The following is a 72,089-nucleotide window of genomic DNA, read 5'->3' as shown; positions in this document are numbered from 1 at the left end:
ACCCCAAAATTCGTCAACTGCTGCTCCCGCTTGTTTCTCGACGTTACCCGGGTGGTCCTTGCATTTTTACCGCCCGCTACCACTGGGGCCAATTGGGTGCAAAATTCATCCGGGTTTTCTCAGCGGGAGTGGAGCAGGAGTCGGCAGTAAGTGCAGGCCTCTCGACTCGGGAAAGATCGGACGCCGTGTACTGCACATGCGCGAGATCTGGAATGTTATTTTTTTGTGTAGTTTTTTTTTAATGCTGAACTCACTTTTCCTGTGATTGGGGCTGAGGGGTCAGCTGCGCAGGCGCAGAAAAGCTTGGGCATGACTTCCATCCGACTGTTAGAGAAGGAATTCATTGAGAGAGAGAGAGAGAGAGGGAAGAGAATCATCAGCCATCCACCTTGAAAACCTATCATGAGTGGTAGAAAAGTTGCCAGGTAGTCCAATACAGGGAGGCTCAGAGCTCCCTGGTTTACTGATGATGAGCTGGAGGCATTGTCTCTGAGGTGAAACGCCATTACAGAGAGCTCACCCGCGATGGTCGTGGTAAGCCAGCCCTGCCCCAATATAAAGGCGTTTGGTGGGAGATTGGGGAGGCCGTGTCCGCAGTGGCCACCATGGTTCGTGATGGAGAAACATAGAAACATAGAAAATAGGTGCAGGAGTAGGCCATTCGGCCCTTCTAGCCTGCACCGCCATTCAATGAGTTCATGGCTGAACATTCAACTTCAGTACCCCATTCCTGCTTTCTCGCCATACCCCTTGATCCCCCTATTAGTAAGGACCTCATCTAACTCCTTTTTGAATATATTTAGTGCAGGAAGAGATGGAACGATATGGTAGCGGCAGCAAGAGTAAGTAAAGATCTTATTGATGCTCTCCCATACTACTGAAAAAGTACATGTAGCCATACTGTACTGTATGTGTGTGTGTGTTATGCATCTGCAAACCGGTTAAAGATTGCAACTTTTATTTTTGCAGAGAAAAAGAACAGCCAACACCTCAAAGCAGTGTGGCACGGGAGGGGGCCCACCAGAGGTCATCGAAGTGACTGACATTGAGGTGCATGCCTTGACATTGGTTGGTGACCACTCCCGTGCCACCACACATGGCGGTGCCAATCCCGTGCTACAGCATGGTAAGTTAATCATAATCTTCAGTCTGTGTTACGCTCATGTCATGCAAGGTGATGTAATGTGATGTCAAATGCATTTTAATGTACTGTCTGTTGACTATTTAGGGTGTAGAGATATAGGCATGTTAATCCTTGAAATAATACTGCGATACGTGACGGTACTCATGTCAGCCTTACCAACACCCCCTCCCCCCAGTGCTAAACACTGAAATGTTGTATTGTACTTGCAGATGATGAACCGGACAGCTCCGACTTAGGCACCCCATCCACCTCTGGCACACAAAGGCCATGTGCAACATCAACACCGTCCACCTCGACCTCATCAGGAGCCCACGCCAGCAGCTCCTTCTGCCCCCCCCCCCCCCACCCATAACATCCCCCATAGACTCCGCATCCACCTCCGCAACCCACAGAGATGAAGACCAGAAGGAAGAGCAGGGAGGAGGGCCAGTGTTTGTCCCACTTGAGCTCGAGGAGGTGGAAGAGGAGGACTCCACCCTCTTGACATGTGCCACCTGTAAGGGGATAAAAAATGGCCCAGATTATAGGGCTCATCAGTATTAGGAGGTTCTGAGGAATTGGGAGTTCCACTGTCTTTATAGGGATTATAATTGTATGTAAACTCACTTATGTATGTAAAGCACGCTTACGCACTCGCATGAATGGGTTTTACGAAGGGGAAGCAGAAAAGCTTGCTATGTTGCAAAGCTTGATGGTTAATGAACCATCATAAGTAGCCAACACTGCATTGACCCTTAGCGCAGACTGATAGAAGATGAAAACATACACTCAGTACTGAATAACACATCCACCAAGGGCAATGGAGAGTCAACAGTGCAGCGAACCATCGAGACTGTCAATGCCATCCGGCAATCGATGGTCTTAGGATATGGCATGCAACCCCCCCCACACCCCCATGCCATACCAGCCAGGCCGACAGGACCAGAGGGTCGGGAGATGCCAGCATCTTCCAGCTCAGTGCTGCCATTCTCTCCCCGGCGAATACAGCAGCAATGCTCCGGGTGCACTGCTGCACAATGTGTTGGTACCGACGCGGTGAGGGGCAGGGGTGTGGGTCGGCGTGGGGATTGGCAACCCATCAAGAGGAGAATGGGGCTCATTTGAAGCAGGGGGGAAGAGAGGTGTTGGGAGTGGGTAGAGGGTTGGATGTTGGTAATGTTTGTATATATTGTTCATGTTGTTGGTGTTTAAGATGTTGCCTTTTGATGCTAAATTTACTGTTTTTGGAAATAGTTTAAAATATTTTGCTTGACATGTTCTGCCACTTTAGAATATTGTACAATTCAATACAGAGATTTTTTTTAATCACTCTTGGTCAGTGTCTAACTTTTAGATAATGAGGGATATGTGCTGAGATACACACAAATGTCCTTTAAATGTAGTGCAGTGTGCTAAAATTGTCAAATTCCCTGCCAGCTCCCTATAAATCGTGCTGCTAGGCCACTGTTGAGGTCTCAGCAGCTTTTGAGGAAATACTCTCGTTTCCAAGAAGGAAATCTGGAAATCTGAAGCAGAAGGTACACAATTTCGATGGGCACAATAAAAATGCAATGGAAGAGGAGGAGGAGTAAGGACACCTTTCGAGACCTGGAAATGTAATTTTTAGATGGATCCTGCTACAGATTAACTGCAAACTGGGCAGCGAGCTGTGGGGTGTGGATATCCCACGAAAGCAGCTGATGGTAATTGGAATAGACGTGTACCACGATCCTGTCAGGGGAAAGCAGTCAATCTTTGGATTTGTTGCCAACCTGAATAAGGCAATGACCAAGTGGTCCTCAAAGGTGGCTTTTCAGAGGTCTAATCAAAAGATAACTCACAAGGAGCCAGTGGTGAAGAAGGGATCATCGGAGACGCCCATACCTCTGGCATAAACGATATCAAAATACCCTTCAGGAACGAGGCCATGTATCAGTACCACGTCACCTTCAGGCCTAATATAGAATGTCGGAATATATGCTATGGAATGTTGAGGGAGCACCAGCCAGTTACTGGACAAGTCACGGCTTTTGACAGCACCATACGCTACCCGCCTGTGAAACTATCCAAGGTGGTCGTTCTCAAATCGCAAAGAAAAACTGATTGCTCGGAGGTGAACATCAATATTCAAATGACCAAACTCTGATCTCTGCATCCCCTACTACAACATGGTATTCCAGAGAATATGAAGAGTCTGGAATTAAAATTGGTCGGATGAAATTTCTATGACCCAAAAAATGCATTTGTTCTCTCTCAACACAGGCTTCTTACTTCATGTAATGATGTGAGCAGAGATCCCTACTACCACTCAAGTAGCGAATCAGACCTGGCATGTACTGTTCTGTACAGCTCAGCGCCATTGTCCGCACCGTCTGCTCAAGATCAAGGTAAGACCATCTTTTGCAGAACGGTCTTTCTGGTGGGCGGTAACAGGATCTTAGGTGATCTTACTGATGAAACTGGCGTTTGGGGGGATTTTCCCATGGGCGGGCAGTGTGGACTATCGCTGGCGGTACTTCTCTGATGAATTTACCGCCGGGCGGTAGTTGGGTGATAGGTCGGAGTTGGGCGAGTTCTTTTCACCAAACTGGGATTTTTGGGCGGTTGTCGGTGGAAGTGGGCGGTAGTGCGATGAATTTCGGGTCCTAAGTCTGAATGGACTGGCGACAGTGGCTGATTCACTAAGGAGTCCTCATTTTGGGTATTCCTGTGTTTATTGTGTTTATCATCATGGTATTTTTTTTTAAAGGACACAGGTCCTTTATCTGTGACCGAGGATTGCCAACTCTGCTTGGACATATCTCTGGAGGTTTTGTATCTCACGACATCCTGCCTCCAACCGCCTCACCCAATCAGCATTTTTTTCTCCATCACCAACATTTCTATGACTAATAAATAAAGGTGTTCAAAGAATATGAAAAAAACAGTTTTTAATCCCCCAATGTTTTATTTCTCCCTCGTTGCTCACAGCAGTGTCCAGGAGATTAATCTTTAATTCCTGGAGACTCCGGGACAGCCCTAGAGGTTTGGCTACTCTACTGTGACCATGTTTTAGAGATACATGCTGATTCTTGTTTTTATTTTGCCAACTTTTTATGTGCATCCTTTCATTCATATTTCAATATTTTATTTTGTGCTTCAAATAACTATTATTAGTAGACTGTTCTCATTCCCATGACTGATCTGTAAAAATGTGGGATACAAAATGTGCTTGCATTTTGCTATGTGTTTAAAATAAAAACAAAGAGGCAATTGTGCACCAATCAGGTGACATATGCAAAGCTCTGTTTCTCTGTTTAGTATGCTGTTAACTTTTTATCCTCTAATTTTCCATTATCTCAGACATTTGCTGTCTACAGTTCAAGTTCCAAATCATTGATAATGGCTGGCAATCTCCCACTTCAATAATTTCCCACTGTGGTGCTTAATCCTCGCAAAACGATCTTATCAAATCTGTTTGCAGTTGAATTAATGTGAGACACCACTTAAATATGTTTTTTTCTCTACAACCAAAATATACGGCAACAGCACAACAGCGATGCAACAAAAGCTGAATTTAAATTAGTTTCAACGTGTGACTACAAAGATATTTCACGAAAAAAAGGTAGTACGGAATTTGATGAGTTTCCTGAGTTGACCACTGGGTAAGAAAAACAGTCATGTCCCCCTCGTCTGCTTGTGCATTCCTCCTGCAAATCAATCCACAAAATGTGAGACAATTCATTAGAATGCACCGTCAAGATCGGCTGACCAACTGGAACTAGCTACCAATTGGATCATGCATTCTAATCCAACCGAAGTTCAGACAGACCATATTAGTGTAGGTAGGATCTATGATGCTGCAAAAATGTTGCCCTAAAAAATGTTGGCATCATATTTTTCTATGAAGGAAATATCTATCAAGTTGTCATATTCTTAGCATGCAGCAAGTTTACACTGCAAAGAAAATTGTCTTTCTATCTGTAATATCTACTCACAAATGAAACAAAAGTAAGGATCTCTTGCTGTGTTTGAATAACTGGTTGTAATCTTCTGCAAGGCAACTAATCACAGGCTGTCAAACCCTGATGTCTGTAATAACATGTTCATTTTGTTGAAAAGCAACAGGTTTCAGGGTGTCACATCATCTGTTTTCCTTCCAATTCAAAATAAACAAATCTTTTGAGTATTGTTTCTTTGTAAATCTTCAGCTCTCGACCACAATAATTTAATCCTACACCCACTGTACTGATTTTCCAAACAGCATGGATATGTGAAAAATCACTGTAGAGGTGGCTCAGAAAGAATTTTATTCAAATTTACAGACATGCTTAACCAACAGAAATTAAGTCTATAGAAAGAAATTAATCTTAAGGCTAATAACAAACACGGCCTACTCACTGGTTGTGTCACCTGGATCCGGCCTCTTGCTCAATACTAATGGTCAGTCCTGGTGATGAAGCTTCAGTGGTTACCGTGGGAACACTGTGATTGAGAGTGTGCAGTTCCACGACATATTTTCCAATTGCCAGTGACTGGTGGAAAAGTTATTCTAGATGTATAGGGCCCGGTTTTTTCGGCGCACTCATGTGAGAGGCACTAACTTACTCGGATAAAAACGGCGCCAAAATGTTGTCCCCACATTCTGGCTGCTCTGTGGCCTCTCCCATGGCTTGGCGCGGCATGGCAATTCAATTAGGGGGCAGAGCTCGGGCCCTGCGTTCAAAGGAGTGCCGGCAGCTCAACGCATGCACACTGGAGGTTTCACGCATGCGCACTAGCTCCTCTGCAGCGTGGGACCCGATGTCCCGCCCCTATCCCAGACCGAGTGGCGTCACGAGAGAAGTCAGCAGTCCTTGGAGAGAGAAGTCCACCAGTCCCTCGGAGGAGAAGTCGGCAGTCCCTTGGAGGAAAGCCACCAGTCCCTCGGAGGAGAAGTCCACCAGTCCCTCGGAGGAGAAGTCCACCAGTCCCTCGGAGGAGAAGTTAGCAGTCCCTCGGAGGAGAAGTCAGCAGTCCCTCGGAGTTGACTCCTGCAGCCTCCGTGTTCTGCGAGCCCAGCCTGCTGTGTGTTGTGTGTGACCAGTTACATGCGCTCTCTCTCCTGCCCGGGCGTCCCACCCACCCGCACCTATCGCCAAAAGAGTGGCCTCTCGCACTGACTGGATATCAGAGCAAATCAGTTGTAAGTATGATGTACTTTGCAAGTGCTAGATGCAAGACTTATTACATGTATAAAAGATGGCTTTTATTTTAATTCATTCTCAGCTAGGTCTTTAGATAGAGCATTATAGTGATGTGTATCATTTCATCTTGGATAAGAGAAAGAGGCATATCGTGATCTGCCCTATTTGAAACTCAGTGTATGCGTTTCTACTCTGTCCTCTCTTAAATTTTGTACACCACATATCATTCCAAGCCAACGGGAGGCCTGGTTGGATTGGAAGACCACTCCAAAGCCTCCAGAAAGGTTGCTTTATTCGCTGTTAGAACATGGATAAGGGCAGCATAGGGTGGTGTGCTGTTATTTTTTTAACTGGCTCCTGCAGCCTGTGTGTTCTGTCGAGCCCAGCCCCCCTTTAAGTTGACTCCTGCCGCCTCTGTGTTCTGTGAGCCCAGCCTGCTGTGTGTTGTGTGTGACCAGTTCCCTGTGCACTCTCTCTCGCCGGGCGTCCCACCCACCCGCACCTATACCCGGCTGAGTGGCCTCTCACACCAGCTGACTTCCCGGACCGAATTATGAAGGTAGGAACGCAAGTTTTATTTTTATTTTTTATTTATTTATTTATTATTTATTATTGATGGTTTTTATGCTTCTTGAATGTTGTGAAGGTGTTTAGTGCTTTGCAAGGTCCTCTCTGCTTCCTTCCCCCAGCCCCCCCCCCCTTCCCACCCCCCCCCTTCTCTGGCTACCTGCGCTGATTTCTTAACTCACCACAAGGGTTTTCTGTGCAACCACAAGTGGCCACATACGCTGGCCTAAGTAAGTTTGGAGAAACTATTAGCTGTCCAAACTGGCTTAAATGGCCAAAACAGGTGTAGGTGGCTGGTAACGCCCCCTGTTGAAAAAAAAACTAAACGAAAACAAATCCTAACTAACTCACTTACACTGCCGCAAATTAAATGTGCAGAAATGCGATTTTTAAGATACTCCAGAAAAGTCGAGTTGCTCCAAAAAAAAAATGGAGCAACTCCTGGGCAAATTTGGGCCCATTATCTCAGTGTAATAGGGGGAAATAAAGTTGTGCATTTCATTCGAGATAACAAACACACTGTTCTGAATGACACACATTTTATAAATCAGCACGCCTTACATAAAGGCAGAAGTAAAGCCCAGAGGTCCCCATTACTTTTACTGCGTTCTGGTGCAAACTGTAACTGTTCCAAAAATTGCTGTAGTAATCTATTTTCCAGCTGTGTTACATCGTTTTTCACAAGGGCTTTTGCATCACTGTTTAGTGACTGGAAAGAATATTAAAAATATGATTTGTGCACCATTTTGTTTAAGCCTGAAAGGATATTTGCATTGAGTGCTGATAAGTACTACACGCCAATAGAATTCTCGCATTTTTAGAATTGAAATAAAAAATTGGAAAAGTCAATGGGCCCGAAATTCACCATTCCCGAAGGGACGGCTACCGCGGACTTTGGGCGGTCAAACAGAAAAATCGATCGATCGCCGCGGTCGGGTTTTTCCCTCCCCGAGCCATATTCAGCTCGGGGAGGATTTGAGTGGTGTTCACTTCGGTTGGAGGCAGTGCAGTGAAGCTGCTGTAAAGGTAAGTTTCCAGAGGAGAGGGAAGCAGTGTGCAGGCCCATGAAAAGCCACCAGTCACCAAGTGAAATGTAGGACTTTTCCCGGCAGTGCCCCCGTGAGGTTTTCGATGTGGTGCTGAAACGCGACACCGCAGGGGCCCTTTGCTAGGTAAGTAGGTTTATTACTTATTAGTGTTTTTATTTCATTTTCCAGCGTCTGCTGTATTTAGCTTTTGATATAATTTCATTAATTATTAGTGTTTCTATTTCATTTTTCAGCATGCGCAGGATTTATCTTTTCATATAGTTTTATTAATTGTTTTGGCTCCTTTAACCCTGCTGAGTGCTGCTCAGAGGTTTGCACATACCCCTGCACTTTTGTACAACTTTCAGGCCTGACTCTTTAGTGGAGTCCAGTGGGCAGCAGAGACCTGCCTGGCAGAGTTCACCCTGAGGATGGGAGGAGTGTTGGGATGGCAACACCTGGTCAGAAGCAGGGCGGCACGCAGCAGAAGGCGTCGTCGCCAGCACCGTGCAGACAGGCAGCGGGCAAGGGAGGCAGCAGCCATGATTCGTTCATTCTGGGCCTTACCAGTGTGCCCGCCATTTTCACCGGCCCGAATCAGAATTGCGATTGGCTGCTGGGGACAAGGGATATCCCCTGTCCACTTGGCTGCTCACTCCTCTGCGGAACCCCAGGACAGCGCCAGAGCAACATATAATGACGCTCATTGTGCCACCAGGTGCATCAATGAGCAGTGCATTGGCATCCTTAAGCAGAGATTCCGGTGCCTGGACCACTCTGGTGGCACCTTGCAGTACTCTTCTCAACGGGTCTCCATAATCATCGTGGTCTGCTGCATGCTGCACAACCTGGCCATCATGAGGGGACAGCCGCTGGAGGTGGAGCCAGCAGTGCCACCTGAGGAGGAGGAGGGGCAAGAGGAGAAGGATCCCCGTCGCCCCAGAGCTAGGAGGCGTCGACCCATCGCCACCCTGGAAGGGCCGGGTGCAGACTGGCCAGCACCCTCCTGGGAGGGCATGTCCTCACATATATGGAGGTGCCCGACACCTCCCCTGCAATCTCCCTCCATGCATTATGTACTGGCGGTCTGCCTGGTCTCCCCGCTTCAGGAAACAGTATTTTTCTTCTGTCCTCCACACCATCCATCAGTGTCTGCAGCACCAGATCCTTGCACCTCTTACACCAGCCATCCTTCCAACCTCCTCCCCCCCTCAGGCCCTGGCTGCAAACCCGGGCCTTTAAAAATGGAGCAGCTGGCTCATTAGAAACCCTTACCTGCATGCTGAATTTCTCAGTAGTGATAACGCTCAAATTAAGACAGCCACACCACTGAGAAATCCATCTTGGAAGGGTTCATTAGCACTAGAACCCATTTGTTCACTTTGGGAGCTGAATATGGGGTGGCCCAGCCACGAAAAAATTTTGGTTCCAATGGCCACCAAAAGGTGGGGGGAGCACCAGCTTTCCAGCGGTACTGAATTTCGGGCCCAATGTTCCTGCTAATTTATACAATTCTGTTTACCTACATTGATAAAGGTATCCTTACAATTATCCATTGGGTTAACTCACTTGTGGCAGTGCTTTTCAAACTTTGATTTCTGCGAACCCTCTGCAAATACTGATACACCCCAAAAAACAGTTTTAGCTACCTATAGTTTTCTTATTAGAATACAGCAACAAAAATATTTTAGTACCTCAGCAAATACAGACCTCACGGACCCCTGATATATCAACCCCCCACCCCACCCCGGCCCCCCACCCAAAGTTTCAGGACCCGAGTTTAAAAGCCTATGGTTTATTGTAATGGGGTGGCTGGTGGAGTGATTGGAGGGGAGTTGAGGAAAGATTTTTTTGTCCGAAGGGTGGTGGGGTCTGGAACTCACTGCCTGAGTGGGTGGTGGAGACAGAAGCCCTCATCGCATTTAGAAAGATGTGCATTTGAGATGCCACGGCCTACAGGATTATGGATTAAGAGCTTGAAAGTGGGATTGGGCTGGCATAGACACGATGGGCCGAATGGCCTCCTTCTGTGCCATAAATTTCTGTGATTCTGTGAATTCTGTATAAACAACAATTTGCATTTATATAGTGCCTTTCACATAGCAAAATGTCCCAAGGTGCTTCACAGGAGTGTAATCAGACGGATATAGGCAGCGAGCCAAAGAAGGAGCCATTAGGTCCGGTCACAGAAGTAAGTTTTAACCCAGCATCTTAAAGGAGGAGAGGTGGAGAGGCAAGGAGGTTTGGGGGGGGAAATGCAGAGCTTAGGACCTAGACGGCTGAAGGCATGGCTTCCAATGGTGGGGTAAAGGAAGTGGGGGATGCACAAGAAGCCGGAGTTGCAAGAATGCAAGGCTTTCACAGGGTTGTAGGGCTAGAGGAGGTTACAGAGATATGGAGGGATAAAGACATGGAGGGATTTGAACATGAGGATGAAAGCGTTGGAGTAAAGAAAAGCTACCTGGTGCATTCTTCTTCTGAATCTGATAAATCTGTTTTAAATAGTTTAGAAAAAAAGAACTTGTATTTATGTAATGCATTTCAAATCCGGAAGTACTTCACAGCCGATTAATTATTTGAGATTCAGTCACTGTTGTTATGCAGGCAAATGTGTCAACTTATTCACAGAAAGGTTGCACAAACAGAAGTGAGAAAAATGATGACTCCGTTTTGATATTGTTGGTTGATGACGATGACGAGGTACAACACCGCCTCCAATGCGCCAGTGCAGCCATCGGCGCCTGAGGAAGAGAATGTTTAAAGATCATGCCCTAAAATTTGGCACCAAGCTTATGGTCTACAGGGCTGTAGTGATACCCGCCCTCCTGTATGGCTCAGAGACGTGGACCATATACAGTAGACACCTCAAATTGCAGGAGAAATACCACCAACGATCCTGCAAATCCCCTGGGAGGACAGACGCACCAACGTTAGTGTTCTCGATCAGGCCAACATCCCCAGCATCGAAGCACTGACCATACTCGACCATCTCCATTGGGCGGGCCACATTGTTCGTATGCCCGACACAAGACTCCCAAAGCAAGCGCTCTACTCGGAACTCGTACACGGCAAGCGAGCCCCAGGTGGGCAGAGGAAACGTTTCAAGGACACCCTCAAAGCCTCCTTGATAAAGTGCAACATCCCCACCGACACCTGAGAATCCTTGACCAAAGACCGTCCTTAGTGGAGGAAGAGCATCCACGAGGGCGCTGAGCACCTCGAGTCTCGTCGCCGAGAACATGCAAAAAACAAGTGCAGGCAACGGAAGGAGCGTGCGACAAACCAGACTCCCCACCCACCCATTCCCTCAACCACTATCTGTCCCACCTGTGACAGGGACTGTAATTCCTGTATTGGACTGTTCAGTCACCTAGGAACTCACTTTTAGAGTGGAAGCAAGTCTTTCTCGATTTTGAGGGACTGCCTATGATGATGAGGGATAGATTTTAGTCAGGACACCAAGAAAACTCCTTTATAGGGGTACAGTAGCACAATGGTTATGTTACTGGACTAGTAATCCAGAGGCCTGGGCTAATGATCCAGAGAAAAGAGTTCAAATTCCACCAGTTAATTAAATAAATCTGGAATAGAAAGATAGGACTAGAAATTGTGCAGCGCCCCGTCGGGGGTGATAACTTTTGAAGAATTGCACAGTTGTATACGGGAGGGAGGGAATGGCCTTGGGAGGCTTTAATATTGACACCAGATGCCATGGCATCAGGTCAAACATGGGCAAGGAAACCTCCTGATGATTACCACATACCACCCTCCCTCAGCTGATGAATCAGTACTCCTTGTTGAAAACCACTTGGAAAAAGCACTGAGGCAAGGGCAAGGGCGCAGAATGTACTTTGGGTGGAAATGACCAAGAGTGGCTCGGCCGCACCACTACTGACTGAGCTGGCCTAGTCCTGAAGGACATAGCTGCCAGACTGGGCCTGCTGCTGGTGGTGAGAGAACCAACACTGGGGAAAAAACTACTTGATCTTGTCCTCACTAATCTATCTGTTGCATATGCATCTATCCATGACAGTATTAGTAAGATGCATGCCCGACACGAGACTCCCTAAGCAAGTGCTCTACTCGGAACTCCTACACGGCAAGCGTGCCCCAGGTGGGCAGAGGAACCGCTTCAAGGACACCCTCAAAGCCTCCTTCATAAAGTGTAACATCCCCACAGGCACCTGGGAATCCCTGACCCAAGATTTCCAAAGTGGAGGAAGAGCATCCGGGAGGGCAGTAAGCACCGTGAGTCTCGTTGCCGAAAGCATGCAGAAACCAAGCGCAGGCAGCGGAAGGAGCATGCGGCAAACCAGGCTCCCTACCCACCCTTTCCTTGAACTGCTGTCTGCCTCACTTGTTACAGAGACTGTAATTTCCACATTGGACTGTACAGTCACCTGAGAACTCACTTTTAGAGTGGAAGCAAGTCTTCCTCGATTTCGAGGGCCTGCGTATGATGATAATTAGTAAGAGTGACCATCACACAGTTTTTGTCTTCACACTGAGGACACCCTCCATTGTGTTGTGTGGCACTACCACCATGCCAATGGGATAGATTCAGAACAGGTCTAGCAGCTCAAAACTGAGCATCCATGAGACACTGTGAGCCATCAGTAGGAGCAGAATTGTATTCCACCACAATCTGTAACCTCATGGCCTGGCATATCCCTCACTCTACCATTACCATCGAGCCAGGGGATCAACTCTGGTTCATTGCGTGGTGTAGAAGAGCATGCCAGGAGCAGCACCAGGCTTACATAAAAATTAGGTGCCAAACTGGTGAAGCTACAGCACAGGACTACATGCATGCTAAAGAGTAGAAGCAGCATGCTACAGACAGAGCTAAATGATCTTACAATCAATGGATCAGATCCAAGCTCTGCAGTCCTGCCACATCCAGTCATGAATGGTGGTGGACAATTAAACAACTGATGGGAGGAGGAGGCTCCATTTTCATCCCCATCCTCAATGATGGTGGAGCCCAGCACGTGAGTGCAAAACTCAAGGCTGAAGCATTTGCAACCATCTTCAGCCAGAAGTGCCAAGTGGATGATTCTTCTCAGTCTCCTCCTGAGGTCCCCACCATCACAGAAACCAGTCTCCAGCCAATATGACTTATTCCACATGATATCAAGAAACGGCTGAGTGCACTGGATACAGCAAAGGCTATGGGCAACGAAACATCCCGGCTGTAGTGCTGAAGACTTGTGCTCCAGAACTAGTCGTGCCTCTAGCCAAGCTTTTCCACTACAGCTACAACACTGGCATCTACCCGACAAAGTGGAAAATTGCTCAGCTATGTCCTGCCTACAAAAAACAGGACAAATCCAATCGGGCCAACTATTGACCCATCAATCTATTCTCAATTATCAGCAAAATCATGGAATGGGCCGTCGACAGTGCTATCAAGTGGCACTTACTAATAACCTGCTCATCGATGCTCAGTTTGGGTTCTGCCAGGCTCCAGATCTCATTACCGCCTTGGTCCAATCATGGACAAATGAGCTGAATTCCAGAGGTGAGATGAGAGTAACTGCCCTTGACATTAAGGCAGCATTTGATCGAGTGTGGCTCAACCATCTTCAGCTGCTTCATCATTGACCTTCCCTCCATTATAAGGTCAGAAGTGGGGATGTTCGCTGATGATTGCACCGTGTTCAGTTCCATTCTCACTGAATCAGATAATGAAGCAGTCCGTGCGCACTTGCAGCAAGATCTGGACAACATTCAGACTGATAAGTGGCAAGTAACATTCGCACCACATAAGTGCCAGTCAATGAACATCTCCAACAAGAGAATATCTAGCCACCTCCCCTTGACATTCAATGATACTACAATCCTCAAATCCCCAATGATCTTCATCCTGGGGGGTCACCATTGACCAACTTAGCTGGACCAGCCACATTAAAAACTGTGGCTACAAGAGCGGATCAGAGGCTGGGTATTTTGTAGCGAGTGACTCAGCTCCAACTCCTCATAGCTTTTCCAAAATCTACTCGGCACAAGTCAGGGGTGTGATGGAATACCCTCCACTTCCCTGAATGAGTGAAGGTCCAACAGCACTCAAGAAGCTCAACACCATCCAGGGACAAAGCAGCCCGCTTGATTGGCACCTCTCCATCCACCACCTTAAACATTCATTTCCTCCACCATCGACACATTGTGTCTGTAGTGTGTACCATCTACAAGATGCACTGCAGCAACGCGCCAAGGCTTCTTCGACAGCACCTCCCAAACCCGTGACCTTTACCACCTAGAAGGACAAAGGCAGCAGGTGCATGGGAACACCACCACCTCCAAGTTTCCCTCCAACTCACACACCATCCTCACTTAGAAATATATTGTCACTGGGTCAAAATCCTGGAACTCCCTCCCGAACAGCACAGTGGGAGTACCTTCACCACATAGACTGCAGCGGTTCAAGAAGGCGGTTCACCACCATTCTCTCAAGGGAAATTAGGGTCGGGCAATAAATTCTGGTCTTGCCTGCAATGCCCACATGCCGGGAATGAATAAAAAATAAATAAATAATGTCATGAAATCTTTTATGCCCTCTTGAAGCCTTGTTGTGTAAGTATCAGTCCCCCCCCGCCCCCCCCCCCCTTCCCCCGACAAATGTCTGTCCCACCTGTGACAGGGGCTGTGGCTCTCGTGTTGGACTGTTCAGCCACCAAAGGACTCACTTTAGGAGTGGAAGCAAACCTTCCTCGATTCCGAGGGACTGCCTATGATGATGATGAGGGGATGATGTATAAGTATACCTAATTAATATGTAAGGTTATTTTATATATTCCTAACATCCAACTAATAGAATAATGTTTATTTTACATTTTTGATTAAAGAAACACCAATGTTGGAAAAGTGCATCACTACAAATTTCAGCTACTTGCAGATGACTAAATATCCTAGTGTATCTGTAGACAAGTAAACCACATTATTACAGCTCTCACATAACCCTGACTCTGTTGCATTCACCAGTCTACAGAGTCCAATTACTTTACTTTCAGTTCCTACTCTGAAATAAAGTTGACTGACAACCAGCAGCTTAATTGGCAAGAAAATGATGTGATTTTAAAATATGTGCAACCCAAGAAAGATTCTGAGACAGGAAGATAATTAATAGTGGAATAAAACTGTTTCAGAAGACTATTATTTTTGTTCTCTGACTTACAATGGAAAAAAGCCACTTTGATATTACATCTGACTACTTCGATGTGATCAAAAGCAAATGAAACAGGTACATAGCTATATAATACAAAAGCTTATTTTTTTAATAATTAGAATAACAGAATTATTTTTTGATACTGTTCATCTAAATTTAGAAAACAATACGCATATAAATTACAGTATTACAATATACACCTTCAGGACATTTTGTACTAAAAATGAAATATTTGATAATAAAATTCATATTCATGCAAGAATTTGTTCTGCGCTGCAGTTTTAACTGTTTTACGAACAGACATTATAACAAATCATAAGTCATTTATATTCAGCACACTGTATTGAATTTAAAATAAGTCATGCATGTGACAATTTATTACACAGGAGGATTGTTTTAAATGCTTTACCTTCAGTAGTCATACAGCATGAAAAACACATAAAACTAAAGAGACAAAATCTGCTTTAGGTCACATCCAGCTTTGACCAGGTGATAGGCATTGGACAAAAAGGTCTTCACTAGTAAAGATACACATTATGCCTTCCAGTTACCATTGGTTTCATAAAGGACATGCAGTTCCAACTTGGAAGTCAGTTCTATTATGACAAATGCATGCTTACCAGTTATGGAATTGTATCCTGCACAACTAAATCCTTTTGTACATCCTTAGAATAATTAGACTGGTAAACTAAATGGGGTTGATTTTCATCTTTGGGCAGATGGAGTGATTGGGTCATCCATTCGATATCTTCAGTCAGATGGTTGGACCTCCTCTGCATTCTATTGGCCAGCTGCCAATGCCCTAGCAGCATTGATAGGCAGCTTGGTGTTTTGGGAGGGTAGGAAATTCATCAGGGCAGTGACAGATTAAAAAGGATGGCTGGCTTGATCGGTGGGGTGGGGGCAAGAACTAAGGAGAGCATTAATAAAGGGGTGGATGATTAAGAGCAAGTAGCAGGGAGTACAATTATAGTAAAACTCCAGCCACAATTGTACAATGTTGCCTGACCTGATGCCAGTGCTTCCTTTAAGTGCCGTTGGTCCTGGCCATTTTCTGCTCCATATGTGAGTGGGTTCAGCACTCATTGGGCACCACACTGAATGCTACCAAAATGGCATCAGTGTCCTAACCACCTCATAGTGCCTTGATTGCCCAGCTAAATGAGGTTCATGCTTGAAGCAATGATTGCCTAAATTAAGGTCCAATCAAAAATTATGGTGGGCAATCCCCAGGCGAGAAGTTGGTGTTAAGTTCATTTTTTCAACTGTTGTGGTGTTCAAGCACTGTTAATAAAGGATGATATCAGGGCAGTTGTAAGAGATGATATTGGCTCTAATGAACAAAATGTTGAATCATTGTGGGTGGAGATTAGAGATAGTAAGGGGAAAAAGTCACTGGTGGTAATAATCAAGGGAATAATAGAGGCATGTGAAAAAGGAATGGCAGTAATCATGGGGGATTTTAACCTACATATCGATTGGTCAAATCAAATCACACAGGGTAGCCTGGAGGAGGAATTCATAGAATGCATACGGGATTGTTTCTTAGAACAGTATGTTACAGAACCGACAAGGGAGCAAGCTATCTTAGATCTGGTCCTGTGTAATGAGACAGGAATAATAAACGATCTCCTAGTAAAAGATCCTCTCAGAATGAGTGATCACAGTATGGTTGAATTTGTAATACAGATTGAGGGTGAGGAAATAGTGTCTCAAACGAGCGTACTATGCTTAAACAAAGGGGACTACAGTGGGATGAGGGCAGAGTTAGCTAAAGTAGGCTGGGAACACAGACTAAACGGTGGCACAATTGAGGAACAGTGGAGGACTTTTAAGGAGCTCTTTCATCGTGCTCAACAAAAATATATTCCAGTGAAAAAGAAGGGCGGTAAGAGAAGGGATAACCAGCCGTGGATAACCAAGGAAATAAAGGAAAGTATCAAATTAAAAACCAATGCATATAAGGTGGCCAAGGTTAGTGGGAAACTAGAAGAAACTAGAAGATTGGGAAAATTTTAAATGACAGCAAAGAATGACTAAGAAAGCAATAAAGAAAGGAAAGGTAGATTACGAAAGTAAACTTGCGCAAAACATAAAAACAGATAGTAAAAGCTTTTACCGATATATAAAACGGAAGAGAGTGACTAAAGTAAATGTTGGTCCCTTAGAAGATGAGAAGTGGGATTTAATAATGGGAAATGTAGAAATGGCTGAGACCTTAAACAATTATTTTGCTTCGGTCTTCACAGTGGAAGACACAAAAACCATGCCAAAAATTGCTGGTCACGGGAATGTAGGAAGGGAGGACCTTGAGATAATCACTATCACTAGGGGGGTAGTGCTGGACAGGCTAATGGGACTCAAGGTAGACAAGTCCCCTGGTCCTGATGAGATGCATCCCAGGGTATTAAAATAGATGGCGGAAGTTATAGCAGATGCATTCGTTATAATCTACCAAAATTCTCTGGACTCTGGGGAGGTACCAGCGGATTGGAAAGCAGCGAATGTAACGTCTCTGTTTAAAAAAGGGGGCAGACAAAAGGCAGGTGACTATAGGACGGTTAGTTTAACATCTGTAGTGGGGAAAGTGCTTGAAGCTATCATTAAGGAAGAAATTGCGGGACATCTAAATAGGAGTAGTGCAATCAAGCAGACGCAACATGGATTCATGAATTGGAAATAATTTTTAACTAATTTACTGGAATTCTTTGAGGATATAACGAGCATGGTGGATTGAGGTGTACCGATGGATGTGGTGTATTTAGATTTCCAAAAGGCATTCGATAAGGTGCCACACAAAAGGGTACTGCAGAAGATAAAGGTACGTGGAGTCAGAGGAAATGTATTAACATGGATCGAGAATTGGCTGGCTAACAGAAAGCAGAGAGTCGGGATAAATGGGTCCTTTTCGGGTTGGAAATCGGTGGTTAGTGGTGTGCCACAGGGATCGGTGCTGGGACCACAACTGTTTACAATATACATTGATGACCTGGAAGAGGGGACAGAGTGTCGTGTAATAAAATTTGCAGATGACACAAAGATTAGTGGGAAAGTGAGTTGTGTAGAGGACACAGAGAGGCTGCAAAGAGATTTAGATAGGTTAAGCGAATGGGCTAAGGTTTGGCAGATGGAATACAATGTCGGAAAGTGTGAGGTCATCCACCTTGGGAAAAAAAACAGTAAAAGGAAATATTATTTGAATGGGAGAAATTACAACATGCTGCGGTGCAGAGGGACCTGGGGGTCCTTGTGCATGAATCCCAAAAAGTTAGTTTGCAGGTGCAGCAGGTAATCAGGAAGGCGAATGGAATGTTGGCCTTCATTGCGAGAGGGATGGAGTACAAAAGCAGGGAGGTCCTGCTGCAACTGTACAGGGTATTTGTGAGGCCGCACCTGGAGTACTGCATGCAGTTTTGGTCACCTTACTTAAGGAAGGATATACTAGCTTTGGAGGGGGTACAGAGACGATTCACTAGGCTGATTCCGGAGATGAGGGGGTTACCTTATGATGATAGATGGAGTAGACTGGGTCTTTACTCGTTGGAGTTCAGAAGGATGAGGGGTGATCTTATAGAAACATTTAAAATAATGAAAGGGATAGACAAGATAGAGACAGAGAGGTTGTTTCCACTGGTAGGGGAGACTAGAACTAGGGGGCACAGCCTCACAATATGGGGGAGCCAATTTAAAACTGAGTTGAGAAGGAATTTCTTCTCCCAGATGGTTGTGAATCTGTGGAATTCTCTGCCCAAAGAAGCAGTTGAGGCTAGCTCATTGAATGTATTCCAATCACAGATAGATAGATTTTTAACCAATAAGGAATTAAGGGTTATGGGGAGCGGGCGGGTAAGTGGAGCTGAGTCCACGACCAGATCAGCCATGATCTTTTTGAATGGCGGAGCAGGCTGGAGGGGCTAGATGGCCTACTCCTGTTCCTAATTCTTATGTTCTTATGTTCTTAAATGGGGCAGTGGAAAGTGATCAACATCGGAACCACAATTTCTTCTTTTTAAATTGTGTAACATCAGGAACCCGCAAGTGGTTCTTTAATGTCTATGCTGGCTTAGCAAAGCCCACAGATTCTGTAAAAGCCTGAAAGCCCATTAACAAAAAGTGCCATTATGAATATCAAACCAAGAACTGTAGAAATAACATTGAGCCTAACAGACAACAAGGTTTAACACTTGAACTCTATGATGATCTACAGTGTAATTATTCTGGACAATTATAATTACATTGAATCCCATGGCAAATCAACTTCACCTGCCCGAGTTATCGCAGCAGGTAATTAACACCTGACTTTCATAACTACTGCCATAAAAACAAGATCCGATCATCACATGAGGATTATACAAGATCTAAAAACCAATGTGCATGGTTGCTTTTAATTTTTTGCACTATTTCAGCATTGTTACATAAAGAAGATGCTGCACGAGCACAAATGTTCACCTGTAATAAAGCACTTTTTTTCAGTTGGTCATCTCAACAATAGTGAATATTAATACTAGTAAGAGCACCAGACTGCTACCAACTTTGGCTGCTTGAGGAAGAGAGTGTTCGAAGATCAGGTCCTCAAACCTGGCACGAAGCTTATGGTCTACAGGGCTGTAGTGATACCCGTCCTCCTGTATTGCTCACAGATGTGGACCATATACAGTAGACACCTCAAATCGCTGGAGAAATACCACCAACAATGTCTTCACAAGATCCTGCAAATCCCCTGAGAGGACAGACCAATGTTAGTATTCTCGATCAGGCCAACATCCCCAGCATCGAAGCACTGACCACACTCGACCAGCTCCGTTGGGCGGGCCACATTGTTCGCATGTCTGACACGAGACTCCCAAAGCAAGCGAGCCCCAGGTGGGCAGAGGAAACATTTCAAAGACACCCTCAAAGCCTCCTTGAGAAAGTGCAACGTCCCCATCGACACCTGGGAGTCTCTGGCCAAAGATCGCCCTAAGTAGAAGAAGAGCATCTGCGAGGACGCTGAGCACCTCGAGTCTCGTCGTCGAGTGCTTGCAGAAAAAAAACGCAGGCAGCGGAAGGAGTGTATGGCAAACCAGACTCTCCACCCACCCTTTCCTTCAACGACTGTCTGTTCCACCTGTGACAGAGACTGTAATTCCCATATTGGACTGTTCAGTCACCTGAGAACTCACTTTTAGACTGGAACCAAGTCTTCCTCAATTTTGAGCGACGGCCAATGATGATGATGATGGTATTGACTAAATGTTTAACCTTTACAATGTTGAGTTTACAAGGCCACAAAAGACATGAATGTTTTCTTTCTTATAACTAGACTAAACAAGCTATATTTTTAAACTTGCAATCTCCATAACCAAGAGTTTTGAGGCATGTTTTAAAGCATTGTTATACTGCCATAGTAAATGCTCTGGGCCACAATTTGACAAATTATTCCACAACTGCATTTTGATAGCAAGCTGTTATTTATTAACAATTAAACATCAATCTCATATGTAGTGAGACTAATCGACTCTTTCCCTGTCTATTGAAGTGCAGGATAAACTAAAATAAATCAGAGCACGTCACTATCAGACTATCCTCAATAAGGCAACTTGATCGTCCCTAGATGAGGGAAGAAATCACATGACTGGAGACCAGGTTGATGCTGGAATTGAATGAGGTGATGCATGGACAAAACACTTGGACAGGTCAGGTAGGAATTTTACCAATGAATTACTGCAAAATAGTAAATGGATGAAGGTGACTGTAGTCCTATATGATGCTCGTTGTGGAATGATTCATTGGGAAATTACTGCGGTATATTTCACTTCATCAGAAGGCCTTTTAAAGAAAGAAAGATATTGTATTTATATAGTGCCTTTCTCATTTTCAAAGTGTCCCAAAGCGTTCCACTGCCAATGAAATGTTTTTGAAGTATGGGCACTGTTATTTTGTAGGTAAATGCGTCAGCCAATTTGTTATGTATGTAACAATATAAAACTTGCCACCAGAGGGCTTGACTGCTGGAGTCCGAATGGTCACCTGCACACACGTGCAGGGTCAGTATAAAAGGTTGGCTGTCATGTTGTTTAGGCCCTCTGGAGTTGTAATAAAGAAGACTAAGGTCACACTAAGTTTAGCTCACAGTACTCAGCCTCATGGAGTTCTTCTATGCAGAACAATTGGCGACGAATAACAGAATACGTACCTTCACGCAACCATGGCTGCCGTTGGAATATTAGCAAGATTCATAGAGGGTGATGATTGGGAAGCCTTCATCAACTGTCTCGACCAGTACTTCGTGGCCAATGAGCTGGAAGGAGACACTAACGCGGTCAAGTGCAGGACGGTTCTCCTCACCCTCTGTGGGTCTAAAATATGCGGCCTCATCAAGAATCTGTTCGCACCGACAAAACCAACGGAGAAGGAATATACAGAGTTGTGCATGCTGGTTCGGGACCACCTCAAGCTGAAGGAGAGTATCCTCATGGCCAGGTATCGTTTTTACTAGCACCATCGCTCCGGGGGCCAGGACATGGCGGATTATGTCGTCAACCTGAGATGCTTTGTGGGACCTTGTGATTTTGGAGCTGCGTTAGGGGAAATGCTGCGGGAATTTTTCGTGCTGGGCATCAGTCACGAGGTCATTCTTCGAAAGCTGCTGGCTACCGAAACCCGAGACCTGAGCAGGGCCATCGCGATCGCCCAGGCATGCATGGCCACGGACGATAACACCAAACAGATATCTTCTCAACATCGAAGCACACCGGCAAGTACTATGCATAAAATGACGTCGCTAGCAGGCTGAACTGCATATGGCAGCACCTATACGTCTGCGGCTGCAAGACCTGTTATGAATCAGAGTCCGCCATCGGGAATGAATGTGAATCCATTAGCACCATTTTGGCACTGCGGGGGTAATCATCGGGCCCATCAATGTCGATTCAAGCACTACGTGTGCAAAGGCTGCGCAACAATGGGGCCTCCAGCGAAAGTGCAAACGTGCTGAGACACACCACGTGGCAGAGGATGATCAATCCTGCACGGATCACAAAGCACAGCCAACTCAACCCGACTCAACTCAACCCGAGGAAGAAGTGTATGGGGTACATACCTTCACCACCAAGAGCTCTCCTATAATGCTGAAAGTCAAATTAAATGGAGTTCCAATACCCATGGAGTTGGACACGGGTGCGAGTCAGTCAACAATGAATCAGAAGGCTTTCGAGAAAATATGGAGCAATAATGCACAAAGACCCAAACTGAACCCGATTAATGCAAAGCTGCATACCGACACCAAAGAGCTCATACCAGTCACTGGAAGTGCGGCAGTGAAGGTATCGCATGATGGAGCTGTGCATGACCTATCATTGTGGATTATTCCAGGCAATGGCCCAATGCTGTTCGGCAAAAGCTGGCTCGAAAAGATGAGATGGAATTGGAACGACATCAAAGCACTATCTTCACTGGATGAGGGTTGAGGGAGGCTTTCAAATTCCTGGGGCATTGGAACCGGTTCTGGGGGAGGTGGGACCAGTACAAACTGGACTGTCTGCACCTAGGTAGGACCGGAACCAATGTCCTAGGGGGAGTGTTTGTTAGTGCTGTTGGGGAGGAGTTAAACTAATATGGCAGGGGGATGGGAACCAATGCAGGGAGACAGAGGGAAACAAAATGGAGACAGAAGCAAAAGACAGAAAGGAGATGAGTAAAAGTGGAGGACAGAGAAACCCAAGGCAAAAAACAAAAAGGGTCACTGTACAGCAAAATTCTAAAGGGTCAAAGTGTAATAAAAAGGCAAGCCTGAAAGCTCGGTGCCTCAATGCGAGGAGTATTCGGAACCCAGGTGAGAGCTCTGAGCTAGTTACAGTGGGTGAGAGCGCAGATGAACCAGGACCCCAAGAAAGAATGCAAAAGGCAGGAGGCAACAGAGCAGAGTAGCACTGGGGTAAGTGTAAACCACAAGGTGATAGGAAGGGACAATATGTATGAATATAAAGGGGCTGCAGGAGGGGTCAAAACTAAAAATCATGGTTTAAAAACTAGTATTAAAACACTCTACCTAAACGCACGCAGCATTCGAAATAAAGTAAATGAGTTGACGGCACAAATCATTACAAATGGGTATGATTTGGTGGCCATTACAGAAATATGGTTGCAGGGTGGCCAAGACTTGGAATTAAACATACAGGGGTATCTGACAATTCAGAAGGGTAGACAAGAAGAGAAAGGAGGTGAGGTAGCTCTGTTAATAAAGGATGATATCAGGGCAGTTGTGAGAGATGATATTGGCTCTACTGAACAAAATGTTGAATCATTGTGGGTGGAGATTAGAGACAGTAAGGGGAAAAAGTCACTGGTGGGCATAGTTTATAGGCCCCCAAATAATAACTTCACGGTGGGGCGGACAATAATCAAGGGAATAATGGAGGCATGTGAAAAAGGAACGGCAGTAATCATGGGGGATTTTAACCTACATATCGATTGGTCAAATCAAATCGCACGAGGTAGCCTGGAGGAGGAATTCATAGAATGCATACGGGATTGTTTCTCAGAACAGTATGCTACAGAACCTACAAGGGAGCAAGCTATCTTAGATCTGGTCCTGTGTAATGAGACAGGAATAATAAACGATCTCCGAGTAAAAGATCCTCTCGGAATGAGTGATCACAGTATGGTTGAATTTGTAATACAGATTGAGGGTGAGGAAGTAGTGTCTCAAACGAGCTTACTATGCTTAAACAAAAGGGGACTACAGTGGGATGAGGGACGAGTTGGCTGAAGTAGACTGGGAACACAGACTAAACAGTGGCACAATTGAGGAACAGTGGAGGACTTTTAAGGAGCTCTTTCATAGTGCTCAACAAAAATATATTCCAGTGAAAAAGAAGCGCGGTAAGAGAATGGCTAACCAGCTGTGGATAACCAAGGAAATAAAGTAGAGTATCAAATTAAAAACCAATGCATATAAGGTGGCCAAGGTTAGTGGGAAACTAGAAGATTGGGAAAAATTTAAATGACAGCAAAGAATGATTAAAAAAGCAATAAAGAAAGGAAAGATAGATTACAAAAGCAAACTTGCGCAAAACATAAAAACAGATAGTAAAGCTTTTACCAATATATAAAACGGTAGAGCGTGACTAAAGTAAATGTTGGTCCCTTAGAAGATCCAGGTCCGAACTTCATACTGACGAAGTGGAAGATGCCTGTGCGTGAGTTCTTTTAATGTGAGGTGGCCGTTGCACACGGGCTTAGCCGAGCAAGGTCTTGGTCCAGTGGCAAGGGGGTCCAAGACAACTGGAGACCAGGTACAGCTCTATAAGCCTAATTGCCTCCGGCGAAGTGTTGGCCGCAAGCTCGGCGCCAAGTAGCGCCATTGATGGTAGATGGCCTGAGGCTTGGTTGGGGAGCAGGGGAGCAGGGGAGCAGGCATTAGGAAGGTCGCTTCCAAAGTTATTTTAAAAGTTAAAAGTTGATGAAAATTCCCAATTTATTTTAAAAGTTCCAAAGACTTTTTAAACAAATCTTAAGATGTTGATCAATAATAACAACAATATCAACAGCAACAACTTGTATTTATATAGTGCCTTTAACATAGTAAAACATCCCAAGGTGCTTCACAGGAATGTTATAAGACAAAAGTTTGACACCGAGACACATAAGAAATTACAGCAGATGACCAAAAACTTGGTCAAAGAGAGAGGTTTTAAGGAGCGTCTTAAAGGAGGAAAGAAAGGCAGATAGGTTTAGGCAGGGAATTCCAGAGCATAGGGCCTAGGCAGCTGAAGGCCCTGGTGCCAGTGCCAAGGATGTCACCGAGCGGCTGCAAGACATTCTAGGGGGAGAGGGTGAACAGCCAGAGGTTGTGGTCCATATCGGTACCAATGACATAGGTAGAATGAGGGATGAGGTCCTGCAGGCAGAGTTTAGGGAGCTAGGAGAGAGATTAAAAAGCAGGACCTCAAAGGTAGTAATCTGCGGGTTACTGCCGGTGCCACATGCTAGAGAGTACAGAAATAGGAGGATAGAGAATATGAATGCGTGGCTGGAGAGATGGTGCAGGCAGGAGGGCTTTAGATTCCTGAGGCATTGCGACTGTTTCTGGGAGAGGTAGGACCTGCACAAGCCAGACGGGTTGCACCTCAACAGAACTGGGACCAGTATCCTCGCGGGAGGGTTTGCTAGTGCTGTTGGGAAGGGTTTAAACAAGTTTGGCAGGAGGATAGGAACCGGAGAATAGATTCGGTGGGGAGAGAAGCAAAGCTGGAATTGGGCAGCAGAAAAGTAGAAAATGAATTTGGAAGAGAGAGGAAACGAGGGCTGGAAAATAGACAACAAGGGAGTTCGGTACCACTAAATGGTATATACTTCAAATGCAAGGAGTATAGGGAATATGACAGATGAGCTGAGAGCACAGATAGACACTTCGGAGTATGATACTATAGCTATTACTGAGATATGGCTGAAAGAAGGGCGGGTGTGGCAGCTCAGCATTCCTGGATACATTCCTGTATCCACTGGAGTTTAGAAGAATGAGAGGGGATCTCATAGAAACATATAACATTCTGACGGAACTGGACAGGTTAGAGGTAGGAAGAATGCTTCCGTTGCTGGGGAGTTCCAGAACCAGGGGTCACTGAATAAGAATAAGGGGTAAGCCATTTAGAACCGAGATGAGGAGAAACTTTTTCACTGAGAGTGGTTAACCTATGGAATTCTCTACTGCAGAGAGTTCTTGAGGTCAGTTCGTTAGATATATTCAAATGGGAGTTAGATACGGCCCTTACGGCCAAAGGGATCAAGGGGTATGGAGAGAAAGCAGGAAAGGGGTACTGAGGTGAATGATCAGCCATGATCTTATTGAATGGCGGTGCAGGCTTGAAGGGCCGAATGGCCTACTCCTGCACCTATTTTCTATGTTTCTATGTTTCTAAGATAAGAAGGGCGATTTAATAATGGGAAATGTGGAAATGGCTGAGACCTTAAACAATTATTTTGCTTCGGTCTTCACAGTGGAAGACACAAAAACCATGCCAAAATTGCTGGTCATGGGAATGTGGGAAGGGAGGACCTTGAGATAATCACTATCACTAGGGGGGTAGTGCTGGACAGGCTAATGGGACTCAAAGTAGACAAGTCCCCTGGTCCTGATGAAATGCATCCCAGGGTATTAAAAGAGATGGCGGAAGTTATAGCAGATGCATTCGTTATAATCTACCAAAATTCTCTGGACACTGGGGATGTACCATCGGATTGGAAAGCAGCTAATGTAATGCCTCTGTTTAAAAAAGGGGGCAGACAAAAGGCAGGTAACTATAGGCCGGTTAGTTTAACATCTGTAGTGGGGAAAATGCTTAAAGCTATCATTAAGGAAGAAATAGCAGGACATCTAGATAGGAATAGTGCAATCAAGCAAACGCAACATGGATTCATGAAGGGGAAATCATGTTTAAATAATTTACTGGAATTCTTTGAGGATATAATGAGCATGGTGGATAGAGGTGTACCGATGGATGTGGTGTATTTAGATTTCCAAAAGGCATTCGATAAGGTGCCACACATAAGGTTACTGCAGAAGATAAAGGTACGTGTAGTCAGAGGAAATGTATTAACATGGATCGAGAATTGGCTGGCTAACAGAAATCAGAGAGTCGGGATAAATGGGTCCTTTTCGGGTTGGAAATCGGTGGTTAGTGGTGTGCCACAGGGATCGGTGCTGGGACCACAACTGTTTACAATATACATAGATGACCTGGAAGAGGGGACAGAGTGTAGTGTAACAAAATTTGCAGATGACACAAAGATTAGTGGGAAAGCGGATTGTGTGGAGGACACAGAGAGGCTGCAAAGAGATTTAGAAAGGTTAAGCGAATGGGCTAAGGTTTGGCAGATGGAATACAATGTTGGAAAGTGTGAGGTCATCCACCTTGGGAAAAAAAACAAAAAAAGGGAATACTATTTGAATGGGGATAAATTGCAACATGTTGCGGTGCAGAGGGACCTGGGGGTCCTTGTGCATGAATCCCAAAAAGTAAATTTGCAGATGCAGCAGGTAATCAGGAAGGCGAATGGAATGTTGGCCTTCATTGCGAGAGGGATGGAGTACAAAAGCAGAGAGGTCCTGCTGCAACTGTATAGGGTATTGGTGAGGCCGCACCTGGAGTACTGCGTGCAGTTTTGGTCACCTTACTTAACGAAGGATATACTGGCTTTGGTGGGGGTACAGAAACAATTCAGTAGGCTGATTCCGGAGATGAGGGGGTTACCTTATGATGATAGATGGAGTAGACTGGGTCTTTACTCGTTGGAGTTCAGAAGGATGAGGGGTGATCTTATAGAAACATTTAAAATAATGAAAGGGATAGACAAGATAGAGGCAGAGAGGTTGTTTCCACTGGTAGGGGAGACTAGAACTAGGGGGCACAGCCTCACAATACGGGGGAGCCAATTTAAAACCGAGTTGAGAAGGAATTTCTTCTCCCAGAGGGTTGTGAATCTGTGGAATTCTCTGCCCAAAGAAGCAGTTGAGGCTAGCTCATTGAATGTATTCAAATCACAGATAGATTTTTAACCAATAAGGGAATTAAGGGTTATGGGGAGCGGGTGGGTTAGTGGAGCTGAGTCCACGGCCAGATCAGCCATGATCTTTTTGAATGGCGGAGCAGGCTCAAGGAGCGAGATGGCCTACTCCTGTTCCTAATTCTTATGTTCTTAAGACGCCTCATGTGCTCAAGTGCTGAGCAAGTTTCCCTCGCTATTCGAACAAGGCATCGGCAACTTCACAGGCACCAAGGTACAGATCCATCTAAGCCCCGATGCACGGCCCGTCCATTACAAGGCTCGGGCGGTTGCGTACATGATGAGGGTGAAAGTCGAGATCGAACTGAACAGACTTCAACGCAAAGGAATCATATCGCCAGTCGAGTTCAATGAGTGGGCCAGTCCAATTGTTTTGGTGTTGAAAAGCAATGGCACGGTCAGAATCTGCGGAGACTATAAGGTAACGATTAACCGAGTCTCACTACAGGACCAGTACCCGCTGCCCAAAGCGGATGACTTGTTCGCAACGTTAGTGGGGGGGGGGGGGGAGGATGTCATTCACCAAGTTGGACCTAAGCTCCACCTACATGACACTGGAGCTGGCTGAATCTTCAAAAAGACTGATGTGCATCAACACACACAAAAGGCTGTTTGTATACCACAGGTGCCCTTTTGGGATTCACTTGGCTGCAGCCATTTTCCAGAGAAACATGGAGAGTTTGCTAAAATCTGTTCCGCACACCTTTGTGTTTCAAGACGACATCCTGATCACTGGTCGTGACACCATCGAACATCTACACAACCTGGAAGAGGTTCTAAATCGCCTAGACAGAGTGGAACTCAGGCTGAAACGCTCCAGAAGTCAAATGTCAAATTTTTGGGGAGAAAGATTGCAGCAGACGGCATCAGGCCCATGCACTCAAAGACAGAGGCCATCAAGAATGCACCCAGACCACAGAATGTGACAGAGCTGCGTTCGTTCCTGCGACTCCTCAATTATTTTGGTAATTTTCTACCCGGGTTGAGCATAATGTTAGAGCCTTTGCACGTGTTGCTACGTAAGGGTGATGGCTGGGTTTGGGGAAAATATGAAGACACTGCCTTTGAGAAGGCCAGGAACCTGCTATATTCAAATAAGTTATTTTTACACTTTGACCCATGTAAACGTTTAGTGCTAGCTTATGACGCCTCATCGTACGGGGTCGGCTGTGTGTTACAGCAAGCCAATGTATTGGGCAACTTTCAACCGGTTGCATACGCGTCTAGAAGTGTGTCTAAAGCTAAGAGAGCCTATAGTATGGCTGAGAAAGAGGCATTAGCATGTGTATATGGGGTAAAGAAAATGCACCAATACCTATTTGGACTTCGGTTTGAGCTTGAAACTGACCACAAGCCGCTCATTTCGCTGTTTTCAGAGAACAAAGGTATAAATACCAATGCTTCGTGCCGCATCCAAAGATGGGCACTAACATTATCCGCTTATGACTATGTTATCCGCCACAGACCAGGCACTGAAAACTGTGCCGATGCTCTCAGCCGGCTACCATTACCCACCACTGGGGTTGAAATGGCGCAGCCCACGGACTTGCTACTGGTCATGGATGCTTTTGAGAGCGAGGGGTCACCCGGCACGGCTTGCCAGAACAGGACCTGGACCAGCCAGGATCCTGTGCTATCATTAATAAAGAGTTGCGTTCTAAATGGGAACTGGTCGGCCGTTCCCAGGGAAATGCAAGATGAAATTATGCCGTTTCACCGACGCAAAGATGAAGTGTCCATCCAGTCGGATTATCTCTTATGGGTTAATTGCGTGGTTTTGCCAAAAAAAGGCAGGGAAATGTTTATATGCGACCTACACAGTAACCACCCAGGCATTGTCATCATGAAGGCAATTGCCAGGTCACATGTTTGGTGGCCCGGCATTGACTTGGACTTGGAGTCATGCGTACATCAGTGCAACACTTGCTCGCAACTGAACAATGCACCAAGGGAGGCTCCACTGAGTCTGTGGTCATGGCCCTCCAAACCGTGGTCCAGGATCCACGTAGATTTTGCCAGTCCCTTTCTTAGAAAGATGTTTTTAGTAGTAGTGGACGCTTACTCCAAATGGATTGAATGTGTAATCATGTCATCCAGCACATCCACAGCCACCATTGAAAGCCTCCAGGCCATGATCGCCACCCATGGCTTGCCCGACGTCCTTGCCAGCGACAATGGACCATGTTTCACCAGCTCGGAATTCAACGAGTTTATGACCCGCAATGGCATCAAGCATGTCAGGTCTGCTCCATTTAAGCCCGCGTCTAATGGTCAAACGGAGCGGGCAATCCAAACAATCAAGCGGAGCATGAAACGCGAGACAGACGACTCCTTTTAGATCTGCTTGTCTCGCATTCTGCTCAGTTACCGGACGCGAACCCATTCGCTCACCAGGGTTCCCACGGCAGAATTGTTAATGAAGAGAGCCCTCAAAACCAGGCTCTCCGTAGTCCACCTGGATCTTAATGATCATGTGGAAACCTGGCGACACCAGCAGAACATGTACCACGATCGCGCAGCTGTTTCACGTGACATTGATGTTAACGACCCTGTGTTTGTCCTGAATTACGGTCATGGTCCCAAGTGGGATGCTGGCACTGTTTTGGCCAAGGAAGGGAATAGGGTGTCTATAATCAAACTGTTAAATGGCCAAACGTGCAGAAAACATTTAAATCAGACCAAATTGCGATTTACTGACAACCAGGAACGACTTGAAGAGGACATACTATCGACGGTCCACCAACACACACCCAACCAGCAATCAACCTCACTGTCAATCACGAGGATGAACCCACCATTCCTGACAGTCCGGTCAGACCAGCCGCAGTGCAGTGCAGCAATGGTCCGACCAACTCACACACGCCAGGGTTTGAACTTAGACGATCAATCAGAGAGCGAAGGGCTCCGGATCGCCTCAACTTGTAAGTAACTTGTACCGAAGACTTTGGGAGGGGAGTGATGGTATGTATGTAATACTTGCCACCAGAGGGCATGACTGTTGGAGTCCTTATGGTCACCTGCACACACGTGCAGGGCCAGTATAAAAGGTTGGCTGCCATGTTGTTTAGGCACTCTGGAGTTGTAATGAAGAAGACTAAGGTCACACTAAGTTTAGCTCACAATACTCAGCCTCGCGGAGTTCTTGTATACATAACACAATTTAAACACATTAAGGTCTTTCAGAGCAATGAGATAAGTGGCGCACCAGCGTCAGCGTTCTCGCTCAAGCCAACATCCCCAGCATCGAGGCATTGACTACGCTCGACCAGCTTCGATGGACGGGCCACATTGTCTGCATGCCTGATGCTAGATTCCAAAAATAAATACTCTACTCTGAGCTACGTCATGGAAGGTGAGCCCCAGGAGGACAGAGAAAATGCTTCAATGACACCCTCAAAACCTTCTTTTAACAAATGCAACATCCCCACCGATTCTTGGATATCTGTTGCAGAGAAACATAGAAACGTAGAAATTAGGTGCATGAGTAGGCCATTCGGTCCTTCGAGTCTCACCGCCATTCAATAAGATCATGGCTGATCATTCAAGCTCAGTACCCCTTTCCTGCTTTCTCTCCATATCCCTATTGTGTATGCAATAATTCAATAGGCTTAGTACTGTGAACGCAATGAGGTGCGACCTGACTCTACTTTATTAGCTCTCAAATTGAGGATTAAATATGGAGGCTTTCTTTATATACAAGGGCTGCACGTGTGTGTCTGTGGCCCAATGACCTCCGACGTCGCTCCCCCTGGTGGCAGGTAAACCCAGGCATACATACATTACGTCATTCTCCCCCAAGATCTTGGTATCAGTCCTATTTACAAATTGAGACAGTCCAGGGCTTTCCGCTCCCTAGTTGATCGTCTCAGTTCAATTCCAGATCTGGGTGAGCTCTCCGAGTCATTCATGACTTGAGGCTGGGTAGCCGATCTAATGGGAGTGGCAGTGTCCATGTCGGGGATTGAAGGTCCAGATTTATTTGACAATAGCAGGGTCTTCTGATTTTGGTCTTGACCATAATTTAGCACGTGCACAGGATCATTAATAGAGATGTTGTGTGACACGGCAGTGCGATCATGATATCACTGCTGATATTGACGTCTGTTTTCAACGTGATCATTAAGATCAGGGTGACAAGCGAAAGCCTGGTTTTGAGACCTCTCTTCATTAACAGTTCAGCAGGGGGGAGACCCCGGTAAGCATGTGGAATCTCGTCCTGTAACTAAGCAATATGCGTGACAAGCGAGTCTGCAAAGAACTGTGAGTTACGTATTTCTGCTTGATGGTTTGGATGGCCCGCTCCACTTGACCATTGGACGCGGGTTTGACCTTACGTGTTTGATACCATTGAGTCTCATAAACTCTTGAAGCTCCTAACTCGTGAAACACGATCCGTTGTCACTCACAACGGTGTCGGGCAGACCATGAGTGGCGAACATGGCACGAAGGCTCTCAATGGTGGCTGTGGATGTGCTGGATGACATGATTACACATTCTATCCATTTGGAATATGCATCCACCACCACCAAAAACATTTTGCCCAGGAAAGGACTCACATAGTCGATGTGGATCCTCGACCATGGTTTGGATGGGCACGACCACAGACTTAGCGGAGATTCCACTGGTGCAATGCTTAACTGCATGCAAGAGTTGCACTGATGCACACATGACTCCAACTCAGAGTCAATTCCAGGCCACCAAACGTGAGACCTGGCAATGGCTTTCAACATCACAATACCGGGATGGGTACTGTGTAAATCCCTTCCAAATCTCTCCCTGCCTTTCTTGAGCATAACAACACGATTACCCCATACAAATGGATAGTTCGTCTTTGTGACGGTGGTAAGGTTTGGTCTCATCACACACTTCCCTGGGAATGGCCGACCAATCACCACTAAGGACACAATGTTTTACAACCGATAAGATCGGATCCTGGCTGGTCCAGATCCTAACTTGTTGAGCAGTGACAGGCGACCCTTCACTCTCAAAGGCATCCATGACTAACAATAGGTCTGCGGGCTGTGGCGTTTCCACCTCCAGTGTGGGCAACTGTAAATGGCTCAATGCATCGGCACAATTCTCAGTGCCAGGTCCATTGCGAATTACATAATCATAGTCAGATAAGGTCAGCGCCCACCTCTGGATGCGGGACGACGCGTTGGTATTGACACCTCTATGCTCTGAAAACAAGATATGAGCGGCTTGTGATCAGGTTCAAGCTCGAAACGAAGCCCAAACAGATACTGACGCATCTTTTTAACCCCATATATGCAGGCTAAAGCTTCTTTCTCTACCATGCCTTAGGATCTTTCTGCTTTAGACATGCTTCTCGACACGTACGCAACGGGTTGTAGTTTACCCGACTCATTGGATTGTTGGAGCACACAACCAACCCCATGTGATGAAACGACACAGGCCAATACTAAACGCTTGCACGGGTCATAATGTACCTGCAATTTGTTGGAATAAAGCAGATTTCTAGCCTTCTCGAAGGACCTGTCTTGAGATACACCCCAAATCTAGTTGTCGCCTTTTCTGAGCAGCATGTGCAGTGGCTCTAATAATGTGCTCAATTTAGGTGAGAAATTACCGAAGTATTTGAAAAGATCAAGGAACGAACGCAGCTCCGTCACATTCTGGGGTCTGGTTGCATTTTTGATGGCCTCTGTTTTCGAGTCCGTAGGCTTGATGCCGTTTGCAGCAATCTTCCTTCCCAGGAATTCGACTTCCAGTGCCATAAAGACGCACTTTGAACGTTTCAGCCTGAGCCCAACTTTGTCCAGACGACGTAGAACCTCTTCCAGGTTGTGCAGGTGTTCGGCAGTGTCACGACCTGTGACCAGAATTTTGTCTTGGAACACCACAGTTCTAGGGATGGACTTCAGTAAACTTTACAAGTTTCTCTGAAATATGGCTGCAGCCGAGCGAATTCCGAAAGGACACCCGTTGTAAATGAACAGCCCTTTATGCGTATTGATACACATAAGATTCTTCGATGATTCGACAAGCTCCTGTGTCATATAGGCCGATGTCAGATCAAATTTGGTGAATGACTTTCCCCCGTCTAGCGTTGCAAATAGGTCATCAGCCTTTGGTAATGGGTACTGATCCTGTTTCGAAACTCAGTTGATCGTAACCTTGTTGTCTCCACAAATCTTGACAGTGGCCATCGCTCTTCAGCACAGGAACAATGGGACTAGCCCATTCGTTAAATTCGACCGGTGAAATGACCCCTTCACGTTGAATTCTGTCCAGTTCGATTTTGACCTTCTCCCTCATCATGTATGGGGCTGCCCGGGCTTTGTGATGGACGGGTCTTGCATCCGAGTCCAGGTGGATCTGCACCTTGGCTCCCATGAAGTTGCCGATGCCCGATTCAAACAGCGAGGGAAATTTGCTCAGCACTTGAGCACACGAAGCTTCATCCACCAATGACAAAGCTCTAATATCGTTGCAGTTCCACTTTAATTTTTCAAGCCAACTCCTGCCGAACAGCATTGGACCATTGCCTGGAACAATCCACAGCGATAGATCATGAAGCACCCCATCGTACGACACCTTGACTGCTGCACTGCCAATCACTGGTCTGAGCTCTTTGATGTAGATACGCAATTTTGCATTTACTGGACTCAGCTTGAGTTTCACGGCCTTGGTGTCCCACAGCTTTTCGAAAGTCGTCTTGCTCATAATTGATTGACTCGCACCCGTATCTAATTCCATAGATAACGCACGCCGTTCAATTTTACTTCAAACATTATCGGTTGGCTCTTTGTCAGGAACGAATGTACATTATACACTTCCTCCTCGGGTATCTCGGGTTGCATTGCCGGATCCGCTCCGGATCGGTCATCATCATCCATGTGGTGTGTCGCAGCACGCTTGCTGAGCTGTGGACACATCCGCTGAAGGTGCCCCATTTTCATACAGCCGCTACAAATATACTGCCTGAAACGGCACTGATGAGGCCGATGATTGCCCCCACAACACCAACAGGGTGAAATCGGATTCGTGCCCAATGGCGGACTTCGAGCAGCTACAGGTTTCGCACACACAGTCGGGTTGGCCCTGCCAGGTGCATCTCTGCCAACCGACGCCACAATCTGGTGCACAGTACTTGCCGTGGATTTCCGACTCTGTGAGGATATCTGCTTTGTACTATCAACCGTGGTCAGGCAAGCCAGGGCGATCGTGATGGCCCTGTTCAGATCCAGCGTCTCCGCAGCCAGCAGCTTCCGCAGGATCACCTCATGGTTTATGCCTATTACAAAGTCGTCGCTCAGCATGTCTTCCAACGTGATTCCAAACTTACACGGCCCAGCGAGACGTCTCAGGTCGACAACAAATTCCGCCATGTCCTGGCCCTCAGAACGAATATGCTTGTAAAAGCGATAGCTTGAGATAATGATGCCTTCTTTAGGTTTGAGATTGTCCTGAATCAGAGCACACAATTCCACATAGGTCTTTTCCATTGGATGTGCAGGTGAGAGCAGATTCTTTATGAGGCCATAGATTTTTGGACCACAAACCATGAGGAAAATCGCCCTGCGCCTAACTGCGTCAGCGTCTTCATCCATCTTGTTGGCCACGAAGTACTGGTCGAGGCGATCTGTAAAATCCCCCCAGTCTTCTCCCTCCATGAATCGCTCCAGGATTCCAACGATGCTCATTTTTTTTTTGTGCATGAAAGTTCGTATTGTGCCTCATCGCCAAATGTTGCGTATGTAATAACTCAATAGGCTTAGTACAGTGAACTCAATCAGGTGTGACCTGACTCTACTTTATTAGCTCTTAAAGTGAGGATTAAACATGGAGGCTTTCTTTATATACAAGGGCTGCACGTGTGTGTCTGTGGCCCAATAACCTCCGGCAGTTGCTCCCCCTGGTGGCAGGTAAACTCAGGCATATATACATTTCAATATCCTTGGCCCAAGACCACTCAAAGTGGTGGAGGAACATCCGAGAAGGCACCGAACACTTCGAGTCTCTTCGTCGGGAGCATGCGGAAGCCAAGCACAAAAAGCGGAAGAAGCGTACGACAAATCAAGCACCCCACCCACCCGTCCCTCCAACCACCATCTGCCCCACCTGTGACAGAGACTGTAGATCCCACATTGGTCTCATCAGTCACCTTTGAACTCATTTTAGTGTGGAAGCAAGTCATCCTCGACTCCGGAGGACTGCCTAAGAAGAGAATTGGCCAGTTCATTTGTTTTTGGAGGTGTTGATTATGAGATAAATGTTGGACAGAATACCAGGAGAGCTCCCCTGCTTTTCTTCAAATAGTGCCATGGATCTTTAATGTCCACAGGGAGATGAAGCCTTGGTTTAATTTCTCATCCAAAATACATTATTTATTGAAATAAATATGACATCTTTATATATTTACATATAAATGAAACTACAGCCTGTAATCTCCGTTTGAGCAATAGTTGTTCAACGTTCCCCCACTAAGGAGTATTCTTTATTCTGACCAAATAAACCAATTATATTATATTCCTTCTGGGTGAACAGAACACAAGAGGCCACCTCTTTTAGATTGAGGTAAACCCAAAACTTACTCATCTGAGACAATATTGTGATTAGGTAATTCACATAATTATGTTTCTTTAACCACAGTATACCAATCATGTCACTGGGTTTCCATTATGGACAGCCTCACTGGCAGCAGAACCAACACTTTCTGATTTATTTCATCCTGTAGACATCTTTGTGCAGACTGTATATTTTCCACATTGAATTACGTAGGATTTACAGCATAGAAACAGGTAATTTGGCCCAGCAGCTCTATGCCGGTTTCTATGTTCCAGGTGAGCCTCCCCCATATTATTTCAACTCACCCTATCACCATATCCTTCTGTTGATGTAGTCAACTCATCCGTTAACTTCAGTGCATACACCACTATATTCTTATGCATATCAAGGTATTTCTCTGACTTAGCCTCTTTGATTAAAAAGAGTCCTCATATTCAATGTCTATCTACTAGTTCAAACCCCGTCAATTTCCTGTCCTTCATGGATGCCCCACTCCCAAACTAGCATTCGCTTGTTTTACATCGGAACATAGGAGCAGGAGTAGGCCACTTAGCTTGTTCCGCCATTCAATGAGATCATGGCTGATCTGCGACCTAACTCTGGGGTTGGAGGCATGTGGTAAGCCTGCTCCAGTCTCGAGCCCGCCCTCTCTCTCTCGAATCTTCCGATGATTGTGCTTGTTCAGCCTGTCCTGAGTGCTTCCCGGCCAATTAAGAGGAAGCCAGTCTGATGATATCAAGGCAACACACCAAGGTCATCGACCTGAAACATTAACACTGTTTCTCTCTCCACAGATGTTGCCTGATCTGCTGAGTATTTCCAGCATTTTCTCTTTTTATACCAATGATGATCTTCACTCGTCAGAAAACCTAGGCCTAATGTTTCCACCAATGCTGCTTTCTCATTCACTCATATGTTAGGAGTCAGGATGGCCATTTCCATAGCAATGCCACAGCTCTTCAAATTTACAGCACTTCCCCATTCTCCTTCTGCTTACAAGAAATGAAAGCCTATAACAGAACGGTCTCCCCAATTTCCCTTGATGAAATTACCCTACAAATCATTAACATAGAATTAGTGGAGCTCATTGGAAAGGGTTATGAAGAAACGTGCATCACTGCTGATTTTTCTTTCTGCTTCTAATCTTTCATACAATGGTGAGCACCAGCACAGATTTGCCTACTCTGGGAGTCTCTGTTCATGAGAGGCAGGACAAAGTACTCGGTAAGACATAGAGCACAAGTGACAAGAAGAAAGTGCAGGTAAAATTGTAAGAGCCACAACCTGCTGTGTCCAGGGACCAGGATCTCACAGCACCAACTTACAAACATTCCTTGATAGCTCAACATCAGCACTAAGTGGTGCTGTTTGAGACTGTGTACAGTTCAGGGCCATCCAAGAAGAAGTCCACAACCGTATCTGTGCAGTGCTGAACGACCACCTGATCATCATGGACCCTCTGCAATATTAACACCCCTATTCCAAGGTTCTAAGTTCAGGATTAGCTTCTCTCACAAATGCTTTAACTGGTGTCAAGAAGACATTGACCTCCAGTCTACAATAGTCTGTCTTCAGGAGTCACCGTACTGTGGGCATGGATTGAGACAGTCATAATGCAGGGCTTCAACAGTCTCATTGCTACCCAGAGGCCTGCTCCAACATATATACTACAGACAGTACTGCCGAAATGCCCAGAAGGGGGTGCGCAGGAGTTGGAACAATCATAAAGGTGTCTCATAGGTAATGTCACACCCCAATCTCCCTGCCACCCCATGCGATTAACAAACAAGTCAACAACTGTGTAGATTCAGGCAGCCTCTTCATCATTAGTTGTGGTGCCTTTACAGTCAGGCCCATCTTCAGATGCAGAAGAAGGGATTGAGCACTAACACCCAGAGCCACTCACTTCACTTGCTCACACTACTGGGGAACACTTAGAAGCCATTTAAGTTTAGAAAGTTGAAGATGTAGATCTTGACTAAGGGGAAAGTATCAGAGCAAAATGCACATAACAGAGCAGAACTTTACACTGCAATGGTTAGAAAAAGCTGCATTGACTGATATTGGAATATGTCCTGGCAGTCCTTTTAGTATGAGGCTAATTCAGGATGAAACTATCATTCCTGTATGCTGAAATACAGCTGGGCATAATAGAAAGAAAGTTTAATTTGGCATGAGGATTGGAAACACCTGGGGAAGACTGTTTACAATGGTGGGTAAAAGGGTAAAAGATATTAAATGAAACGTTTGGGAGATTAGATCACGAATGATGATTGCGGGAGTCTGAACTGTATGTTCAATAGACAATTCTGCTCCTTTGTGCTCAGTACCTTGTTGCCTTTTATCTCATTAGGTCTCTTTGCAGCGAAAAAGTTGTGTCTGACACAGCAAGCAACTATAATCTTACAGGCCTTGACTGCTTCATACTATAGAGCTCCTCCAAGCAATTGAAATAATGAGGGTAATTTTAACAAAAAAGGGGTGGGTTTGGGTTTGGGTGGGATGTAAAATATTTTAAAAACTGAAACCCGAACCCAACCCGCCTTGATCCCGTCTACCTCCGGTTTTAATAGAGGCACGATGTGGGGTGGGTAATGAACTCTCTCCCCCGAGATGGGTTGCTCATTTAAATATTTTAATTTGGGTGCCCGTCTCAGATTTTATCTCTCTTCCAGGTTAACCCTGGACGGTCGGGTTTCCCAGGCCTCAGGAAACCAGGCAGCTAAAGGGAGGCAAGGGCTGCTGTATGCAAGAGGTAAGAGCCCTTCTAGCACTGCTTGTGGACCAGGAGGATAGGAGTGCTTTCTCCCAGCCCCCCAAACTAGCCCGCTTCCCTTCCCATGATCGAACGCTCCCAACCATCGTACACCCATTCCCCACGATTGGAACTAACCCCCCTGCAATCACCGACTCCATGCCCCCAAGATCACTGACGATCACTTCCCTGCGAACTCCGACACCCCCCTCCCCATGATCACTGACCATTCCCTACCCACGATCACTGAACCCCCCCATCTCTGCCCCGATATGTCTCTGACCCCCGGCGATCACTCCCCGACCCTACAAGCCATGTTTTACCCATCCCCACCCCTTTACGATCTCTCCCCGAGCATCAGGAAGCCTACCTGCTCCTGCGCTGTGGCCTCTTCTCTAACGGGGAGCAAAACCTGTCAATCAGGATGGCTTTTGGATGGGAAATCGGCTAAAAAAAAAACATGCACGCTGCGGAGAATAAACTTGCCCAACAAGAATGCCTCCCCCGCGTCTGTAAATCCCGCCCCAGTAAAGATTGGGCCAACGTTTCAGAATGCCTGTGGTATGTTCCACAATCTAGATGCATGAACCACATTGTACCTCTAATTGACTGTGGCACGGTCAACATATCATAGGAGCTGTCAAGGTAACACGCATTCACTTGTGTGATTCTGTTCCAGTGGTTGCAGACCACCTGTATGTTGATCAAATGTTGATCCTTTCTATTTATGAATGCTGATGCATACTGCCTTAGGCTACCAGGCACTGTTTACATTATGGGGAGTTAAAGGAAACTTGCTCATGAAAGTAATATTGTGGACTCTCATGAGCCTTGCACGCTCTGTGCACTCAATGCACTTCAGGGTTGCATTTTGGCATGTTATGCACATTGGGTGGCTTACAGGTCTTTGGACACTAATCAAACACATTGGGCAGGATTTTCGGCTTGTCACCACCTCTGTTTTCATCCCGGAGAGGCTGCAATGGCGGTGATAAACTCTTCCGGGCGGGCGGCCAGCTTCCAGCGCCCCGCTGGGATTTTCGGGGCCAGTTTAGGCAGGGCGCAAAACATTACCGCCCAGAAGAGGCGAGCCGGTGTACAACGCTCCTGGTTGTGACACCAACTTGATTTTTGGCTCCCCCCCCCCGACCCATAGCGCTCCGTAGTGCGCCGTGCTCGGACCACCTGTGAAAGCGGGCGGTCCGAGCTGTAGCGGCCGCTGTGAGGTAAGTAATGTCGACTTCAGGTAAGTGTGATTGTGTTTTATTTTATTGTTTTACGATTTATGTTGTGGTGGCATGCGTTATTTACTGGGGATGTTTTTGATGGGTGTTTTTCAGGGTTCTTTTTCTCCCCAGGCCTCTCTGTGAGCGCTCCAAGGCCGGCTGTTTAGCTCGAGATTTTCGCTTGCTCAGCTGGCCTAGCGCCCTAAGAGAGGGGTGCAACACCTCCCTTAGCGCTCTGCCCCACACTCAGGGCCCAGCTGATGAATTTTGTTGACTGAGGCGCAAACTATTCCTGGCCGCAAACTTTACCGCCCCGCCGCCATTACCGCCCCAAAATGAGCAAAGCCGAAAATCCAGCACTGAGAGGCACTTTGCATGTCAGCTTTGCATTATATTGCCCAATATCTCAACACGCTCCACATTTTATCCATAATTACAAATGGACAATGGTTGAATCAATGACTTTACATTTAAGTTCCATATTGTAACAGATGTAACCAATTCACATGATTACATCCAGGAAGTAAATACCTTTGATTACAAAGCACAATCTGTTATTCAATTAAAATGAAATGCACTATTCACAATTTGTGACACTGATTATCCTTGGAGAACCATCATTAGAGTGGTTTAATTGTGGGAGGGGGGGGGTGGTCCGATCCCAGGGGACTTTGTTTGGGGGGACTCTGATTAGGGAGGTGTGATTTTGGGAGGCTGGGAGGAGGCACTCCTGTTCCTCCAGACCCACAAGCAGTGCTGTGCAGGCACCAGCCTTCTTCCCGAAGTTGTCCTTGCCTCCCTTGAGCTGCCGGGTTTCCCGAGGCCTGGGAAAGCTGGCTGCCCACTGTAAAGCCTGCAAAGCAGGTTAGATCAGAGAGTGCCAGCCTCATTAAAATATTTAAATTGCCACCGTGCCTCCCGGAAGCGGGTTGGCTGCCTGCCCTTTGTCCCGCCTCCGTTAAATCCGAAGTGGGCGGGTTGGGGTGGTGTTTCAGATTTTTTAAATTTTAACATCTGTCCCGACCCCAATCCACCCATTTTTGGCTGTTAAAATTCAGCCCATTTAATATTTTCAACACAACTTAAAGAATCAAACAGTTCGAGAGAAAGAGAGAGAGAGAGAAAGAGAGAGAAAGATCACACTTGCCTTCAGATTGATAACATCCTCAGGATATCCCAAAACGACTTTACAATCAATGGATTATTTTTGAAGTGTGGTCATGTTTTTATGCAAGCAAATGCAGAAGCCGTTATCTGTTCATCCTACAAACATCAAATGAATAAATGACTAGATATTCTATTTTTGGCAGTATTAGCTGGGTAAGGAATTTTGGGCAGGAAACTGGGAGAACTTTGTTCTATTCTTCAAAGGGTACTATGGATTATTTTAAATTGATTTGAGAAAGCAAAAGGCGCCTTAGTTTAATGTCTCATTTGACGAAGAAAAAACAGCCTATCTGACAATGTAGCACTGCTTTGTTCTGCACTGAAGTGGCAACCTAGATTATATGCTCAATTCTGTAGTGGGGCTTGAACCCACAAATCTTCGAATACAGACTAATGAGCTAGGCTGAAACTTATAAATAAAAAGACGGTGGTGTTGTTTGGAATGAGGTTTTATTTTTGTATCACTGATGGGTACAGAAATGTTATGAGGTGCTTTGATACTTGAAAATAGAATTTTGTCAATTAATTTAAATGCATCAGCATTCTTCCATAACTACTGTCGCCATAATAAGGCAGCAGAGGACAAGTCCCCAGAGTGCGTACTCTATCAGCTTTCTTAAAAATGTTCTTAAAAATGGCTTTGATAATAAAGCAAGTAATTCATATAATTCTCAAATTAAACATAATTAAGACACATGGGGGCAGATTTAAATGTAGAAATTATTAAGTAAAGTTAACTGACCAGCTTTTAGAGGGTAATTTATATCTTACAAGAAAATAAGCAGATTCAAATGGATTCAACTATGACAAGGCTCAATCTATATTCCCTCATTTCATTTATATTCCAATTAAATTTGCTACATTTACCTTTAGTCTGCTGGTATTTTTCACTGGAATGCCCCTGCTTGCTGAACCATTTTAATGTAAAATCATAATTTTGCTAAGTCACATATAATTTAATGATAACTAATCATCGTATAATAAATGAGATATCAAAGTAAGGACAATTTTAACCTTACACACTCAGCAGAAACTGACGGGTGGGCAGTTAAAATTGACCTGGCTTTTACCTGTCCAAAAACCGCCATGATCATGGAATCATAGAAATTTACAGCATGGAAGGAGGCCATTTCGGCCCATTGTGTCCATGCCGGCCGACCAAGAGCTATCCAGCCTAATCCCACTTTCCAGCTCTTGGTCCTTAGCCCTGTAGGTAATGACACTTTAAGTGTACATCCAAATATTTTACAAATGTAGTGAGGGTTTCTGCCTCTACCACCTTTTCAGGCAATGAGTTCCAGACCTCACCACCCTCTGGGTGAAGAAATTTCCCCTCATATCTCCTCTAAACCTCCCCCCAATTACTTTAAATCTATGCCCCCTGGTTGTTGACCTCTCTGCCAAGGGAAACAGGTCCTTCCCATCCATTCTATCCAGGCCCCTCATAATATTGTATATCTCAATCAGGTCTCCCCTTAGCCTCCTCTATTCCAAAGAAAAAAGACCCAACGCCTCCAATCTTTCCTCATAGCCAAAATTCTCCAGTCCAGGCAACATTCTTGTAAATCCATGGTGACTGTCCTTGATTAATCCATGTCTTTCCAAATGAAGGTTTATCCTGTCACTCAGGATTTTATCCAATAAATTTCCCACCGCTGAGGTTAGGCTGATTGGTCTGTCATTACTCGGTCTATCCCTTTCTCCCTTTTTAAACAAAAGTACAATATTAGCAGTCCTCCAATCCTCTGACACCACACCTGTAGCCAGAGAGGACTGGAAAATGATGGTCAGAACCTCTGCTATTTCCACTTTTGCTTTTCTTAACAGCCTGGGATACATTTCATCTAGGCCTGGGGATTTATCCACTTTCAAAGTTGCTAAGCCCCTTAATACTTCCTCTCTCACTATGTTTATCTCGTCTAATATTTCACACTCCTCCTCCCTCATTGCAAAGTCAGCATCACCCCTCTCTTTTGTGAAAACAGATACAAAGTATTATTAAGAATCATACCCACATCTTCTGCCTCCACACTCAGATTTCCTTTATGGTCTCTAATAGGCCCCACTCTTTCTCTCATTATCCTCTTGCTCATAATGTATTCAGAAAACATCTTTGGGTTTTCTCTGGTTTTACTTGCCAACATTCTTATACTCCTCTAGAGTTTCTGCAGTATTGAGTTCTCGGTATCTATCATAAGCTTCCCTTTTTTTCTTTATCTTAGTCTGTATGTCCCTTGACATCCAGGGGGCTCTAGATTTGTTAGCTCCACCCTTTTTTTTAAGGGAAGATACTTGCTCAGGATCTCCTCCGTGAATGCCTCCCACTGCTCTGTCACTGATTTACCATCAAGTAGCCGTTTCCAGTCTACTTTGGCCAAATCCCATTATGCTCAGCAAAATTGACTTTATCCGAATTGAGAACTTTTATTACTGGTCCCCCTTTGTCCTTTTCCACAGCTACCCTAAATCTTCATGAATTATGATCACTAGCACCAAACTTCTCTCCCACTGTTACCCCTTCCACCTGCCCCTCTTCATTCCCTAAAACCAAGTCCAGAAACGCCCCCTCCCTTATTGGGCTTGTTACATACTGGCTAAAGAAGTTCTCCTGAATGCATTTTAGGAATTACGCATCCTCTGTGCCATTCACACTACTTTTTTCCCAGTTAATATTAGGGTAGTTGAAATTCCCCACTATTACAGAGCTATAATTTTTGCACTTTGCAGCAATTTGCCCACATATTTGTTCTTCTATTGCCCTTTGACTGTTTAGGGGTCTATAGTACACTCCCAGTAGTGTGATCGCTGCTTTTTTGTTTTTCAATTCAACCCAGATGGCCTCATTTAATGACCCCTCTAATATATAATTCCTTCTCACAGCTGTAATTGATTCGTTAATTAATGATGCGACCCCCCCATCCTTTTTTACCCCCCTCTCTATCCTGTCTGAAAACTCTGCAACCAAGAATGCTGAGCTGCCATACCTACTCTTCTTTCAGCCATGTCTCAGTAAAGCTATAATATTGTACTCCCAAGTGTGCTCTCAGCTCATCGGCCTTGTTCCCTATAATCCTTGCATTGAAGTATATACCGTTTAGTGGTGCCAAACTCCCTTGTTGGCTATTTTCCAGCCCTTGTTTCCTCTATCTTCCAAATTCACTTTCTACTTTTCTGCTGCCTAATTCCAACTTTGCTTCTCTCCCCACTGAATCTATTCTCCGGTTCCCATCTCCCTGCCAAGCTAGTTTAAACCCTGCCCAACAGCACTAGCAAACCCTCCCGTGAGGATACTGGTCCCGGCTCTATTGAGGTGCAACCCATCCAGCTTGGATAGGTCCCACCTCCCCCAGAAACAGCCCCAATGCCTCAGCAATCTAAAGCCCTCCCTCCCGCCTGCACCATCTGTCCAACCACGCATTAATTTTCTCTATCCTCCTACTTCTGTACTCACTAGCACGTGGCACCTGCGTAACCCAGAGATTACTACCTTTGAGGTCCTGCTTTTTAATCTCTCTCCTAGCTCCCTAAGCTCTGCCTGCAGTACCTCATCCCTCTTTCTACCCTCTGGTACTGATATGTACCATGACCTCTGGCTGTTCACCCTCTTCCCCCCAGAATGTCTTGCAGCTGCTCAGCAACATCCTTGACCCTGGCACCAGGGAGGCAACATACCATCCTGGAGTCATGTCTATGACCGCAGAAATCCCTTTCTGTTCCCTTGACTATCGAATCCCCTACTACTATTGCTCTTCTATTCTTCTTCCTCTCTGTAAGAATAAGTGTTTATTACTGATTAAAATTGATTATGTGTATGTATAAATGTTAAAAGTGTAGATTAACGGAAAGGTCTCTTTGTGGTGAGATAAAATGGAAGCCCACAGATTGCCAGCATGGGCTAAGTTTTGTAAGAAACAAAATGTAAGCCCCCAGAGCTGCTGCGTGGGTTTGGTGTATTGGAAAGCCATTTAAACTAATCAGAGATGGTTGAGCCAGACCAGACAGCCACATGTGTGAGGAAAGCCAATAAGGAGCTGCCCTGGACCCAAGATCCAATCAGGAGGCTTTCTGAGGTCAATGGCCTTGAGGAATATAAAAAACGCAAGCCAGGAATTTTTCTCCCCGCTCTTCTCTCTCTTGGACACATGGCACGAAACAACCCTGAAGACCAGCTAACACAGCAAGCCGTGTGTCCAAACCAGCCACCAAAAGGGACGTAACGTATATTACTTGGTAATGTGCATGTGTGTGTCTTTTTAATAAACACTTCTAATTGTTTGGAAAGAATCGTCTCTGTTAAATGTAAGCCCAGAGAGGTTCAGAAATCTTACATCCCCTACCCCTCCCGCACCCACTCCCCCCACCCCCTCCACCGTGCAGCTGAGCCACCCGTGGTGCTGTGGACTTGGCCCTGGCTGCACTCCCCAGAGGCACCATCACCCTCACCAGTACTCAGAACAGAATACTGGTTGGAGAGCGAGATGAACTCAGGGGACTCCTGCACTACCTGCCTAGTCCTCCTCGCAACATCGTAAATTTTAAGCCGATCTCCTGAGCAGGCAGCAAGGACACACACCCAAAGCCAACAGGGTCTTTCTTTATAAATGTTGCGGCCCAATGACATCGTTTGAGACTTGACTGTAATTTTAACTCAAGCCTGAGCGGGGAATACACCTGCAGTTAAAATTGGGGCCTTAGCCTTATTATTTTAGTTTTTACAGTACAGACTGTACAACATTACAATTTAAATAATAATTTTAGGCCAGGTCTGAATAAATGTAGGTTTGTTTTTGACATGGACTGAATTCTAATTACAAAACTCACAAGGATACCCAGGGTTGGGCAGAAGAAGTTCACATAGAAAGCATCCCATTTACTATACTAGGTAACCATGTCTATAATTGACTTAATTAACATAAACCTTCAAAGTATTAATAAGGGCATTTATTGTTTTATAATTCCTTTTTTTTCTCAAAACCAGGTGTCCCTAATATTAACGAGCATCTTCAATCTTTCCTCTTCTGATGGCAATGCAACATAACCAATGATGGATATTACTGAGTGCTGGGACATGGATTTGCATCTGCAGTTTTCCACTCAGTTAAGCTGCCAATCTCAGCTATGCTACTCTCTGAAGACACCAAGTAGAAGCCAGTCACTCCCCCACAGGGGAGAGATAGAATCAAGAGGATGAGCTGTCTGGAGCATTCTTTCTCACCACCGAGAAATTGGCTCAAAAACAGCATTGCTATAAAGTGTGAAAGCAAGTTTCAGCCTGTCCATAGTTGGTGCATTGCCCAGAAAGGCCTGCAGAAGGAGAGAAAGTGCATACGCTCAGCAGAAAAACATGCTTTCATCTCTCCATGACTGCATGAATTTGATTGCTAACCTTTTCCATCTTGTTCTCTCTTCTTAGCACTTGGTGATTTCTTGTTCCTTTCGATCTGTGACGCTTTGTGTTCACTCATTTCCTATTTTGTGAAACTGATTTATTTTCGCCACGGAGAATGGGCCAAGTTCAAAGAGCAGAGGATGCTGGGATCACCCTACGTACATTCTCTGATGTTCTCTCTCACTGTGGGAGAGCTGTCAAAATTACAATCTTTTTAAAGTGGCAGATCTCAAGGAATTGTGAGGACTGCACCAAGGATCCCTGCACTAATCCACGAGCAGCATTCTAAAGGTTAATATTTATATGTAGGTTTCTGGAGGGCATCATTATTTACAATTAAGGCAGAAGATCACTCTAATCAATGGAACTTTGTCCAGCTAAGTTTAATTCAATTGAGATATTTTGACATTAATGCTTTGTGCCTTATAGAAAATCTATTGTGGTATTATGTTGTACATATTTTTCATTGATTAGGTCAAGTAAAGTTTCACACACCAGAATTTTGTGAGGCCAAAGATCGTCATTATTACAAGCCTCAATCTGCTGGTTATGTAACGGTACCCGCGATAATGTAGATTAATTCAACAATGCGTCAGATTAATAGAAACAAACAAAAAGTTAAAATTAAACGAAAAGCAAAATACTGTAGATGCTGGAAATCTGAAATATGAGTGCTGCAAACACACAGCAGGTCAGGCAGCATCTGTGGCGAGGAAGATAGGGTTAACATTTCAGGTCAATGACCCTTCGGCTCTGATGAATGAGTAAACTGGAACGATATTGTTAAATAACAGTGTTAGCAATATTGCTAAGCAACAGTTCCCTACAATGACACTGTCAGATACTAACCACGAACAATATAGTATGACATAATTGTTTAGCAACTTGTAACACATTAAAAAACTGAAGTTTTTTGCTTGGTTTTTGCCAGGTAAATGAAAATCTATTGTACCTCATTTCCATAGAGTGCCGATGTCTGCCAAATGCTTAAATCAAATACTGTGCAACCTACTCTTTATTAGATTAGAAGCCTCGTCTAATTAGTTGGCATTTCTCAAATCACAGTCCTGAATTTTATATAATTCGACCTTTTGCTTGAAATGCAATGTAATGGTGAATGTGTCTTTGTACCTGACATATAAAAGGCATAATGATCTAGGATGGCTTAACTTAGTCAGGGCTCAGCCTGCCTTACAACAAGGAATCATAAAACTCCTTACAAATAAGGATCTTTATGCTGCTGCTTTGAGAATTATACTTCACTAACAGTAATAAATTGATGAATGTTTGAGAGTTTTGAAATGTCAACACTGAGGCTATATAGACATTAATGTGCTGGATTTTCGGGTCCTTTGCGCTGCAGGTCTCGCCCCGGAGCGGCGTAAAATGGAGCGGCAAGCTTTCTGGGCCCCGTCGGGAGACTCGGGTCTGGTTTTGTGGCGGCGCTTAGAAGCACCGCCGAGAAGAGCCGCGCAGGGTGTGCAACGCCTCTCACTGTGACACCGATGCGAGCTTTTACTCGACCCATACACCCCGAAGTGAGCCCCGCGATGACCGCCAGGTAAACCAGAGCAGACCAGCCCTGCCGGAGGTGGTGAGGTAGGTAAAGTGCAGAAAAGGTTAGGGCGAGTGTTTATTCTTTTATTTTTTTTTAGCAATTTGTGTTGTGGTGGCGGCAGCGATGTTTTGGGAATATTTTTGTGGGTTTTTTTTAAGTTTCCCCTCCCGCCCCGCCAAGGCCTCTCTCGGAGCACTCCCGGCCCGGCATTTTAGTTGGCGAGGTTCCCATTTTTACGCCGCAAAAATCGTACAACACATCCCTTCGCTCTGTGGGCCCAGATGGTGACAATTTCTCACAGGAGTACAATCTATTCCCGGCCGGTAACTGTCCCACCCCACCTCCGTTACCGAAAATGGTAAAACCGAAATAAGCTGTAAACAGAGGAAAAATAAGCAACAATACTCTCAGAAATGTTCTTTTTCAAATGCCCGTTAAGGTACAAGTATAATGATGTGTTGCTCAATCTAGCTGTAGTTTTGTTGCGACTGTCCTAAAACCCTCCAGGAGACATGAGAAAATTTCCAAAAATGAAAATGGAAGTGTTTTTTTACTGACGCACGAGGACTATTAGTTTTAACATCTGTGTCATCCCAGCTGAAATTATTTCTCTGCTGTTAGATAGATTAGTTATGCTGTTAAATCATTTGCATCACAGAAATTCAGAAAACTTCAGAGAAATCTGGGTTGATTATCGCTTGTGGTGCAGATGGGACGAATGCTGGGCAGCGGGCGGTCCGCTCTGCCTACCCGATGATGCAGGTGAGGGACCCGATCAATTCCCATGATCTAGCTTCATTTAAATACTAGAGTCAAGCTGCCAGCACTAATAGGTAGCTCACTATTTGGCAGAGCAGAAAATCCGAAGGGGCCTTCTTCTGCTTCTTAAAGACAACCTGCAGCTATTAAGCAGAGAATTGGATTTTCTGTCTACATTTATTTTACTGGAGTCAGCATGTTACATTTTAACCCTTCTCACCCATGTCCTCGAAGAATCGCTTTAAGCAGCAATGGAAATGGGAAACTTGGGGAAGTAGCAGTGAACATGAAGTTGACCTGAAAACCATGTTGGAGTCTTAACTATGTCATCTGACCTTTATTCTTAGGCCCCTGCCTTTGTCTGCCTAAATTGAGGTCCACCCAACGTCATGAGGGGCAGATTCTTAAAATGTTTGTCCCACTACTGCCTTATTGGAATATAATGCTGAAGTCAAAGTGGTGCAAATTCATTCCTGGAAACTAAAGTCATGGTGCAAAGTGAAAAAGTTCTAAATACAAGCATTGGTTGAGCTCTCTATTCATAAGGGATGCATTACCATTTGTTCATTGCAATTTAGTTGTCCATGCACTGGTTCATGGCAGATTTTGCATTCGGTGATATGCCAATGAGCTTGAGTGGAAAGTCGAGGAAAAAAAGCACTTTTCAAAACTGCCACAATTTGTGTCGGAATCGCTGTTTGCGCCCACAGCAGAAATTCTACCCCATGACCCACTCAACATTAATATCTTTTCATTCACAAAACTGATCTTTATCTTATTTTAGGAGTTTGAATTAAATAGACAATTTATTACCTTAACATTTTAACATGCAAGACCACAACAGCACGCAAAATGTGTTGTTACCTACATAAAAAGATGTTACAACCGTTATTTTCATGATAGGCAATTTTGCTGGCATTCTGGGATGTTCTAGGACTGAACAATATGTTATCAGCATTGTGTGTCAGCTAGTATGCAATTACAAAGCATAATAAAATGTGTTAACATCGTTCCACTGCTTAATTTAAACCCTTCCTGAAGTAATAAAGTTGAAATATGGAGTTAAGAGATTTTAGTTACTGGTTGCTTTGGCATGTAGTGTCTCTCTCAGCCAGCTCCAGTGTTGTTTATTATCAATGCTATCTGTGTGATGAACCAAATGAATCCATCTTGGCTCAGATCATCAAAAAGTCTATTTTATAGGAATTTGTAACTACCCTAGTATTCTATCCACATTAAAATGACTTTGGTGACTGCTCGCTGGGTGATATTTTCTGGTACCTTTGTGTTTCTGAATTGGTGAAAGATGGAGAATATGCGCCCCTACCTAATAGCACTTTATCACTTTAAAACTAGATAACTCACCTCTGCTTAACATTTCTTTTAGAAGACACGAAGCCCATCCAGCTAATAGAAATAATTATTGATCATCAGAAAATCAATTGTCTGTACTTATAGTTTACTGTATTTGCATTAATATAGGTCTTTGTAATAGTTTCTCTGGTAGAGATCCTATAAGGAAAGAAATGTGGATTTGATTTTTCCTGAAAGTTTGTGAATGAGTTAAATTAGGATTTCAATAAGCCCTCCTTATACCTTTGGACTAGTCCCTTTGATTGACAGTTTTGATTATTTCTTTCTTTGTATTAGCTGCATATAACCCAGGCTAGTAGCCTTTGTTCATCACTGTTTTCCTGCTTTAGTAGGTTGCTGCATGAGGGTTCTATCCCAAATCACAGACACAGGACTAGAAATACAGGAGAGACATGCCTTAATCCTGAACTTTCAATCTTTTTAAACAGATGGAATAATGTTAAGAGCACGATGATATCTGACTAGTAGCGATTGAAGGTTGCATTGATAACCTCTGGTGGAGATGAGTGATTGCCTTGTGGAACATATGGGCCACGATATCCCCTACCTCAGTATGTCTGGTGCGGCCGGGGTCGGTGGCGGGACCTGACCTCGCTGCTGGCTCAAGGCCGCTGTGTAGAAATGATTTTACGCTGATTGGGCTTGTAAAGCCCATCCAGCGTGTCCACCGGCCAATTGATGACGTGTCATCAGCCAGTTTCCTTAAAGGGACTATGCCCAAATTTACTTTGACAGTTGTGCTGTCAGTGTTCTACAGCATGAGGTTGAAAAGGCCATACAGCAAATAAAAAACAACAAGGCCTCAGGAGCAGATGGAATCCCCGCCGAAGTACTAAAGCATGGTTGATAAGTACTCTTGGCATGAATACATTACCTCATCACTCTTATCTGGAAGGAGCAGAGCATGCCAGGAGATCTCAGAGAGGCCATAAGTGAGGTCATCTTCAAGAAAGGTGACAATCCGACTGCGGGAATTACAGAGGAGTTTCCCTGCCGTCTGCCGCAGGAAAAACCATCGCAAGAATTCTCCTCAATCGTCTCCTCTCAGTAGCAGAAGAACTCCTCACAGAGTCGCAATGCGGATGCCGCCCACTAAGGGGCACAACAGACATAATCTTCACCGCGCGACAAATCCAAGAAAAAAATAGGGAGCAGCATCAACCTCTGTACATGGCTTTCTTTGACCTCCCAAAGGCCTTTGAATCTGTCAACTGTGAGGGATTATGGAGTGTCCTTCTCAAATTCGGCCGTCCTCAAAAATTTGTTAACATCCTCCGCCTGCTTCACGATAACATGCAAGCAGTGATTCTTACCAATGGATCAACCACAGACCCAATATAATTGCAGACCGCGGTTAAGCAAGGCTGTGTCATCGCACCGACGCTCTTCTCAATCTTCCTCGCTGCAATGCTTCATCTCACCTTTAACAAGCTCCCCGCTGGAGTGGAATTAATCTACAGGACAAGCGGGAAATTGTTCAACCTCCAACGCCTCCAGTCCAGATCCAAGGTTGTTCCAACCTCTGTCATTGAATTAAAATATGCAGATGACGCTTGCATTTGTGCACACTCGGATTCTGAACTCCAAACCATCGTTGATACCTTCACTGAAATATATGAGAGTCTGGGTCTTACATTAAACATTAGTAAGACAAAGGTTCTTTAGCTACCTGCCCCAGCCACACAATACCAACGTTCGCGTGCTCTCTCGGGCCAACATCCCCAAAATCAAGGCATTGACTACGCTCGATCAGCTCCGATGGACAGGCCACATTGTCCGCATGCCCGATACTAGACTCCCGAAACAAGCACTCTACTCCGAGTTATGTCACGGCAGGCGAGCCCCAGGTGGACAGAGAAAACGCTTCAAGGACACCCTCAAAGCCACCTTGAAAAAAATGCAACATCCCCACCGACTCTTGGGAATCCCTGGCCCAAGACCGCTCAAAGTGGAGGAGAAGCATTGGAGAATGCGCCGAACATTTAGAGACTCTTCGCCGGGAGCATGCGGAAGCCAAGTACAAACAGCGGAAAGAGAGTACGACAAATCAAGCACCCTACCCACCCATCCCTCCAAACACCATCTGCCCCACCTGTGACAGAGACTGTAGATCCTGCATTGGTCTCATCAGTCACCGTAGAACTCGTTTTAATGTGGAAGCAAGTTATCCTCGACTCTGGGGGACTGCCTAAGAAGAAGAAGGAGAAGGCAGCATTGAGCTGCTGCAAATAATAACAAGCACCGCATAAAGGTGCACAGCTGCACCCAACTCTCCCATAACTCCCGCCGTGTGCTTATGGAGGGAGTCACAGCACGCAGGGAGGTTCTCTTTCCTTCCAATGGCGGAAGAGACCTCCTCAGGACATCAACACTGTCTGGTTGCACATTGCACAAGCAGGGATGTTGTCAGAAGAACCAGACTGCAGTGGTGAAAACCTTTCACTGATCTCAGTGGATTACAAAATGTTACTGCAAGCTACATTCAACCTCATCCTGCTGTGCCACTTATTACATCCCATCACTCTGCCTTCCCTACCCTACTCCTACACGTCCCTCTCATACTAACTTACCTTGCACCTCCACCCATCCATCTCTATCTACATTATGATTCCCCATCTCACTCGCCACCCCTCACACTCACCCTCGTCCTAGCCCAATCACATCAACTAACAACACACAAGGGCGTTTTAACCAATATTCATGTAAAGTTTCTGCTAATGTGCTGTCAAACATTGAAATCATTATTTTCAACACTTTGCCTTCTTGAACAGATTTGTGTGCTCCTTTGGAAGTGGCTTAGTGAGTTGTAGTGAATGGTGAAACATAATGGTACCCCACGCAATGGTGATGAGTGTGAAAGGAATGGCTTGGGCATTGTAGGGATGGATTATGGTTGTTGTGCGGTGGTACAAACCTGGTGCATCATTTGGCAGTCAGAGTGTACAGCATGATGTGAAGTAAATCTACCCATGTTGAGGCCATCCCTAGCGTCCTGAGCAGCAATGTGTTTGGGTGCTAATGCCCTGAGTCCTTTGCAGCTTCAGGAAATTGCGGAGAAGGTTGCTGTTGTTGTTGGTGCTGTTGGTGTGCCTGGTGTTGCTGGTGTTGGGGCTGATCGTGGTGGGATTCTGAGGACTAAGGTGAGATAGTTTCAAGGGCACTGTGCTAATGCAATAGATGGCAGGTGAGCTTGAGATGACAGAAGCAATCTGTCAATGGTGAGAGAGGTTGTTCCAATGAGGTGACACTGGATAGAGAGATTGCTCCAAACACTTACAACCTGCATAAAGCACAATTTGCCTTCCAATTGCAGTAAGCAACAGCTTTTGATCTTGGAAAGTGAACAGCTGAGATGGGAGCTTTTATAGTACATTTGCAGCTGTTGAGTAAAGAAATGAATTCATGGTCACACAATTCCCGACGTCCTTACCTGACGTGATCCCCGAGCAGCGTAAACCTCATGGACAACCCAAACAGTTCAGCTCAAGATTATTTTTAATAGGCTCTTAACAAGGTCATAATGATGTAAATTGTCTCCCCCACCACTGCGTGTCGGATCTGTTCAGCGTTGATAGACCTGACATCCGGAAAATTAGCATGGCAGTGGCTTGACCGCGGGGTTCCGACCCGCTGTCAAAAAAAAATGTTTCCGCACCTGACCCGCCATCAAACGCGTCTGCTGACCCCACGAAAAATTCTCCCCGTGATTTCTGAGTGACTGGCAATGTCATGCAAAAGTCGACAACAGGCCATAGATAATTAATTTAGCGTGCAATCTGGAATTTGGCTTGATTTACTTCAGAAAATTTGCAATATGTTAATGTTATATTTGTTACCATTTTTCTGAATGTGATAACAAATCAGGTTGGTCAGTGAGAAGAAGTGATTGGGGAGAAGGCTGAGAAAAATCGGAGAGAGAAAAAAAACCTTTACTCAAATATGGAAAGCATCATGACCTGCAATGTCTGATATCTGTACTCCTGAGAAGCACTAAACCTCAATCTACTGGAAATAGTGTCGTGTTCCTAGGACAGGGTCAGAAAAAAACCAGCTAGGGTTCTTCCTGCTAAACCCTGTCAAATTACTCCTGTATGTGAACATTGGATGGGGACAGGACCAAGGTCTGACAAAAGGTCTTCGGCCTGAAACGTTAACTTGGTTTCTCTCTCCACAGATGCTGCCTGACCTGCTGAGTATTTCTAGCATTTTCTGTTTTTATTGATGTGCTTGAGCCCCTTCCCGATCACTGATCAAAAATCCTGCTGACACTCAAGGGGTAACTTTAGCTCAACCCGCTTGACAGGAAGTTTACAACATTGGATCGGGCACCTGTTTTGCACTCTGTCTGATTTTACTTTCTGTGTGCATCACTGAAAAGTAAAATTGGGCAGAGTTTAAATTGGGCGCCCGATCTGATCCTGCCTAACATCCCCAGAATTGAAGCACTGACCACACTCGATCAGCTTCACTGGGCAGGCCACATAGTTCGCAGGCCAGATACGAGACTCCCTAAGCAAATGCTTTATGCGGAGCTCCTTCATGGTAAACGAGCCAAAGGTGGGCAGCAGAAGCATTACAAGGACACCCTCAAAGCCTCCCTGGTAAAGTGCGACATCACCAGTGACACCTGGGAGACCCTGGCCGAAGACCGCCCGAGGTGGAGAAAGTACATCCGGGAGGGGGTTGAGCTCTTCGAGGCTCAACGCAAAGAGCGTGAAGAGGTCAAGCGCAGATAGCGGAAGGAGCGGGCGGCAAACCAGCCCCAACCACCCCTTCCCTCGACGAATGTCTGTCCCACCTGTAACAGGATCTGTGGTTCTCATATTGGATTGTTCAACCACCAAAGAACTCACTTTGGGAGTGGAGGCAAGTCTTCCTCGATTCCGAGAGACTGTCTATGATGATGATGATGATGTACTGTTAAATAGAAAATAAAAACTTAACTTAACATACATTATACAACATACCACTCGCTATGTGGTAGCCCTTACCAAACAGAACACAGTGATTGTCTCTGTCCAGGAAGCACAGACAGCCAATGTCTTTCTTTTGTAGAGGATAAGCGAGTCAAGTGTTATGGGGAGCGGGCGGGGAAATGGAATTGAGGCCAGGATCAGATTAGCCATGATCTTATTAAATGGCGGAGCAGGCTCAAGGGGTCAAATGGTCTACTCATGCTCCTGTTTCTAATGTTCTTATGTCCTTATGTTCTTATTGTTATATAAGTAAACTTGTATATACCTTGTACAGCCACCAGAGGGCTCATCCCCTGGAGTCCTAAGGGATCCCACAATCCCTTGGGAGCACAGGTACTTAAGGAGGCCTCACAGGCTGGAGAGGCACTCTGGAGACCTGCAATAAAAGACTAAGGTCACACTTTACTTTGAGCTTACAGTATCCAGTCAGACTCTTTATTCATATACAACAACTGGCGACGAGGTACAGAGACGAACCCAATAATGCAGAGAACAGTGGGCATCCTGGAGAAATTTTCGGAGGGAGATGATTTGGAAACCTTCATGGAGCGACTCGACCAATACTTCATGGCCAATGAATTGGAAGGAGAAGCGAACGCTGCCAAACGAAGGGCGATTCTCCTCACCGTCTGCTGGGCACCAATGTATGGCCTTATGAAAAATCTGCTTGCTCCAGCGAAACCCACAGAGAAATCGTATGATGATTTGTGCACAATGGTCCGGGAGTATCTGAACCCGAAGGAAAGCGTTCTGATGGCGAGGTACCGGTTCTACACCTATAAAAGATCTGAAGGCCAGGAAGTGGCGAGTTATGTCGCCGAGCTAAGACGCCTTGCAGGACATTGCGAATTTGAAGGACATTTGGAGCACATGCTCAGAGACTTTTTCGTACTTGGCATTGGCCATGAAATGATACTTTGCAAACATTTGACTGTAGAGACCCCAACCTTGAGTAAGGCCATAGCGATAGCCCAGGCGTTCATTGCCACCAGTGATAATATTAAGCAAATCTCTCAGCACACGAGTGCTGCTACAAGTACTGTGAACAAAGTGATGTTGTTTTCAAATTGCAACGTAGAGGGCAGGCCCCAATTGCCTGCAGCTGCACGTCCGCAGATGTCTGAGTCCACCATCAAGGGTGATGAATGCAAGGCCATTAACGCCTTATTGGCACTGCAGGGGTGATCATCATTTCCATTCATGCCGTTTCAAAGGGTACATTTGCAAGGGCTGTGGAACAATGGGACACCTCCAACGTATGTGCAGGTGAGCTACAAACCCTGTTAATCCTGCCAACTACCATGTTGCAAAGTAGGACAGATCCATGGTGGATCACGACGAACTAGAGCCTCAGACCGAGGAGGCAGAGGTATATGGGGTGCACACTTTACCACAAAGTATCCCCCGATAATGCTGAAGGTTGAATTAAATGGTCTCCCTGTGTGAATGGGGCTGGACACGGGCGCGAGCCAGTCCATTATGAGTAAAAAGACTTTCGAAAAATTGTGGTGCAGCAAGGCCTCAAGGCCAGTCTTGACTCCCATTCGCACGAAACTGAGAACTTAAACAAAGGAACTAATTCGCGTAATCGGCAGTGCTACTGTAAAGGTCTCCTACGATGGAGCAGTGCACAAGCTATCACTCTGGGTGGTACCGGGCGATGGTCGTAAGCTGCTCAGCAGGAGCTGACTGGGAAAGATACGCTGGAACTGGGATGATGTCCGAGTGTTCTCACCCGCTGACGACACGTCATGTGCCCAGGTCTTAAATAAGTTCCCTTTCCCTGTTCGAACCAGGCATCGGGAAGTTCCAAGGAGCAAACGTGCAGATCCACCTGATTCCGGGGGCACGACCCATCCATCACAAGGCAAGAGCAATACCATACAGGATGAGAAAAAGGGTGGAGATTGAACTTGACAGGCTGCAACGAGAGGGCATCATTTTGCCGATCGAATTCAACGAGTGGGCCAGTCCGATTGTCCCAGTCCCCAAGGGAGATGGCACCGTCAGAATCTGTGGTGATTACAAAATAACTATCAATCATTTTTCCCTGCAGGATCAATACCCACTACCAAAGGCTGATGGCCTTTTTGCTACGCTGGCGGGAGGAAAGACATTCATGAAGCTAGACTTGACACAGGAGCTGGAGGAATCATCGAAGGGCCTCACCTGCATCAACATGCACAAAGGTCTCTTCAGTTATAACAGTTGCCTGTTTCGAATTCGATCAGCCATGGCGACATTCCAGAGAAACATGGAAAGCTTACTGAAGTCGGTCCCGCGCACGGTGGTCTTCCAGGACGACATCTTGGTTACAGGTCGGGACACAGTCGAGCATCTGCAGAACCTGGAGGAGGTTCTTAGTCGACTCAACTGCATGGGGCTCAGGTTGAAACACTCGAAGTGAGTTTTCCTGGCGCCTGAAGTGGAGTTCCTGGGGAGAAGAATCGTGGCAGATGGCATCAGGCTCACCGATTTGAAGACAGAGGCAATCGAGAATGCACCGAGGCCACAGAACGTGACGGAGCTGCGGTCGTTTCTAGGACTCCTGAACTACTTTGGTAACTTCTTACCGGGTCTCAGCACACTGTTAGAACCACTGCACGCCTTACTGCATAAAGAAGACGAATGGGTATGGGGCAAAAGCCAAGAAAATGCCTTTATAATAGCTAGAAAATTGTTATGCTCAAACAAATTGCTTGTGTTGTATGATCCATGTAAGTGTTTGGTACTAGCATGTGATGCATCGTCGTATGGCGTCAGGTTTGTATTGCAAGAAGCTAATGAATCTGGGAAATTGCAACCGGTTGCTTATGCATCCAGAAGTCTGTCTAAGGCAGAGAGAGCATACAGCATGATTGAAAAAGAAGCATTAGCGTGTGTCTATGGGATAAAGGAAAATCATCAATATCTGTTTGGGCTAAAATATGAATTGGAAACAGACCATAATCCACTAATATCCCTGCTTTCCGAGAGTAAGGAGGTAAACCCAAATGCATCGGCCCGCATCCAGAGATGGGCGCTCACGTTGTCCACATACAACTACACCATCCGCCACAGGCCAGGCACAGAAAACTGTGCCGATACTCTCAGTAGGCTGCCATTGCCCACCACAGGGTGGAAATGGCGCAGCCCACAGATTTAGTCATGGTTATGGAAGCATTTGAGCGTGAGCAATCACCTGTCACAGCCCAACAGATTAGAACCTGGACGAGCCAGGACCCCTTAATGTCCCAGTAAAAAATTGTGTGCTTCACGGGAGCTGGTCCAGTGTCCAAGTGGAAATGCAGGAAGAGATAAAGCTGTACCAGTGGTGCAAAGATGAAATGTCTATACAGGCAGACTGCCTTCTGTGGGGCAATCGGGTAGTGGTCCCCAAGAAGGGTAGAGACACTTTCATCAATGACCTCCACAGTACCCACCCAGGCATCGTAATGATGAAAGCGATAGGCAGATCCCACGTGTGGTGGCCCGGTATCCATACGGACTTAAAGTCCTGCGTGCACAGATGTAACACATGCTCACAGTTAAGCAATGCACCCAGGGAGACGCCACTAAGTTTATGGTCTTGGCCCTCCAAACCGTGGTCCAGGGTCCATGTCGGCTATGCATGCCCATTTTTGGGTAAAATGTTCCTTGTGGTTGTAGGTGCGTACTCCAAATGGATTGAATGTGAGATAATGTCGGCAAGCACTTCCGCTGCCACCACTGAAAGTCTGCGAGCCATGTTTGCCACGCGCAGACTACCTGATGTCCTTGTGAGCGACAATGGGCCATGTTTAACCAGTGTTGAGTTCAAAGAGTTCATGACCCGTAACGTGATCAAACATGTTACATCTGCCCCGTTTAAACCAGAATCCAATGGTCAGGCAGAGAGAGCAGTGCAAACTATAAGCAAGGCTTGAAGAGGGTAACTGAAGGCTCACTGCAGACTTGCCTATCCCGAGTTCTGCTTAGCTAATGCACGAGACCCCACTCGCTCACTGGGATTCCACTTGCTGAACTGCTCATGAAAAGGACACTTAAGACAATGCTCTCGTTAGTTCACCCTGATCTACATGAACAGGTAGAGAACACGCGGCTTCAACAAAGAGCATATCATGATAGCGCAAATGTGTCACGCAAAATTGAATTAAATAATCTTGTATTTGTATTGAATTATGGACAAGGTCCCAAGTGACTTCCCGGCACTATTGTGGCCAAAGAGGGGAGCAGGATGTTTCAGGTCAAACTTTCTAATGGACTCATTCACCTGAAACACTTGGACCAAATCAAACTCAGATTTATGGACTATCTTGAGCAACCCACTTCGGACCCTACCTTCTTTGACCCCCCCAACATACACACCAATGGCAACCGACACCGCGGTTGGCCACGAAGTAGACTCCATCACCCGCAGCAGCCCAGCAGGACTCACCACACCAGGCAGCCCAGCAAGGCCAGCTGCACAGCAGCCCAGAGAGGGCCCAACAAATGATTCAGCAAAACTAGCATTTGCACCGAGACGATCAACCAGGGAAAGAAAGGCCCCAGGTCGACTCATCTTGTAAATAATTACACTGTTGACTTTTGGGGGGGTGGGAGTGTTGTCATGTATGCAAACTTGTATATACCTTGTATAGCCACCAGAGGGCTCATCCCTGGAGTTCCAAGGGATCCCACAATCCCTTGGGAGCACAGGTACTTAATGAAGCCTCACAGGCTGGAGAGGCACTCTGGAGACCTGCAATAAAAGACTAAGGTCACACTTTACTTTGAGCTCACAGTATCCAGTCAGACTCTTTATTCATATACAACATTTATGATCTTATGTATTCCAGTCTAGCTGCTCCCAGTCTAGGTGCACATCCTCTCTCTTTATACTTTTTCTTATCACTGTTCATGACACTCAGCATTCTATTCTAGCAGCCTTTGTCTCTCAGGCTTTGCATAAACTTTATTAAATGAAGAAAGGATGTCATATTTAAGGAGATGGTCCTCTTTTGCTGAATTAACATCGTGGCATCCTTGCAACTTGTTTCAGTATGTGCCAGTACCTATCGCACACACATTCTTAATAAAAGCAATTGATGTTCAACAATGTGGATCTAGTCACTATGAATCTGTTCATTTTTAGGAACCTGTCAACTTTCAAGCCTGCTTGTGTCATCCGTAATGTCATATTTCATTGCAAAGACATACCCTGGTTGTTTTTCCAACCTTAACATTCTTATCTCCAACCACAATTTTCTTATTCATTGACTCATTCAAATAACATCTGTTTAAAACATTTCATTACAGACAGCTAAAAAACAGTAACTAGCCACTGATTAGTTACTTTATGTCAGTGTGGCTTAAGGATAATATTGACAAATAAAAGTTAAAGATTACACTATATAAGACAATGCATAGCATTACTAAACTAGGAGATTGCATAAGCAATCAAGTCAATCACAGGATGTCTGCTGCTGCTCTGATTAACCCTTCCCATACTGGTCTATTACAGCCTCCATATCTATCCCATTTAAGAAGGTAGAAGAAATGTAGTATTCCTTAAAATAAGGGAATCAATAGGTGTTGGTGGAGGAGGGAACTCCATGTTCAGTAATGATAGAATTACGTACATGACAACTGCAGCCTAATAGCTAAAAGCCACATAATTGTGACCATTAGATATCATAATAGGATGACTAGAAACTGAATCCTGATGAGTTATTCCTTTAAGGTGTTATATTGCAAGATATATAATATTCAGATATCATCAGAGGAAGAGGACTGGGAGATGTGTTTGGAGATGCTGACTTGGTTACAGCTAATACATACTGATGAAAAGGCTCTCAGTTATCCAATGTCATAGGTGGATTGGCTGCCTGATATTTATTACCCTACTCTAGATATTGGTTTTAAAATTAATTTATCTGAAATATGTACTCTTGATTTCTTTCTATGGAAAACAAGACTTAAAAAAATCCAGAAAATCTGATATTTCTGATTTTTCTGATCTGCAGAAAAAATAGTAGGGTTGCTTAGCTTTCCCAACTATAAATCCACTTCCCTTATTAATAACGTGTGCAAGTTACATAGAAAGATAGAAAATAGATGCAGGAGTAGGCCATTCGGCCCGTCGAGCCTGCACCACTATTCAATATGATCATGGCTGATCATGCATTTCAGTACCCCATTTCTGTTTTCTCTCCATACCCCTTGATCCCTTTTGAAACTCTAAATACACCACATCCACTGGCTCCCCCTTCTCCACTCTACTAGTTACATTCAAAAAATTCTAGAAGATTTGTCAAGCATGATTTTCCTTTCATAAATCTATGCTGACTTGGACCAATCCTGTCACTGCTTTCCAAATGTGCTGCTATTACATCTTTAGTAATTGATTCCAACATTTTCCCCACCACCGATGTCAGGCTGATCGGTCTATAATTCCCTGTTTTCTCTCTCCCTCCTTTTTTAAAAAGTGAGGTTATATTAGCTATCCTCCAGTCCATAGGAACTGATTCAGAGTCTATAGAATGTTGGAATATGACCACCAATGCATCTACTATTTCTAGGGCCACTTCCTTAAGTACTCTGGGATGCAGACTATCAGGCCCTGGGGATTTATTGGCCTTCAATCCCATCAATTTCCCCAAAACAATTTGCTGACTAATAAGGATTTCCTTTAGTTCCTCCTTCTTGCTAGACCCTCGTTCCCCTAGTATTTCCGGAAGGTTATTTGTGTCTTCCTTAGTGAAGACAGAACCAAAGTATTTGTTCAATTGTTCTGCCACTTCTTTGTTCCCCATTATGATTTCACCTGATTCTGACTTTAAGGGACCTACATTTGTCTTCATTAATCTTTTTCTCTTCACATATCTGTAGAAACTTTTGCAATCAGTTTTTATGCTCCCTGCAAGCTTACTCTCATATTCTATTTTCCCTCTCCTAATTAAACCCTTTGTCCTCCTCTGCTGAACTCTAAATTTCTCCCAGTCCTCAGATTTGCTGCTTTTTTTGGCCAACTTATGTGCCTCTTTCTTGGATTTAACACTATCCCTAATTTCCTTTGTAAGCTACGGTTGAGCCACCTTCCCCATTTTATTTTTACGCCAGACAGGGATGTACAATTATTGAAGTTCATCCATATGATCTTTAAATGTCTGCCATTTCCTATCCACCGTCAACTCTTTAAGTATCATTCACCAGTCTATCCTGACCAATTCACGTCTCATACCGTCGAAGTTACCTTTAAAATCAGGACTCTAGCTGCTGTATTAACTGTGTCACTCTCCATCTTAATGAAGAATTCTACCATATTATGGTCACTCTTCCCCAAGGGGCCTCGAACAACAAGATTGCTAATTTATCCTCTCATTACACAACACCCAGTCTAGGATGGCCAGCTCTCTAGTTGGTTCTTCGACATATTGGTCTAGAAAACCATCCCTTATACACTTCAGGGAATCCTTCTCCACCGCTCTAACCAGTTTGGTTAGCCCAATCTATATGTAGATTAAAGTCACCCATGATAACTGCTGTACCTTTATTGTACGCATCCCTAATTTCCTGTTTGATGCCATCCCCAACCTCACTATGACTGTTTGGTAGTCTGTACACAACTCCCACAAGCGTTTTCTACCCTTTGGTGTTCCGCAGCTCTACCCAAACAGATTCCACATCATCCACGCTAATGTCCTTCCTTAATATTGCGTTAAGCTCCTCTTTAACCAGCAACGCTACCCCACCTCCTTTTCCTTTCTGTCTATCTTTCCTGAATATTGAATACCCTTGGATGTTGAGTTCCCAGCCTTGGTCATTCTGGAGCCATGTCTCCGTAATCCCAATTACATCATATCCGTTTACCGCTATCTGCGCAATTGATTCATCCACATTATTACGAATGCTCCTCGCATTGAGATACAGAGCCTTCAGGCTTGTTTCTATAACACTCTTTGTCCTTTTAGAATTATGCTGTAATGTGGCCCTTTTTGATCTTTATCTTTGATTTTTCTGCACTCCACTTTTACTTTTCTCCTTCCTACCTTTTGCTTCTGACCTCATTTTACTTCCCTCTGTCTCCCTGCATAGGTTCCCATCCCTCTGTCCTATTAGTTTAAATCCTCCCCAACAGCACTAGCAAACACTCCCCCAAGGACATCAGTTCCAGTGCTCCCAGGTGCAGACTGTCCAGTTTGTACTGGACCCACCTCCCCCAGAACCGGTTCCAATGTCCCAGGAAATTGAATCCCTCCCTCTTGCACCATTCCTCAAGTCACGTATTCATCTTAACTATCCTGCTATTTCTACTCTGACTAGCACATGGCACGTGGGAAACTAGAAGATTGGGAAAATTTTAAACGACAGCAAAGAATGACTAAGAAAGCAATAAAGAAAGGAAAGCTAGATTACGAAAGTAAACTTGTGCAAAACATAAAAAAAGATAGTAAAACCTTTTACCGATATATAAAATGGAAGAGAGTGACTAAAGTAAATGTTGGTCCCTTAGAAGATGAGAAGTGGGATTTAATAATGGGAAATGTGGATATGGCTGAGACCTTAAATAATTATTTTGCTTCGGTCTTCACAGTGGAAGACACAAAAACCATGCCAAAAATTGCTGGTCACAGGAATGTGGGAAGGGAGGACCTTGAGATAATCACTATCACTAGAGGGGTCGTGCTGGACAGGCTAATGGGACTCAAGGTAGACAAGTCCCCTGGTCCTGATGAAATGCATCCCAGGGTGTTAAAAGAGATGGCGGAAGTTATAGCAGATGCATTCGTTATAATCTACCAAAATTCTCTGGACTCTGGGGAGGTACCATCGGATTGGAAAGCAGCTAATATAACGCCTCTGTTTAAAAAAGGGGGCAGACAAAAGGCAGGTAACTATAGGCCGGTTAGTTTGACATCTGTAGTGGGGAAAATGCTTGAAGCTATCATTAAGGAAGAAATAGCGGGACATCTGGATAGGAATAGTGCAATCAAGCAGATGCAACATAGATTCATGAAGGGGAAATCATGTTTAACTAATTTACTGGAATTCTTTGAGGATATAACGAGCATGGTGGATAGAGCTGTACCGATGGATGTGGTATATTTAGATTTCCAAAAGGCATTCGATAAGGTGCCACACAAAAGGTTACTGCAGAAGATAAAGGTACACGGAGTCAGAGGAAATGTATTAGCATAGATCGAGAATTGGCTGGCTAACAGAAAGCAGAGAGTCGGGATAAATGGGTCCTTTTTGGGTTGGAAATCGGTGGTTAGTGGTGTGCCACAGGGATCGGTGCTGGGACCACAACTGTTTACAATATACATAAATGACCTGAAAGAGGGGACAGAGTGTAGTGTAACAAAATTTGCAGATGACACAAAGATTAGTGGGAAAGCGGGTTATGTAGAGGACACAGAGAGGCTGCAAAGAGATTTAGATAGCTTAAGCGAATGGGCTAAGGTTTGGCAGATGGAATACAATATCGGAAAATGTGAGGTCATCCACCTTGGAAAAAAAAACAGTAAAAGGGAATATTATTTGAATGGGGAGAAATTACAACATGCTGCGGTGCAGAGGGACCTGGGGGTCCTTGTGCATGAATCCCAAAAAGTTAGTTTGCAGGTGCAGCAGGTAATCAGGAAGGCGAATGAAATGTTGACCTTCATTGCGAGAGGGATGGAGTACAAAAGCAGGGAGGTCCTGCTGCAACTGTACAGGGTATTGGTGAGACCACACCTGGAGTACTGCGTGCAGTTTTGGTCACTTTACTTAAGGAAGGATATAGTAGCTTTGGAAGGGGTACAGAGACGATTCACTAGGCTGATTCCGGAGATGAGGGGGTTACCTTATGATGATAGATTGAGTAGATTGGGTCTTTACTCATTGGAGTTCAGAAGGATGAGGGGTGATCTTATAGAATCATTTAAAATAATGAAATGGATAGACAAGATAGAGGCAGAGAGGTTGTTTCCACTGGTCGGGGAGACTAGAACTAGGGGGCACAGCCTCAAAATATGGGGGAGACAATTTAAAACTGAATTGAGAAGGAATTTCTTCTCCCAGAGGGTTGTGAATCTGTGGAATTCTCTGCCCAAGGAAGCAGTTGAGGCTAGCTCATTGAATGTATTCAAATCACAGATAGATAGATCTTTAACCAATAAGGGAATTAAGGGTTATGGGGAGCGGGTGGGTAAGTGGAGCTGAGTCCACGGCCAGATCAGCCATGATCTTGTTGAATGGCGGAGCAGGCTCGAGGGGCTAGATGGCCTACTCCTATTCCTAATTCTTATGTTCTTATGGTCTTATGTAGAAATCCTGAGTTTACTACCTTTGAGGTCCTACTTTTTAATTTAACTCCTAGCTCCCTAAATTCAGCTTGTAGGACCTCATCCTGTTTTTTACCTATATCATTGGTACCTATATGTACCACGACAACTGGCTATTCGCCCTCCTCCTCCAGAATGCCCTGCAGCCGCTCCGAGACATCCTTGACCCTTGCACCAGGGAGGCAACATACCATCCTGGAGTCTCGTTTGCTGCCGCAGAAATGCCTATCTATTCCCCTTACAATAGAGTCCCCTACCACTATAGCTCTCCCACTCTTTTTCCTGCCCTCCTGTTCAGCAGAGCCACACATGGTGCCATGAACTTGGCTGCTGCTGCCTTCCCCTGATGAGCCATCTCCCCCAACAGTATCCAAAGTTCTCTTCCAAGATCTTATCTGTAAAACACAAGTAGATATTTTCCTTTCTAATCTAACCGATAGGATTTGTAAAAGGATTGTCAAATGATCTTTTGAAAAGATTTGATCATCATAGTTATCAAAATTATTGCTTCTGTTTGCTTTATCAGTGAATGCACTTCAAAAGTATTTGATTGACTGTAAAGTGCTTTGGGATGGCCTGATATCATGAAAGAGACTAAATAAATGCAAATTTGTTCTTTCTTAGTATATTGGATTAGAAATATTTAAGGATCACATGTAAACTTATACTTGAATCCAAACTCAATAAGCCACGGTGTGCTTTCCGAGTTCCATTTTCCAGAAAACAGTTGGATTGTTTTTCCCTCATATCATACTTCATTTATTAATAGTTCCACTTTAGTTCATTGTTATTGTGGTTACAAATAAGCCACAATAAGATCTTGGGTAGCACAGTGAGCTTGATGATATCTTTTCAATGATTGAATTTAAATAAATAGCTGTGTTGAAGTCTTAACAAAGCTTGTTTTCTAACTCACTGCAGTTTCTCCTCTGTGCAACTCTCATTTAAATAACTTGAAATGCATGAAACTTATTAAAATCTCACTAATTTGGCATGATAGATTAGATTTATGCTCCAGTGATCACACTGCAGCTGTGGCTTTTTATTAGGTAATTTCAATACACCCATTTTATTAGCAGAATGATTTACCTTTATAATTAATAAACTCCAAACATTCTTATAAACGAAGATGTATTGGCAAATATTGTTTACTACTTCACAGTTTAGAATTATATTGGGTTTTATTCAGTTTGTTTTAACCCTTTGAGTATCAAAAGTTCTTTCCAATATTCCAAGTATCCCCGGATAGCCATTAAAATGACTTTCTAAATATTGTAATCTAATTATAAAGGGGAAAGAAGACATTTATACCACAGAATATTTATTAACTCATAACATTCTTTCAATAAACGGCATGGTATTGTAACCTTGCTGTACCTTTGATTTTATTGCAGGGTGTCATGTTTCATTATTTTCTCCTTTAAAATATCCCCATATGTGTATTCTTTAAAATTAAGATTTAAATTATAAATTCAAAGAGTAATGTAATGTTAAATAAATTAGTATTTCATAGTAATAATAAATCCTTACCACAATGAGGCTGCTAAAAATATTCTATATATAATTTATTAAAAGTCTAGCAACTGTGTGTAATTACTTCTGAGTTACAATTATAATATTTTCTCCTACGCACGTGTCACTCTTTAGCTTAACTTGTTTCTCATCGGCTGTTTTTACCATATGATCTCTCGACCTCCCACCACCTTCATTTGATTGCCCAACTCCTGTGCTGCTCTCCATGTAGGCTCCTGGCCCTCAAGCCTGTAAATATTTAGCCACTTGACCACTTTTCCCCCCTGTTATACCCTCCCTCTATTCCTAATCCTAGACCTGGCTTTCTTGCTTATTTCTTCATCCACCAGACATCCCCCGACTTCTCGCAGGTTCCATCTGCCGGCCCGCCCACAAAACATTTTGTGGCTGCTTGGCCTGCTCACTTCCACCCTCAAAAACGTTTTACCACTCCACTGCCGCTTCACCCTTTTTGCCTCAGGCACATGCCCACCCTTAGCTGCCTGGCCCCAAAACCATCCTACAGGTTCCACATCTCGGTCCACTCACAATGTTCTACCACGACTTCCTTGGACCTCAGGCGCCTGGCCTCAGACCACTCGACAAACCTAACCCACTTTTCTGCCAGCACTATTTATGGCCTTGAGCATCTGGCCTCCAGCCACCCAGCTGTCTCTACCCACCCCTGCACAATAACAAGTCTTCATTCTCCTTTCTCAGGCTGTGTCAACCATGGTGGTTCCCTTTCACTCCTTTTGTCTAATCATGTATAAAGATTGCAAAATGGTCATTGCAGCAAAACAAAAAAACTACAAGAAACTGGGCTAAAGGGGGCCTTGGAGCATGCACCTGTGGGGGAAGTAAGTGGAAGTATTTCAGAGTAGATGAAGAGATAATGGTGAGGTGAGTGACAGTGGAGCAAGGAGGTTTAGGGGGTCAGTGGATTATTCAAAGAAGTGGAGTTAGAGGTTGTGATAGGAATGAGGAAGTAGTAGGAAGAGGGGGTGGGAGTAAAAGTTTTTTTTTTAATTATTCGTTCACAGGATGTGGGCATCACTGGCAAGGCCAGCGTTTGTTGCCCACCTCTAATTGCCCTCGATAAGGTGGTGATGAGCCACCATTTCAGAGGGCAGTTAAGAGTCAACCATGTTGCTGTGGGTCTGGAGTCACATATAGGCCCGATCGGGTAAGGACAGCAGATTTCCTTCCCTAAGGGCGTTAGTGAACCAGTTGAGTTTTAACAACAATCCAGTCATTTCATAGTCCATTACCGATACTAGCTTTTTATTCCAGATTTATTTAATTAACTGAATTGAAATTTCCCCAGCAGCCGTGGTGGGATTTAAAACTCATGTCTCCGGATCATTAGTCCAGACCTCAGGATTACTTGTCCAGTGACATAACCGCTATGCTACCATACCTGAAGTGTAAAGGCTGGTGTAAAGCTTGAGTGATTGGGGGCAGGGATAGGAAAGGAGCTGCGATGGGCCACAATTTCACTGCAAACCCACCCCCAAGTGCTGCCTGCGGGCACTGGTGACTCCTTTTCTCACCACACCAACGCAATGAAGGTACCACCCATTACCTGAAAGGAAAGAAGAAAAAGACAGAGAGAAGCAAAAAGTGTTAAGGAGAGAAAGAAGCAGAAGAAAAAAGCAGAGAAAGATAGAGTTAGTAACACAAAGACATCAGAGACAGGTCAGAGAATGACCATATTGTGCAATCTACTGTATGTAACACCACAGAAATTTAATGATATAAAAAAAGGTCTAGTTCACGTCCATCACGCCTCACGTGTCACAATTTCGGCCATATGCAAAGTATGTGTCACACTTGTTGCTGTTTGATTCAAATATCATTCATAAAATAGCAACACATCACAATTGAACAGGAACATGTACCAAACAAAAATGATCTGTCAGCAACCGATAAAATAACAATCAGGAGAAGATGAAACCAATTAAATTACTCAAAATATTTTGTTGAAAATCCTTTCAGTTGCCATCTTGGATATCAATAACCTGAGGATTTAATACTAAAAATAACATTTGCCTTATAACAAACACATCAAAAATTGCATAAATCAAAACAACTCATTAAACATACTAATGTAGCTGACTTTGCTATGTCTAAAATCTCTCCAATATGTTTTATTTGGAAGTCGGTCCTACTTTCTGGTGCCTAAGACTTGAGTTCAATGGGGTTCCTATAGTTATCACTTATCGGCTACTCAAAATAAGGAGATTCAACCAAGCAGCAGAACATATAGGAAGCAAAAATTATGTGACTGAACCATTTTGCTAATAAATACTTGAGTTATTTTAACTTGTCTACAGTTTCAAAGTCCCAGAATTAAGAAATTCGTAAAGTGAAGAACTAATTCCCATAACATATAGGTACATGTACCACCAGAGAATAAAGGCAGAACTCATTACTGGACACAACATCATCCCTCCTCTCTAAATTGCCTGGGACTGGATGTGTTTGCATCTAATCAACCAACCCGAACCACCTTAGACTTGACATTATGAATCAGATTAAATTTGAGTGACCAAAATTTAACTTAAAATTCTAGTCAGTTGGATTCTCAATTCATTTTGTTGCTTTAACCACCCATCAAATACTTCAATATTAATAAATGTCAACTTGGAAGTTGTTTTCTGAATTCTCTAAATTATGCTTTAAATATCACATCTATTTTGTCAAAGTCAGAGTCTTCGGGGGAGAAATTCGAGAGTGCCCTGATTGGGGCGGTAACTTCTGAAAGCTGGTAAAATTAGCGCCAGGCGCTATTGATTCTCAGCTTTCTCTAAATTCGATGTTAACGCTCTAGGAAGAAAGTGGAGTGTAAAATCATGTGCTACCACTTCTGTTGGAGTGCTACAGGACTCAGGTGGGGTGGTAGCGGTTCCTTCCCTCCCTTAAAGGGATAGGCCATCGCTGCAGGCTCTGCATTGGGACAAGTTAGTTGGTCCTCGGCGGCAGCCAGATCAGCTCCAAGCACTCCAGCAGAGTGCCGGGCTGATCAATCACGGCCGAAGAAAAATGGAAAAAATTGACATTATGCATTGGAACAATCTTTCTGCTTACCGCACCAACATCCCTCTTAAATTGCACCCCGAAACGCCCGGCCTCTCAAACAACCTCCTGCAGCTGTCGATGTTGTCGCCCAGCGATGCTGCAGGGGACGAAACCAAAGTTCAGGTCTGGTGCACTGCCGGAGCAATGCACAGGACAATGACATCACGAGCTCTGGGCGCAGGAGATCGGGGCACAAGGTGTTACTGCCACCGCAAACCTCTTGCCCAATTTAGCATGAGTTGTTTCTTTTGTCACACCCAGTCGGTAAGTCGTTAGCGCCCCAGTAGTGCCCCCTGGAGGCGGTAGCGAGAGGTGCTAAGGAGGCCAATTTTGTGATTTTATTCATCAGATTATGCTAAACAGTTATGGTTTAATGTTGCTCTAGATTAATTGTATTAATATTGAAAGTATTCCTTTTTGAAATCTTGTAATTTGTATTTGTTTTGTTTTTAATTATAAAATGCTGAGATATCAATTGTAGCTTTTAATATTTTTGTTGTATGCAATTATGCTTTGAAAACTTCATGAATATTAAATTGAAACTTTATCAATAGCGTATACAGGAAGTTTCTGGATTGTTCCCTCTGACCTGGCTGTTGCATTGCTTGATTGACAGCTTCAGTGCAAAATTAAGATGGTAAATAGTGCATTTCTTAGCTCTGAAGTTTTGTCATTTATTACCAACCGGCATGTAATAACAAACACTACAAGGTGTCAGAAACAGATAAAACGTATCTATGTTTTTACCTGAATGTTTGAGAAAAGAATTCAGATGAAAAGAAGAAACATTTGAAGCTTCATTCCTACAACCTTGTGTTTTTTTAAGCTAAATTGACACGTACTGAATTTACTTGAATGTGATTGATTAGTACTGATTCTGCGCTGCTTTTTTCTTTAAAAAAACTGTAACCTGTTCTGTGTTAGTAGTTATTTAAAATGAAAAATGTAAATGTCAAGTACTAGGAATGCAACCACTTTACAAGCCTTTGAGCCTATCCTTCAAAATGTGCCCTTCCCAGCATCTAGAAATGACAGGTAATCTAGTAAGCAATTGGAAAAGCTTTAGAAGAATATGGAACAATTATGAGATTGCAACATGACTCAATTCAGCAACAAAGCGATATCAGGAGCGTGACACTGATTATGAGTATTGACAAAGAGGCGCTGAAAATCCTAGATGAGAGACCGATGAAGATAAGACTAACATTGATGTTACTTTTACCAAGATGAAACAATACTGTGTTGGTGAAAATCATTGAAACCTATAAGTACTAAAGATTCAAGGCCCTCATCAAACAAGCCTCCTCACCTTAGCTAGAACTTGTAACAATGGGCTCTAGCAAAAAGCCTCACCAGGGGAAGAAAAACTACCAATCAAAAATGAACTGTCAGTAAACAGCTACCAATCAAATAACAAGCAAGGAAAATCCTTTCTGTCGCCATCTTGGTTTGTCAATAACCTGAGGACATATTACTAAAAATAAAGTTGGTAATATGATCACGTGGCCTTCAATCATGTGACGCTTGCCAACAATTTAAAATGATATTGCATATCCTTTATGGAGGTTGGATCCCCTGTCGTTGCATAGCTTTGCCCATGGCTTCATGCCAACAATTGTCGTACGAGAAGTTCCAAGAACTAGGAGGTCGCCGGTAAGCAGGGCGACAAAGTACAGAGTTTCAAACTTCAGTGCCCAGGAGATTCCATCTTCCATTTCGGGAGTCTCCCAGACAATCTGCGAGGGTTGGCAACCCTGGTTGGAATGGTTGAAGGGGGAAGAGCTCGTGACTGAGGCCACTGGCTATTGGTGCGTGCAGTGGAGATAGGGACAACAAAAGTTATGGCATTGAACAAGACAGACAATAATGTCCTG

This window comes from Pristiophorus japonicus, chromosome 17 (genome assembly GCF_044704955.1).
Source record: "Pristiophorus japonicus isolate sPriJap1 chromosome 17, sPriJap1.hap1, whole genome shotgun sequence".
In the NCBI taxonomy this organism is placed as follows: domain Eukaryota; kingdom Metazoa; phylum Chordata; class Chondrichthyes; family Pristiophoridae; genus Pristiophorus; species Pristiophorus japonicus.
Note: the sequence above shows the minus strand (reverse complement) of the source record.